This window comes from Fusarium redolens (genome assembly GCF_020744475.1).
Source record: "Fusarium redolens strain MPI-CAGE-AT-0023 chromosome Unknown BKA55scaffold_11, whole genome shotgun sequence".
In the NCBI taxonomy this organism is placed as follows: Eukaryota; Fungi; Ascomycota; class Sordariomycetes; order Hypocreales; family Nectriaceae; genus Fusarium; species Fusarium redolens.
The window spans coordinates 1,549,277-1,602,330 of NW_025763674.1; the positions used below are offsets into that span (position 1 = coordinate 1,549,277).

Genomic DNA, 53,054 nt, shown 5'->3' on the forward strand with positions numbered 1-53,054 from the left:
CTGTGAAAAGCCCATCGCCCCAATGATCGCCGTTGTCCTGGCGGAACGTTGTTCTGGAGGAATGGCCCGTACACTACCCCGGATCTCCATACAATCTCGCTAACCCCAAGTGTCGTTCTGCCAGAACGACGCCGGGACTAGAGACCAGGCAATTACTTCTTAGGATTTTTGTAAATGCATTGATTTCCTGTTTACTTAGGAAGTCTTTCGACTTCTTATGCCAGCAATGAGAGGTCAAAAGGAGACAGAAAACACTCAGCTTTGGAATTAGAGAAAACAGTGCCCTCCGGGCTCATAACCTGATAAAACGAATAGGTTCATTGTGTTGTTGTTAGTTCTAAGTTACATGTGTTTGAGAGGAGCACAGCTTCTTACATATTATCCACCAGCAGATCGGACCATCTTAGTCATACCGTCTCGATATCGTTACCACCTGCGTGGCGATTGGGGACTCTCCATCTCCGCTATCTGCGACATCTCCGGCCTATAACAAGTTTCATTCGCTTCGATGCTGTATGCAGGAGCTGCTCCGTTACCCGTCTGGCTTGGAGCAGGCATACTCATCGCCTGGGCCTGCTGTTGACGTCGGAAGAACAGCCAGACGCCCACCGCAAGCAGAGAAACAGCCGCTGCACCGATGGCGATGCCTGCTATGGCACCTCCGGACAGACTAGAAGATGAACCGCTGGCCGCAGCGGTAGAGGTCGCCCCGGAAGTTCCGGCGAGACTAGAAGAGGATGATGCTGAAGACCCCAGAGTTGTTGGCAGCACCATGGTTCCAGTGCCGCTTGGAACCGCCGTGTTATTGACTCCATATGGCGGTATGCTGGAATACATATCGCATTCGGCGTCAGGTGCAGCAAGAGGGCAGTCCTTTGCCAGGCAGATTGCATACAATTGTCCGTCGACTGGTGGCGAGCATCGGATATTGTATCTCGCGTTCATAAAAGTAGAAAGCGTCGCAGCATCGGTGTCTGAGAAGCCATAGTATTTGCTGGCGGTAATAAACTGGTCGATGAAGTATCCGATGTGGGTTTGATTCAAGTTCATGAATTTATGCACATAGGCTGGCGTGAGAGGAGTGAAACTAGTTTCCAGGAACTCCTTCACATGGCTGCAGCCGTAGATCTTTCCAAAAACGAAATACCAATGAGAAAACAATTTACTGGTTTAGAGGAAGATTATGAGCGGCTGTGCAGTAGACAAGATAAGAGCAACAGAAGTGCATGAAACTCACTATTGATTTGTTCCATTTTTTATTTCTGCGGTGGCAGTGGAGCCATTCAAGAAAGCTATCAGAGGGGCAGTACCGCCTCCGTCTAGCCAGTCAACGACTACGGCTTGTTCATTGAGGTTGGTGGTTGCGTCTATCCAATATAATCAGTTTGCAATAGCCTAGAGCAACGTGTTTGGACTGCCATACTTGATCCGTCAAACCACGGCCGGAGGTACACATCTTGACCTTCAAATTGCCCGTGATTGAATATTCCGGTACTGTTAGACTCGGCGTGTGGGAGCGAACTACCGCCAGCATAGGCGTAAGCAACGATGCTCTGCATCAGAAGCAGCTGCGTCGTGCTGTTGCTCTTACCATAGCGCTGAGCGGCGTAGTAGTCACAAACTGATTGGTTCGGAGGTCGATCGGCAAGAACCTCTCTCCGTAAGAGGGAGAGTAGTAAAGGGCTGATACAGTTCCAGAGCATGTTGAGAACACTTCTGCGTGTGGTGCTTATAAAGCTGCGTATGAAGAGAAAACGAACCAGCCAGGCAACCAGCAGGTAACCAAGCAAAATGAAATAAAGAAATAAAATAAAATAAGGTGCCAGAAAATTGGTCTCTCGGGAGATGTAGATCGTAGAACGCAGGGGGCGGGTGGCTCGCCTCTACCTTGAGCTGAACTGACCTTGGAATGTTATGCCAGCAGGTCCTGCGGATATGGCGATCAAGCCGTGGACGGAAAGTCTCGTTTTCCCACCCACACCTTCCACTGCCTCACAGCCCAAGGCACAACTGGACCCGAATCGACGGCAGAGTAGTGTGCTGAGGCTGTTATTCCATACCTTGCGCAGGCTTGAACGCATAGTAGGATGGTTCCCAGATCCATTATTTTGCGTCCTGCTGCTCTACATGTTACGTTTGGGGCAAACCACGAGAGCGCAATAGCGGCCCTATACATAGTATAGATAAGAGGCTGCAGGCTGAGTACGGCGCAGAGAGTGAACTCCCGAGAAGGCAAGCCAACGCCTTGAGCGCCCCTGCCCCTAAGGCATACCAGCTGCGCTAACGAAGCTTGCCGCTTCGGCCTCCTCATTAACTACACAGTAACGATTGGGAGGGTCGATGCGGGGTGAGTGTATGGAAAATAATGGTCCCTTGGGACTTCTTCCTTTCATTTTGAGCCAAGCAAAGCATACTACCTTACTGGTGAGGGTGTATTGTGCATCGAGAATGCTACTTCCTTGAGTGGAAATACAATCTTAGCTCCTAATTGCTGCTTAAATATCTATTCCTGAAGATATATTGCTCTCTGCCCCTACAGCCTAGGTAGGAGAAAAGAATTGACCGATAACTCGAAGCTTGAAATGAAGCGCTTTTGCAGCGTAATAGCTTCGGAATTCCGAAACTGAGGATTGTAAGAACTCTTTATGCGTTCCTGCCAATCGCAATAATCGATATAGCAGTAGTAGCGTCCATAGAGCTGCCAAAGGCAAAAAAAAGGGTTCTGTGTTAATGTACCTGTACGGGCCTACCTTTGGAATTTGACCCAGTGGTTATAACCTCTTGTGCGTGAGCTGGTAGCCAATTGGTGGGAGCGAATTAAAATTTCGTGGGCGCCGTCAAAATGACGACGCACCTACGCACCCCTATCATAGTGAGAATTCTGGCTAATAAACACGTAGTAGCTAAAGGAAACTATCTCTTTGAGTGTCACAAGCCTCCAGCAGGGTCACAACAAGAGCTAGGGCCAATCAAAATAACTCAAACGAGAGGTACTTCCTCGCACACCTAATTTAGGTAGTAATAGAAGTCCCTGTAGTTCTGATTGTTACAAATCGCTACATCACACACTTGGCAGCCATACCAGGTCTGCTGCCCTATTACTACTACTACTACTACTACTACTACTACTACTACTACTACTACTACTACTACTACTACTACTACTACTACTACTACTGTATAAAGGACTGTTAGAATCCTGCTGGGTAATCTACTTTTTGTCCATACTAATCCTAAGCCACTCTGACGTTTTCCTAGATAATTACCCCTAGATTCTGTACTGTTCGTATATATATATTAATATAGTAATTACATTTAATAAAAATAACCTATTATTTATATACTTTTTATCTATATATATTTATACTTCTACTTTCCTACTTTTATTATATCTCTTCTACCTTCTTTTACCATTTTACTTTTTATTCTAGCTTTAAGATATTAAATAATAAAAAAATATAATAATATATAGAAATAATAGTAATTACTAATTAATTATATAGTAATAGATAAATATTATAAAATTATTACTTATTGCCTTAATTATAAAGATATAATAATTATAATTACCTTCTTAATTTCTTAAGTTACTTTCTTTATATATTTATTATAATTTATTATTACTAATTTACTTTAATAAGAACTATAAATATATAATCTCCCTTAATAGTTTTTATTAATTAATTAATTAAGAAATAAATATAAGATTCCTCTATCTTAATAAAAAGGTCTTAGTAAGGTATTAGCTACCTTAAACTTAAAAAAATCTAAAACAGGCTATACCTCTTATAAATAGTTTACTTAAAAATAAAAGGCTTTAGTCTTATAATAGATTTTCTTATCTATATTATAAATAGTATATTACTAACTTTATACTTATTATATAATATTATAGCTAAGATTTATCTAAATACCTTATTTATAATTATATATAAGGCTAGATATATTACTATACCTCCTAGTTAATATAGCCTATATTATTATAACTTAACCAAGCCAAGCACTTATATTATATATACTCTATGTTATTTTTACTTATTATATAAAGCCTTACTTAAGGCTAAGATTAAGTAATTATAAGACGTATAAAGCCCATTATAATAATTATTATATCTTATAATAATATAATAAAATAATATTATAAAATAATATATTATATAAATATATATATTTACTTTATATTAAATAAAACTTAACTTAATAGTTATTAATAAGACTTCTTTATATTAATAAGTTTAATATATATTACTTAATTATTAAGAAATATAATACTTAATAGCTACTTAATATTAATACCTTTTATTATTTATAAATATAAACCTAATATAGATTAGTATATTTATTTAGAATTATAATTATTATACATACTCTTAGCCTCTTTATAAATCTAGCTAGCTTATATAAAGATAAGATTAAAATTAATAGGATTTTAAAAGTAGTAAATATTACTATAGACTGCTATAAAGAGGCAGTTTACACTATAAGCTATAGCCTCCTTTATTAGCTAAAAAGCAACTATCCCTATATGCCTTATTTAAAGCTATTTATACTAATTAAGTATATGTTATTAACTACTAAATATTACTTATTATTAAAAAAGGTATTAATATTCTATGTTTAGGCATATTATATAAATATAAAGTAATAGAAGAGGCTTATTAATATATATTTTTATATACCTTATCTTTTTAAATTTATATATATCTAATAACTTCTCTTTCTTAAGTAAGCTCTCCCTTTATAACTATATAATTTCCTAAGAATTAAATAATAGTTATAATTTAAATAGCTTAAGTAACTTAAATAAGTCTATAAGTATTATATAATTATATAATCTTAATTATTATTTAAAGAGTTTATAAGTTTTTATACTTATATATATATAATAGCCTAAAATAATATACCTTTTTGCCTCTTATATTAAAGGAATAATAGCTAGAAGGTAGGTTAGGGCTAAAAGATAAATATAATAATTAGGATTGTTATGGGATAAACTAGTCTATATTAGGTTTATATTAGTAGATAATGTAAGGCATTATATTAAGTAGTAGTAAGTTCTTATATCTCTTAATAATTAAGTTATATATATTAGGCTTATTAATATAAAGAAGTCTTATTAATAGCTAGTAAGCTAGAATTTATAAAAGTATTAATAAATATAGTCTATATATTAATAGCTATAAATAGTAATTAGTAAGGTTATTATAAAATTAGTATTAATAATAGTAGATTAGTATTAATTATAATAAATTAGCTTTAATTATAAAGGCTTGGCGCTAATTGGGTTTTATAGGGATTGTAGTAATTAGAGGAAACTATAGGGTGTATGTAATGGGATAACTAGGGCTGTAATAAGAAGGTTATTCTCCTTAATTAAATAAAGTAGTTTTCCTTATTACCTTTATAAGTATCTTAGCTATATATAAAAAGTAGCTCTTTAAGGTATTTACAAGGGTATTTAATATTATTAGATAGCTGCTTTTAAATTAATACGAATAAGGAGCTTATATATAAAATTAAATAAATTTAAGGTAAATGCGGGGTTTAAAGGAATTATGTTAAGTTTATTTATATAAATTATTTAATAAAAGTAAAATTAACTTAAAGTTATAATTTAATTAATTAAATATATATAGTAAGACATATAACTAATTAACCTTATATATAAGAATAAATAAAGTAAAATTAGGAAAAAAGTAATAGTTTAAACTAAGGAAATTTAATTATATACTTATGTTAATTTTTCCCATTAATTAATTATTAGTAATTAAATATAATAAAATTAACTTATTATAATTATAAGAAGTTATTAATATAAAAAAAAAAGTTATTTATAATATTATAATAATAAAAAATAATATATAATTTTTTAATAAAATTAACCTTAAGGTGTATAATATTACTTAATTTTATAATATATATATAAATTATATTAATTAACTAATTATAGCTTAATTAGTTATTAATACTAATAATTATATAATAATATATTTTTATAATTACAGTTATAATTTTTAACTAATTTTATTATAGTTTTTCTTACCTATTATATTAATAATAATTATATTTAGAGGTTAAGAATTAAAAGAGGTTTTAACCCATTAACTAAAGGAAGAAATATATTTTTATTGTTATAGATTAAAGCTATCTATTCTATAATTAAACATTCCATTCTTCTACCATGAAGTTTCTATTTCATTTGGTCGTTGACGCCGCCTTCTTGACCGAGGTTTCTGCAAACGGCATTATGCCCCGTCAGACACAAGCCCCAGCAATTAATCCAAGAGCGTAGGCATTTCAAATTCATATCTATTACTAGGTACTAAACAAGGCCGCAGTGAAGAATATGTATACGGTCTACAGCCTCCTGGTCGTGCTCAGATTCCCCTCAACCCACCTCCGCCAGACAGAGTGTAAGTTACAGCCTTTTATTTGTCTCAATATCTCGATTACAGATAGTTTTGTCTCCTCTGCTAACTCTCCATCTACAGCAAAGGTTCAATCGGGATCTGGACAGAGTATTTGACAGAGGCTGAAGGCTCCACCAGTGTTCGTGCCCCCTTCCGTGTACTACAATTCCAGAACTAACGCAAGACACAATGCAGTGGATTGGCCCTGATCCATCATACATCTCAGTTGAAACAACCACAACCAAGAATGCTGAAGGGGCTGACGTGACGGGAACTGTCAATAAGGCTGTTGACGTTGTCAAGCACGCCAACGGTGGTCTGGATATGATCCTGAGTCCAGCTTTCAGAGAGAAGGTTGAAGCGATTCTCAAAGAGGTGCCGCCTTGCACAAAGGAGAAGCTCCGCAGACGTCAAGGTCCAAGTTGTGGCATTGAACCTGCTGCACGTCGAGTGCTCGAAGACGAAGGCGTAGCTGATGTATTTTCTGAGCAAGTTCACAAGGAGCTCTCGGAAGAGGCTGGGCTAGACACGGACGCATACTCTGAATATGGAACCGATGAAGACGGTTTCGTTGAAGGTGCAGAAGGACCTCCAGGATCCGAAGCAGGTGAAACAGTTGAGACGGTTGTTTTGGGTTCGGAAGCCGAAGCAGCTCCTATTGCAGCTGTAGTCGGAGAGGTTGATGGTGCCATCGTAGTCGGTGGCATCACTCTTACTGATGCGACGTTTCTGGGTATCCTGTTGAAGGTCGCTGATACTACAGGCAAAATTGAGCCTGTCTATCATATCCCCCCTGAGGACATCCAAACTGTGTCAAAGGCCAAAACAGAGTCACCCACGCAAGCGACAACATTGACTACCACGACACCAACCAACTCTTGTCCGACTGGGCTGGTGAGTAACTCTCTTCTAGAAAACACGGCAGTGATATTAAACTAATCAAGTCTTGCAGCCTATTGCGAGGACGATTGCATGGCCACCAAAATTGCAAACGCTAAACCAACCAATATTGTTCAATGGGCCTGTTCAGAGGTAAGGAGACCCTGCGATAGCAAGAGCCGATTCTAAACCGATGTTTTCTATTTATAGGGCAAGACCAAGGACTGCAGATGTAACCCAAAGAGCAAAGAGCACACTCATACGTTCGACCAGGAGATCGAGAGCCAGATCCGGGCTGTCTTGAAAAAACTAGACGGGCCGGACGAATCAGAGGAGCCCCAGATCGTATGCCCCAACAAATTCTCTCAAGTTCCAAGCGAATTCTTTGGTGAATTAGCAGATAGCTTCTGCGGCGACATCAAGGACAACTTTGACAACGAGAATAAGGATGTTCCTTACAACATTCACGGCGTCAAGGATGATGGGCCAAGTCGTCGATCTTGGAAGCTCTTTCGAAAAGCTCCTCCAGAGAAGCCAGATTACTATGATGATTACACGTTCTTAGTTTCATAGATTCCAAAGGAAGGGGAATGTCTCGCGAAGAGTGACAACATATGGACTAGAGCGTTCAAGAAGTTGGTACAGAGTCAACCTTGTGAGTCCATGTCCTCTTCCCCGTTACAGAGACCAACTAACTCTTGGAAGGTGGGAAGAACCACGGTTCAGCAAATAACAGAATGACAATTGATGCGAAAATCGACGTAGGATGCGGCGAGTTCAAGTGGAAGGTTCAGGCACCTTCGGAGACCAAACTCGAACCAGAACTCCCCACGCTCGGCGGCCAGGAATGTCACGACAGGCATAAGCATAGAGACATACGAGACAACGCCCAAGACTCATGGGCATCCGGCGGATGCGGGTGGATGGCCAAAGGTAAGAAGATCAAGGTTGGTTACAAGGAAGTCTACTGGGGGCCGCCCGGTCTGACTGGACATTCGCACATGAACTATAAGATCTTGTGGAAAGAGGGCTGCAAGGGACTCGAGGAGCAGTCGCTGGAGAAGCCTGTTGATGGCGAGACCTGCTATAGTCTTATGCGTGCTAACTACAAGTCTTGTGAGTATAAGCCTTCCCAATATTTGCTGGGGGCAATTAACTGACTCGGTATATCAAGGCAATAACGGCGGTGCAGGAGGATATAGAGACGCTGGCTGTCTTCGTTATGAGTTCTATGTTAAGGTAAAGCTAGTGCTTGACTTTTGTATTAGCCAGATTATAAGAGAGTTTAGTTTAAATTACTTGAAAGTTAAAGCATACATACAATAACCAGCAGAACTAGGTATGAAGAAAGAATGCCAGTATCATAAGGTAGTATATTTCGCCAAATATATAGCCATCTTAGATATCAAAGACATAACTAAACTGAATATGCAGAGCAGACCAAGCTCGACACCAACACTACAAGAACCAGTGCAGACAGCAAGGTAGGTCTTACAATGAAAGACCCGCTGACTCTCTCATTCAAGCCGTCGAGTCTAAACTTGCCTCCCGTCAAGCACTTGATGGAATATCTCGAAATTGCCTTCGTTCTTTGGGTCAAAGACTGCAAACCATACCTCCCGCCACCAATTTCCTGAAAACTCGTCTTCTCTCAGTACTTCCAGCCAGCAATGAGCAATGTCCTCTGGTGGGTTGCCGTAGACTCCACAACCCAGAGCACCAAGCACGAGCATGTCATGTTTGTGTCTAGCCGCCATACGCAAACACAGTCTCATTTTAGCCTTTGTTATATCGCGGTCTCGATCATTGGCAAAGACACGCTTTTCAAATACTTCAGAGCTGGATCTGCGCGGTCTATCCTTGCGTGGCTCATTTGTGAAGAGACGCACAGGTGGACTTCGAAGGGCAGCCACAGTCAGGGCGCTCACCACGGGGAGCTCTCTTGCAGGGAGTGTAGATATCTCATGGCCCGATGATAGATCATCGCGCATGAGGAGTGCGTAGGGGCTGTAGAGAGCCTCGTCTCTCTCGAGTGGGTAGTGCTTTTTGTTGAGACTCAAGGCTAGGGAACTGCGATAACAGAGTGCCTCCTCTTGGGCCATGGCGCCGTTGAGCCATCCTCCACCGGGAGAGTGACGATTTGCAAAGTTGACAACAATAGGAGGCTGACTGTTTGGTCCGGTATCACGGCCTTGTGCTCTGTGGCAGAGTTCGATGGCAGCATTGAGCGTATCATCATTGATGACCTTTATGGTAGCAGGCTGTCTGTATGACGGACAGTGACCAGGGTGAAGTCGAGTAAGAGAGTCAAAAGAGTACTTGACGGAATGTCTCGCCAAGTCGTTTGTTCCCAGTTCTTTGAGCAGAGTACGTGAGATATCTAAAGTCTCTTGTGCAGTAGCTCTGAGTTCTTCTCTCTGGCTGCTGTCATAAGGACGGTATGGGGTTGAGTAACGAGAAGATTGGCCATGTCGCCTTTGGTCTGGAAATGATGATCTTTTCATGTTTTGAGTAAAATCGCGATACAAGTCACTCTCGTGAGGGAATCGCTCGGGGATTCTCAAGACTCTAATACCTTGGTGCTAGGTTGAGTAGCTCAATTAGATGAGACACATACAGAGCTGATGTCGAGACCCGTTTTGAAGATTACAACCTTCGCAGCCTCGCCACGTCATTCGATGCAGTAAGATTTCCGGGGGGGGTTGAAAAGGCCATCCAGTGAACTGATCAGTCAGCAACGCCACGCTTATGCATGAGAAAGCATGCCTCAATTGTTCACACAACGGTGGAACAGTGTAGCTAATTAATTGTTTCTGTCGAAAGAGTGGTGGATTACGCACTATCACAGGGGGTTTGAAACACAGTATCACAATCACTGGACATCAGACAGAACCTAAAAATAAACGAATGCAACGATACAGGATGGTGCACTTCTCTTTTGGGGAGTCGGTACATGGGTTCAGAACAGTGGTTTACTTACGTGGCCGTCCGTCAGAAGCTCATTTGTTCATAACAGCTTGTAAGTAAGCGTATCTTCCCTGCAGAGCTGCATGCGCTCGCCTGAGTTCTCACCTGAGTCAAGTCACCCATCCTCCAACCACCCAAATTTCTTTGGGTTGTTATTGGCTACCCAACTTCCATCTGATGAGCCGTAGAGCTCTCAGAGTCATTGTGATAGCGCCAAAGAGGTTTCGTGATTGATGATTGCAGATTGAAAGTGCAAAAAGGTCGAAAAATGGAAAGGCATTGGGCCACGTCAATGATATCTAGGACTTTTGATATGCATCAATGTCCAAGCAGCTCAGCAAGCGTGAGGCAACACCTCGATTGGCAGTGAGCTGCCTAATCCTTCTCATCAATAGCATCTAGAGGTTCCGGGCATTCTGATCCGTTAACTGCTTGCCTTCAGAATAAGCAATGCATCTTTAAAGTCAGTGTACTTATATGGCTCCCCAGATCAGGTCATCATGGCAGTCAGAGCCGGACTCGCATGAGACAAATCGAAGTGTGTTTTGAAACTTAAACTTTGTTCAAACCGACAGCACTTTATTGAAATAGCTTGCTTGTTTCTTTTCTACACATAGCCAACCTCAAGCCTCGTGTCCCATCACCACCATGCCCATTGTATGTACTTGGATCAACTATTGGGGATGGATACTGACTAGTCTTCTACTAGCGGATGAAACGCTTGAGTCGAAGTGATCCAAGCTATAAAGATCGTAAGATATAACTCATTCTACAGTTATCTTATAAGGCTAATCCAAATGTTTAGATGAGTTCAAGTTCAACCATTCATGGTGCCACGATGATAAAAGCGCCAAGGTCAAGTCGATCTACCTAGCTAGTCGAGACGACATAGACAAGTCTTATCGGGGACAGCGCTTCTTCGCATACCTGTATGACAGAACTCAAGTTTACTAAAACTGGGTAGCCACTGATTTCAACTCCAGGAACGGCGGGAGCTATAAGAGGCTGTATCATGGTACCTCACGTGCATGTCACATCGGAGACTCGGGCAATGATCTGAAGCTTTGCTACGACGATGAGTGTGGTGTATGCAGTATTCTAAGACAATCGTTCAAACTTAGATATGCCGGTGAGTTCATCGTTGAGGAGAAATTGCAAAAGTGAATTAACATTCCAAGATGATGAGGGGATGTTTGGTCCTGGCATTTACTCTACGCCAAATTCTTCAAGTAAGTCACAATTTCTTCATTCATTTTACCACAGTGCTCATGAAAGATATAGAAGCAGACGTCTACGTGAAGAACCACTATGTCAGCTCAAACCTTCATGCTATGCTTATTTGCTACGTCGTAGCGAGTAAGCCTCAGCGCAAACTTCTAGCAGACCATGACATCACCAGGCCCTCGCGTGGCTTCAACTGTGTAAGTCCATGATAACTGCAAGCGATTGATCACTAACGATATCTAAGGTTGAGGGGGTTACTATCGATAACGGGGGTTCTCTTCAATACCCAGAGTTTGTTGTCTATCGGGAAGATGCGATTATTCCGGTTGGACTTATCATGTATACTCGAAAGGGTTGGGAGCCATTATGATTGGTGATCAGTCAACATTGGGCTTAGGTGCATTTGCTTGTCTAGACCTGTACAAGAGCAATGAAAGGCGTTGGATAATCGTGACAATCGCCAAGCTCAAGCAGAAGTGGGGGTTTTCGCGGATTCGCCGAGAAAGTATCAGGGATCGACAGAAATGGTCACGTATTGAGACACAGCTCCGTTTAAGGTTGTATGCACGGATCTACATAAGGAGAAGGTACGTAGGGTTTGCCGAGGATAGCACGCGATCATGATAATCAATCAATATCTCATTATTTATGCGTTAATATTATTTACATAAGCTGTCTTGGCTCGTTGATGTGCAAGCAAAGACTGTCCAGTAGAGTTTGTTCCAGACGCTTCGTAACCTTCGATCAAGATCTACTTGCGTGCTGGGGCTTGCTCAACAGTCTCAACTGTAGCCTGATCGGCCTTGCTCAATTGATCGAGGACGTGATCATCGACAGACTCGTGGAATACATCGACCTTGGTGGTAGCGAACTTTCGAGCGCTGACACCCTTCTCGAACAGAACACCCAGCTCGGCAAAGGTTCGGCCATTGGGCTCGGGCAGGCGGAAGTAGGTATAGATGACGCAGAGGAAGCAGATACCACCCTGTTGATCACATTAGCTTGGCAATTGAGTGAGGAAACGCTTCAAGACTTACCCAGAAGAAACCGGTGTAGTTGCTCCAGTTCCAGGCAGTGGGGTTAAGCATGTAAGGAGCCAGAACAGCGTTGACAATGCCGACGATGCCACTGTAATTGGTTAGCTGCGTGTGCTTTTGGCATTTGTAGGTCAGACTTACTAGAAGATACGACCAAGAGCGACGGTCTTGATCTGAAGACGACGAGAGGGAAGCTCAGACACAAGGGAGTAAGCCACGGAGCCGACAGTGAGCTGGTAAACAACAGCCCAGCCAATCATGAGACTTCCAGTAGCAAGAGCGCCCTTCTGGCGATCAGCCTCGGGGACAAGACCTAGGAAGCCAAGAATGCACAAGACAGTGCAGAGGCCGCACAATCCGTAAAGGTACAGAGTTCGGCGACCAATTCCAATGGACATCAGACCCCATGCACCAAAGACACCAATCATGTTGATGGCATATTGTCCAAGAGCAAAGGAGTAGGCGTGCTCAGCAGACATACCGGCTTGCTCAAGGAAGTAGGTTGAGTAGTTGGAAAAGGAGTTACCGCTGAGGTTCTGCATGGCCCAAACCATACAGACAATTTCGGTTCGGCGACGGTTAACACCCTTGAAACAATCGATATAAGAGCTTCCCTCTGTCAGCTTCTCCTCGAGAGCAGTTGTATGAACCATCATAGCAACAGTCTCATCAGCATCGAAATCGGTCTCACGGTTAAGGCTCGTAAGTCGTAGAAGACTCTTCTTGGCATCAGCAACACGGCCCTTGCGAACAAGCCACCAAGGAGACTCGGGAGCAAGCCACAATCCCACCATCAAAGGTAGAGGCCAGATCCATTGCAGACCATAGGGGATTCTGTAAGCCCACTGATCGGTTCGACCGATCATAGATCTCAAGATTCCAATGCCGATTTCCTGTCCGAGACCCCAGCAGAAGTTGACGTATGTGGTGAGATAACCTCGAAGGGCGATGGGGCAGACTTCGGAGGCGTATGTGACGCAGATGGTCTGGAAGATACCCCATGGGAGACCGCAGAGGATTTCGGCGGCGAGGAGCATTTGGACGTTCTGGGCGGTGAAGAAGAGGGTGATGCAGCCCGAGAGCCAGATGAGGCAGCCGATGATGGTGTATCGATAACCGAATCGCTCTGAGAGCCAACCGTTGAGGAAGAGACCGATGATGGAACCGACGTTGGCACCCTGTGATGGTTAGCTTTGTCAATTGGGCGACCTTTGATGGCTCATACATTACTCAAGCCTGCTTGCCATGCTGCTGAAACCTGATACGTTCCATCAGGCTGAAGTTGACCGTACTTCTTGTTCCACTGAGGGAAAGCATCTGAACAGCAATTGTCAGTCCAAGTCGAGTAATATTGTGCGACGCAACTCACAGAAGTTGTTAACAAGAACGATATCGAATCCTTCCATGACAATGCAAGTCGAGATGAGAATACTCCACGCGACAGCCTTGGGATACAGCTTGATGCCCTGCATGAGGGTCATCTTCTGTTCCTTGTTGGCCGCAGAACGAGCATGGTCGATAACATCAGGATGAGTCTTGCTAGGATCAGAGGTATCGAGATGAGCCTCTGGGGCAGACGAGACCTTTTCGTCCGACATGTTCACGAAGCCGGGACCGAAAAATCTTTCAAAGAATAAGAAAAATGAAAGATGTGAGAGAGAGATGCGGGGAAGTGTGATCTGGGGAAAGATGGAGATTGCAACCGCCCCAATATTTCTATTAAATGCTGGGGGAGCAAGAGGGGGAAAACATGGAGAGGATCGGCCAAGTTTCCGGAGGAAGAGACGGGCTAAGAAATTTGCCTAGCCTTGAGAGTGCGGGACAGTTGCCTGAATGGTATTAGCTTGCACATGAAAGATGGGGGGAGGATGGCAATCGTCGGCTTGGGTGCTCAGGTTTAGGCACCTAGAGATGGCAGACTCTTTATGTTTACTTTCCTGACTGAGTAGAATATTCTCTGTGACTATCTCTTCAAGGTCATTCCCAGTTTTCTGTCAGTACATGGCACGATTCACCGCTAAATGGCACCACAGAATCTTGGAGAAATGTCTCCCACTTCCAGTACGTAATTTCTCAAGGCCCAATTTCTCCGCAACAACGAGTCCATTCTGGGGGTGGGGTACTCTCACACATGATTGACCAACGAGAAACAAGGTTATGGCAATCTCTCATGCTAATAATGTGGATCAGAATGCTCTCGAACAGACCAGCCAATCTCAATGTCCCCATCTCCAAAAACAGGGATTTTCTCGGCCAATTCCCGCATAGCTCAACACCAAGCGCCCGTTCCGTTTCGTGGTCCAGCGTTCAATTCAGTTAGGCTTGGCAATTTCGTGACTCGTGATGAGGGATAATGACGGCGAGAAGTCCGTGGCAGAGAAGTCCGTTGAATGGTCTAGATCCAGAGGGATGGTTCAGATTTCCCCGCGATTTAGTCTGCCGGAGCGGAAAATGACGAATGATAGCTCTGTTGAAACATTGTTGCTACGTCTAGACGCCTGTCATGAATTGTCCAGTGAAGCTTAGCTGCTGTTTATTCATCTTGATTGGTTACGCTGCTCTTCGGTTCATCGGCCGAGCATCACTGTAGCTGCAAACTATCACCAACACGTGGCAATCAACTTAGATCAAGTTGGCAAGTCCAAATCCATCCCGCGTCACGAGACAGGATATCGTAGGCACAATCAGCGCCCACGATCTTCCTTGAGCAACGTGCTGTAATTGGTTGGGATATCGGGCCGACTGCGTTGACGAGAGCAGAGATGCCTACCCTGAACTCACATGTCTGCTGTTGTCTTTGTTCTTATATCTCAATGAGAATCAATATAAAAGAATAAACATCCCCAGAGTTGTCATATATTAAAATGGGTTCTTCTTGTATTTTTGACAGTATGTGCTTTTATGCTATTGGCAAACTCAGAGTATAAATTAACAGCAAAGATTTAGCTGGAAACTTGTCCATGCAAACATAGATAAGCATACCGCCAAGACAAATACTATAGACAATATCTAATTTCCAAGAACAAATCTCAAGGTTAACATATTATCGAGGCTATTATGCAGCAGCTTCTATTTATCTTCGCTTGAATCCAGCATCTGGCAGACATCTGTTGAATTCTCGTAAAACATTAGGGTTCATAACCGAGGTCCATGAGTTTCAGCTTCGGGTGGGTCCAAAAGATGATTTTTAATAGGCCTGTGGAACAAAACGTCCGAAAGTTTCAGAGCCTCTCCATTGTTGGTTTAGGGGCAGGCAACACGTGAGAAAATTAAGATATAAAGAAGAATTAATATAAGAAATAACATAATAATTTAACTATCTTAGACAATATACAATATAAAAATATTTCTTATATACTACAAAGGCGAGATCACTCCTGGTGAGTCGCAAGCATAGAGAAATAAAGAGAAGGGGAAGAAGCAGCAGTAAACCAAGAGCTCGCAGTTCCTCAGATCCATAGTATCGCCCGGATATTGATCACTGAACTTTCAAGCCGCGGAGAACCATGGCCGGCGGTGCATTGGAAAATGTGCTCAATGCATGTGGCGACGACTCTTTAGGCCACGGCGCGCAAGCTTACGGCTAGTGCAGCCAGCCCCTGTGGATGCGGCCTCGTCCGGGACGGTGGTGTTGTTCGTAACATCAGTGGTGTCGTCGCTGCCACTTCCACTGTTACCGCTAGTCCACACGGCCGGGCCGGGCATTGGGTACTCCTTGAAGCCGCCATAGATGCTGAAGTTGAAGGACGGGTCGTCCTTCTTGTAAGCACCAGGGAACTTGACCGTTGGACCGGGTACACCGCTGCCACCACCAGTGACTTTGACTTGAGCGCAGCTAGAAAGCGTTAGGCTATGTGTGTTCATCGAGGAACTGGTGGGGATGGAAAGAAACGGAGAGGATTAGACTTACGTGTTGTAGAACTCGGCCTGGCCGACGTGGGCACCGTGGACACCTAAGAGAGAAGTCAATATGCATATCCTGGACGGGCCGCAGATGGGACGAGATAGATCATACCAATATGCTCGGGACGAATGAGATACTCTCCATCAGGAAGGTCAGCAGGAATGGTAAACTCGATGCGATCCTTGTCCCAGGTGCACCAAGCATCGCGCGTGAAATCTCCGTCCTTGTTGCACACACTTTCCTCGAAGATCTTGAACCACTCTCCATCACCCTCGTACGCATCCGCAGTGGTCGGAGCCTTGGACATGTAGACGAGGGCAGGCCCGGGATGCTGCATGGTGGCACCAACGGCGAGCTTCATGGCGAGCTTGGACCCAGCTTTGATCTCAGCGGTTTCGGTCTGGCCGGCGAAGGTGAATGCACCTTTGTTGCAGCGGAAGTCGAGCTTGTCGGGAGTCATATCGTCACGGATGTTATCCCATTTCGTAGGATTGTACTTTGCATCACGGGTGTTGGAGCGGACGTATTGCATGCTGTTAGTTTCCTTGCCGTCTATGACGAGAACATCGAAGAAGTAGTGAGCGGAGACGAAGGGCACCATGGCCGCGAGAGAAGCGAGTGAGATCTTCATTTTGTTGGAGGTAACGAGAGTCAAAATGTTAAGTCTAGCTTGAACGAAGGGAAGAAAAAGAAAAGAGAATGACTAAAGAGAGAATAAGACACGACACCGAAGCCAATTGCCTGCTGAGTTGTAAGGAATGTGACTGGAAAACATCAAGAGCCGGATTATATGGCCCTTTTATATTACTCTTAAGTGATAAACACTGCTGATGTGTAGTGGAGTGAAAATATTACAATAAGACAACACTTCCAAAGTCAATTAGACTATCCCTCTCCAGGACAATATCTCTATCATGTAATTGCTGGAAGAATTAATCGAAAAGAAATCGGAGACATGTTACAGGATGAGCTCTAGCCGAACTTCACTACGACTTAGTATAATTGCAGGAGTGTACTCAAGCGCTTGCAAACCTGTCCAAGTGAGCGTTGGTCATCTTACGATAACACATGCCAAACCTGGTTGAGCAGGAGAGGGTGCTAAACACTTCCACGCCTTACCACGAAGGGGATAAAACTGACCATAAAAAACCCTTGGAAGAGTTTTACCGAAGCACTTGAAACTGCCAAGAACTAAAGTTATCCGATTGTTTCAACTGCAAACGGAGATGAGCTAAACTTATCAGGCCTCATTCTGGTCGGATGGGCCGCGCTGAAAGAATCCATGTCCACAAGATCTGACAGGTAATTCTGGCAAACCACCCCTACTTAACCGGCCACCGTTTACAATTTAGGAATTAATTTAATACAGCTATTTACTAGTCCTAAAGAATTAGGTTGGCCTGTTGACTTATTGCTAATATTAGCAAGTTTGTGGGTAAATTAAAATACAAGTAACTTGTAAATTATTCGAAACACAATGGCGGCACAGTCGTTTGTTTCTCCACACATGTTTCCTACCTACAGTATGTAACTATCTATTGGGCGGGGTTGAAAGGGGTGAGCCTAGTAGTGCAGCTACGAACGGCTATTGTCATTGACCAACTCTTTCCCGACCCAAACATGTGCTACCTAGTTTACGAAAACTGAGAGAAGAATTCCCATGTCTCCCCCGGAGCCCATGTGCTCGATCCACTATCAGTTGTCGCCCCATCCTGGGGGGAAGCAATGTGCCCGCCATCAAACGCAATCCATGTCACCGGATATCCCGAATTGCAGGTGTAAGAGGTCTTGGTGTGAGTCAAGCTGCCAGAGCTTGGTTCCGACGCGGTTTGGGCCTGGCAACCATTGTTCAACACGAACTTGTCCCGCAGGGAATGGCCCATAGAGATACTCAAAATACTATCATCAACACCATGAATTCCAAGGTACGGGACAGGGTCGTTGCCACCATCGCAGCCACTGAGCTGGGCGCCCGAGAGGACGGCAACTGCGCGAAACTTATCGGCCCGGGAGCATGCGAGCGAGTATGTCATGGCACCCCCGTAACTGAAACCCGTAGCGAAGCGTTGGGACTGGTCAACGCAGAGATCTGCTTCAACGTGCTCCATTATGGCATCGATGAACTTGAGGTCGTCTCCGTTGCTGTTGCCCCAACCGTTATCAATGCCCTGTGGTGCAACAAAGATGGCGCTGTCTTCAGCCAGGCGCTTCAGACCGTAGTAATTCCAGACACCGGCCTCAACAGTCTGGCCCGTCGCCACATCCTCCATGGTGCCTCCACGCCAGTGAAGACCAAAGATGAGCTTGTATCCCTTGCCACTATTGTAGCTCTCAGGAACATCAAGGATATACGAGCGAGTGCGGCCACTGATAGTGACGCTATAGGTGCCACTAGTAAGAGAGGACTGCTTGCCGCAACCGTCAGAGCTTCCGCTTCCTGTGGACGACACAGGGGTTGACTCAGCGTTAGTGGGCGTAGCAGATGCAAGCAAAGGCGTGGCGGACGTCGACTCGAAGTTTTGTTCGACAGGTGTGGTCGTGGAGACCGCCGGGGACAGCGCGGTTTCAGTTTCCTCGACAAGATCACAACCATCCTCGGTAGTCTCAGTGACGAACTCTTCAGACTCCTCACATGCCTCATCTTCGGTAGATTCGGCATCTTCGACAGCCGCGGCTGTGGAAAGAGCTGTTACTGGCATCGCGCGATTCCAGAACTTACCACCATCTTTCAACTCTGTAAGAAAATATTAATAAGGTAAGCTACCTTATGGCAGGTGAGGGTGCAGACTCACGATGAGGGAAGCCAGGAATGAGAGTTCCAGATGCAATCGGACTTGCGATGATAACGGGCTTGGCGGTAGCAAGAGAGGTGAAGAAAAGGAGCACTGCTCCAGTGAAAACTGTAGGATGAACCATGATGAGGTCAACTGATCAGGGTTGCAGGAAAGAAGTTAACGAGAGGAATAGACTGAAAGTCAAGTTGGAATGAGAAAAGGAAAATAGTGAAGGAAGGGCACAGAAAATCAATCACAAGCGTTGATCAGTGAATATAAGAAGGCCGTTGACTCGACTCAGAATCTTTTAAATTTCATCCGATGTATCTGTGTAAACATGCATGGGCATACCAGGTAGCTCGTCAGCCGCTTTCCTATGGGTCGACAGCGTGGGCTGTCTTGGAATGTTTCAAACTTCAAGTTAACCCACCAATCATGGGGGACTATGCCTTAAGACTCAGTCCATACTGCGGGACGGACCTAATACATTGAGACTTGTCCTGGTCCTCAAGGTAAATACCAAGGAAGTTGAGTCGAGATGAAAGTAGATAGTTGGCGGTGGCGTGACGTTGGAGTGTCAGGTTCAAGGCAAGAGCAGGGCAGGACTTATGGCGTACCCCAGTAGCGAGATGGGGCACTGGTACTGACGGACGATGGGATATGAGATTGAAAAGTTAGAGTAGAAGTAAGAGAAGACAAGTTGGGAGTTTCGTACCCTGGAGCTCGAAGCTTAAGCTTAATATATAATCTAGAGTTAGTAAGGCAGCAAGCAGATCAGGCAGCTTTTACCCAAGGTTAGGGACATAAGTAGGTTCTATGTTAAAGGAAGATTACTATATAAAGGGAAGGAAAGAATAATGTTAGAGTATTCATAGTAGCGAGTGGTGGCTTGAATTGGGTTCAGGCTTTGAGCGTACTACGTAGTAAAAGGATATCAGACCTTCTCTCAGCAGTACATACCGTGGAGCGGATCGAGGCCATTTTTGGATCCCATCAGGATGTCGTTGCAGCGCATGTTGGACAGTAGTGTTTTGCCCAACAATTGACATATGTCATCGCTTCTTTACCAGAAGTGGTGTCGGCTCATTTTAATCCTAGCAAACTGCGGTGCAGCCCCCTGAAATGGATCCACCACCTTGTCCTTTTGTTCTCAGCCAATCACAATAAGCATCCTAAGCTGCCAAGCTTCCTAGCATGTAACAGGATCCGCATATGTTTGTTCTTTTGTTCTCCACCAATCCCGTGATCTAAAAGGAACACTTTCTGTGCCCAGGTCTTGAACCACTTCCTTCTTCCTCACAACTATTGGACCTGCTCTCCTGTGGATCAGACACACCTGATTTACCGGCTTAGACTGAGCACGGCTTTGCACATCTTTGTTGAGCATCATCCACTCGTCTCCCACCCATGTTCAACACCGCGGCCCGGAGATCATGATTGCCAATACGTGCAACGACGACGAGTGGGCTCGTCTGCGGCACCAAATCACGAGGCTCTACTCAGATGAGGCGAGGCCACTTAAAGAAATAGTGGAGATAATGCGGCTGAGATATAATTTCCATGCAACGTAAGTGGTCACTTGGATATAATCCCAATACATAAAGTATACAAATACTAAACAATGAATAGACCGAGGATGTATAAGTATCGCCTTCAAAAGTGGAGGTTACATAAGAAATATAAAGAGAAGGAAGTCGTTCAGATGTCTCTACTCAAACAACAACGAGATATTGCCGGAAAACAATCTGTCTTCTTTCTACAAGGTAGACAAGTCGAATGGGGAGATATCGAAAGATATCTACACCGCAGGCCGGACCTCGAGATGAAGATCAAAGTCGGAATGCTCACAATTAGTAGCTCAAACTCAAACATAGTCTGTCGCTCGCCGTCGCCAGATCCCATTCTTCATGCTTCCAGTGTTCAGCAATCCACAGACGAGCTACTTCGACTTCTCTACGGCTACTATCACTCAGACCACCATGAAATCGCAAGGAGATCCCACCCTGGTCAAGCTGGCGACTATTCTACCACCATTCAATGCTACACAAGCCTAGCTCAAGCCCGCACCTTAATCATGGCCAACAACATGAAGCCTGGCTTTCAGGCTCTCAATGAGTCCCTTAATTACCTTAGGTCTATCGTGGAGGATCAAGAAGCTACTCTTCTTTTCTATCTGTGCGATATTATTGTCGCTTTTGACCAGCGACACAAGGCCTTGACATTCGAATTACTCCGGCATACACACGATACACTATTTGTCGTCTTTGGAGAAGGTCATCCCTTATCCTTACTCCTACATCGCCTTGTTCGTCTATCAGAAAAAGATCGATATGAGGTTATTGCTATCATCCTTAGGGCAGCTTTGGATAACTTGAAAAACCTCAGTATTAGTGACCGTATGGTCGAAAGACTCAACTGTCACTATATCCTGTTATTAGAACATATGGGTATCACGGGAAGAATGACCAAAGAGTTGGTCCCAGAGATAGACGTGGATACTATGGATGCAGCTAGTATGTCCTATCTCGGTAGGTTTGCTGAGAAGCTGGTCCTCAACCACGACTTTGAAGAGGCAGACCGCAAAACGGATATAATGCTCGCATGGCTCCGAAGTCCCCTGAATCAGCAGCATGCGGCGTGGGCAGATCTCCAACTGTTTTCCTACCGCCTTAAAGCACATATTGAGTTTTCCAGAGGTAATTATATAGCAGATAAGGCTTAGCTTTACTAGCTTAAGTAGTACATTAATAGTATTTCTTAAATATATATTGAGTTTTCTATTTTATATAATTAATCCTAAAATAAATAAATAAATATATATATAGTATTTTATTTTATTTTATTAAATATATTAAAGAAAATAATATAATAATTATAATTTCTTAAGAATTAAATTAAATTATATTAAGTTTATTTTAATATATTTATAAAATAATAGCTAAATAATTATTTAGTATTATATTTTTTAAAATTTAAATACTATATATTAGGCTTATTATTATAAGAAAGTTTTAGTAATTATTAATACATTAAGTTCTCTTTAATATTAAATATATATAAAAATATATATATAAGTAATTTAAATTATTTTTAATAGATTATATAAATTTATTAAAATTTTTATTAGCTTAATTATAATTATATATAAAACTATTTACTCTTTATTATTAATTTTACTTATTTTTATAATAGTATTTTTTAATAAATATTAAATATAATAACTTAATTAATTTATTTTTATAAATTAAAAGAAAATTAAAATAAACTTAAGTATTTAATAAATAAATACTTATATATTAAAATAAATTATTATTATAAATATTAATTTATTAATTTATTAAATAACGTGGTTAATAAGCATATAATGCAGATAAGCATGCAACGCACTTTTCTTACCCTTTAAGCTAGAACTTACTTTAAATTTACTATAAACTATCTAATTAATTAAAACTACTTACTATACTCTTCCCTAAATATCTTAATTACTACCTAATAGGTCCTTATATTATGCCTGGCCTTACTATATATACTATAATACTAACTAGCTAGTTGCTTTAATTAGGCCTAATTACTATTTCTAAATAATTTAGCTACTACCTATATATTAATATCTATTCAATTAATTACTTATAATATATCCTTTATAATTATAGCCCTTCCTTTTTATATTTTAATCCTTTTTGCCCTCTAGTATTAGCTTAATATCTTATTTATATCTTAAAGGTTTTAGACCTTAGCCCTTAATAAGATAACCTTATATATAACTGCCTTTATTGCTTTAGTATTAGACTTTAAAGCTTTAATAATTAACTTTAAAGAGCTGCTTTTATGTCTTTTAATTTATTTTTTAAGGTATTTAAATTAAAATTAGGCCTTAATTACTATCTTTAGGGTCTTTAAAACCTATAAGGTTAAAGGTTTATTAGCCTTCTTAAGAGGCATTAAAGTCTATAACTGCATATTAAGCTTTAAGATAATATTTTCTAAGTTAAAAGGAGTAAGCCTGGCTCCTTTAAAACCTCCTTAAATATTACTTTTTATAAAAGTAGCTTTAAAAGTAATATAAAAGGTAGGAAAGAACTTAATTTTTAAAATATAAGTTATAAAGTATCTAATTAAATACTCTATTTCTTAACTATATGCCTTTTTTAATAGCCTAAAATACTTAATATTAAAAGGCTAGAGTAAGTAAGATATATAAGTAAGTATATAAAGTATAATAATTTTATTTTCCTTATAATATCTCTTAAAATCGGCAAAGTAATAGCTTTTATAACTATTAAGGATTAGAAGATAATAAAGACTAGTTAATTTATTAGTTATAGACTAATTAAAGTACTTTAGCTAATAAAAACCTAGTTAGTTATTTATCTATCTATTTTAACTTATTATAATAACTTAATTACCTAAGAGGTTATATTCTTAATACTAATTTATAAGGTAATATTAGCCTATATTAATAATAAATAGTATAATTAATTAACTTTCTGCATTAATTGCCTAGATTACTATAATCTATTCCTGGTTTTTAGGCTATATTAATTTTAGCCTTCCTTACCTTTTTAAACCTATAATAACTATTTTAGCCATAATAGCACCTATTATAAAGCCAGTCTTATTAAAGTTTTAAATACTATCTAATTAGATATTATATTTTATAATTATATTTTATATAAGCCTAAACTAGTTATAAATAATAAATAGATCTTTATATTTAGCTCTTTAATAGTTATATTTCTAAAATAAATATATCTTTAGCTCTAGTTATTACTTAATAAAGTTATAAGCCTAGCACTTACTAATAGGTAATATATTGCAGTTAGTAAGAAGAGAATTAGCTATTTCTTTTATAAAATACAGTTATAAGGGAAACCTTTATAAATCTAAATTAAAAATAAATTAGACTATTATCTGCTTTTCTAAATTAGATAGTTTTTGCAATTTTAGGATAAAATTATATTATAATTAAATACTATTTCTATAGCAATATAGCCTAGGCTTAGAGATCTTATATATCTTTATAGCATATTAGGTACTTAATTTTAGGTTATTTTAAAGGGCCTAAAGGGTAAGGAGGGTTCTGGCTTTATTTAAAGATTATAATATTATTAATAGTTAATAAATATCTAATTAGATAAAATCTATAATATAAGAGGGAAAAGTGCGTTACATGCTTATCTGCGTTATATACTTATCAACCACGTTATATTTAATTAAACTTTTCTTAATATCTATATTACTAAATAATTAAAATATATAATAAAGTTAATAAATTCTATTACTTATACTAAGTAAATAAGATCTCTTATTAAGTTTAAATTAAATCAATAGCCCACTTGAATTACTACCCCAACCAATCAAACTCTCGCCCACCATTCTCCAACATCCGGTATCGGCAAAATCTTCTTACTAAGTGGAACTCATTCTGGAGCTACAAGAAGAAATTACTCTACTACATTCCAATAAAGCTCAATTACCTGACTTATACCACAAATATGCTCCGCTTTCATGGTCTTGGCGGTTGGAATCGGAGGTCATACTGATAAAATGGAGAAAATTTCACATCGTGACAAAATGCAGATCTCGGAGTTACTTTCCTTTGTTCTCCAACATTTGGAAGGTGAACACGAGCTCAATTATCTGATAAATTATTACTATGCTAGGTACCGAGAAGGTCGATGACCAAGAGGGTCAAGTGTTTGCTGGTGAAGTTCATGATGACCCTGGTCATGCTCATGATGCTGTTTTCGGAAGACTCACTGATGATGGCCCAAACTACCGCAATGTGAGTCTGCTCTGCCTAATGATCCTCCAGATTATTAATTATATATGTGTAGGTCGGTTGGGTGGGCACAGCTGGTCTGATGATGAAGACACAGCTTGGTCTTGGAATCTTGTCTATCCCGTCTGTGTTCGACACGCTGGGAATGATCCCTGGCCTCATCTGCCTTTGTGTTATAGCTGCAATCACGACCTGGTCAGATTACATAGTCGGCACTTTCAAGCTTCGGCATCGTGAAGTCTACGGTATTGATGATGCGGGTGGCCTGATGTTCGGTCGTGCTGGTCAGGAAATCTTTGGCTTTGCCTTTGGTCTCTGTAAGTCCAAAGCCACTCCATTTTGGAATTGGGGCGGTTGAGCTTTAACTGATGCCTGGTGATGTAGACTGGACATTTGTTTGCGGATCAGCAATGCTCAGCGTGTCAATTGGCTTCAATGCGGTTTCTAACCACGGAACTTGTACTGCCGTCTTTGTCGCAATTGCAGCTATCACTGGCTTCATCTTTGCCAGTATCCGAACACTGGGAAAACTAAGTTGGCTCGCTTGGCTGGGATTAATCTGTGTCATCTCTTCTGGTTAGTAACTAACCGCGCCCTTGCCTTGAGAATACCGTGCTGAAGTCTCGAACACAGTCATCATCCTTACAATTGCCGTGGGTATACAAGATAGACCTGCAGCTGCACCCAAAGACGCAATTTGGGTATCAGACTACGAGCTCTTCAAAAAGCCAAGCTTCACCAACGCTATGTCTGCCATCTGTGCGTTGATCTTTGCTTATGCAGGCACCCCGGCTTTTTTCAGTATTGCAGCAGAAATGCGGGATCCTAGACACTATACGAGATCTCTGATCCTGTGCCAGACAGTCATCAGTGCCTGCTATATCGCAATCGGCTGTGTGGTATACTATTTCTGTGGCTCGTATGTTGCTTCGCCAGCTCTCGGATCCGCAGGTGTCTTGATCAAGAGAGTCAGTTATGGGATCGCACTTCCTGGACTGATAGTCACTACTATGTTGACTTGCCATGTAAGTGCTTACTTAAAATGCGCATGTGAGATGTTGCTAATACTGTGGATATTATAGCTGGCAAGTAAGCATGTCTTTGTGCGTGTCTTGCGAGGCTCCAAGCACCTTGCGGCCAATACGTTCACCCATTGGGCTTCTTGGATAGGATGTACCTTCGGTATCACAGTCGTTGCGTATGTGATAGCTAGTGGTATACCCATCTTTGGTGGGCTCGTTTCTTTGATCGGAGCATTGCTTGCTACATCACTGTCATTCCAGCCTATGGGGTGTATGTGGCTCTACGATAATTGGAAGCGTGGGAAGCAAGATCGATTGATCACTTGGTCCATCGGAGTACTCTGGAGCATTACAATTATCCTTTTGGGGACTTTTCTAACTATTGCTGGGACATATGCTTCTGTGGTTGACATTATAGCCTCATACAAAGTATCTGGAGGTTCAGCAGCCTGGTCATGTGCTGACAACTCTGGCTCTTTGTAGTTGGGTATTGGTAGATACTTGAGTTGCTGTGTCGCTGTCATGTTAGTGATACGTCACGATGGAGATAACCGCCCCATTGTGTTAAACCAGAAGTGTATTTGCTAACATCATAATTGACTCATAAACTTAATACCGCTATGGCCTTCTGATTGCCCCAAACCTTCTTTCTAACTCTCCTTCTTATATAATACTAATATATATATTATCTTAAAACCTTTAATTAACCTTTTCTTATATATTAGTATTTCTTAATAAATCTAATAGCTATATGCCTTATCTTAAAGCTAAATATATATTATTTATATAACCTTTATTAGATTATTCCTTATAATATAATCTTCTATTAACTAATAAATATATAAAAGAATTATAATCTAGGTTTTATTCTTATTAATATTTATATTATAGTAATTAGTTAGGCATTATAGTATAATATCTAAATAGTAAGCTAGATGTGTTATTTGCAGTTAAGACCTGTAGCTGAGAGCTTATAATCACCATACAGAACTTAGAGATAACCACCGACCGTTGCAGAGCGTTTCTCATGAGACATAACACGATTGGCGGTATTGCTCTCTCACTTTAATACAAACGAGCGTCAACTAGACACCATTGAAATTACTGCTTGCCTTATGGGGGTTTAAATTATGCTTAAAATTCTTTCAGAGGAAGCTATCTAGCATCTGGCTAAAATCCAATTTTGCAAGGTCTATACTGGGGTTCAAAATACCTTGCGCCAATGGGTCGATTGTTCCAGGACTTAGAAGTTCCCCATGATTCAATGTCATTCTTAGCAGCAGTAAGAAAATCATCAAGGCTCACAGTCAAGCTGATTCATACGTCGAAAGATAACAGTAGTGAAGGATACAGAGATAAAAGTTACACTGGCAGCGATCAAACAGGAGTAAGGTCCAGGTCTATAAAGAGGCGTCAGTCTGGGACATTCGAAACAGTGGATTGAACTTAAAGGTAAAAACTTAAAAAAGAACTAAGAAAAACACTTACTGATAGATCTGCTTAGATAGGAGTGACATCAACCCAGAAGCGAGTGTCATCAGTCTTATAAGTGGACTTCGAATCAATTTGCTTCTGGATCCACTCAACAGACTCACGGTAGAATCGAATATCCTCAGTGTTGGGGTTAGATAAGCCAGTAGCACCGTTACGGTGACCAGCAAACCACTTGTCGTAACCATAGTATTCCTGGCAGTCCCAACGGGAGGCAACATCAGCGTAGATATCAGAGCTACGAGTGAGTTGAACCGCCAATTAGCTAGTACACATGACGCATGCCTATTCCAATAACTTACTTGAGCTTAGCACCGTTGTTCCACTGACTTTCGGGCTGTCCTACAAATCCAGCTCGCTTGGCGCAGACACGGAGCATTCCCCAGTTGACCTTAAAGACGCCAAAGTTGGCCGCATCGAGAGTCTTGCCGTCGCCTGTGGAAGATTGAATGTTAGTACGCCAGTTAATAGATACAAACTTTGCAGATGGGTTTACTCGCCATACTTGTAGCCGGTTGACATGTGTTCATCCTCGAGCATGGCAATAGCCAGATCAAGGGTGTTGCCACCAGCGTTCAGGATAGCCTGCTTGCGGGCACCAAGGCCAGAAACAGTGTAACTGCCACGGTCACCGGGAGCTGCGATAGAAGCAGAGACAAGGGAAATAACAGTGAGGAGGCTGCTGAGCTGCATCTTGGCAAAGACTGTGGTATTCAGGAGATAATTGAGATAAAGCGTATTGTACGGTTGATGAATTGCAGTATTTGTTATAGACTAATCGATAGTAAGACAGCTGGATTGATGTCTTATATATCAATTCTGGTCATTATATAACGGAGCATCAAGATTTCCAGTAATGGAAATACCCGCCCCGGACTCAAATTGGAAACACGCTTACAAATGAGTGGAGCAGGACTACTTACGCGTATGATGACATGGAAATACCACCTGAAACTCGTAATATATTTAGTCATGCCATCTTAAATAGACACCTAATTAAGAGTTTCTATTATATGACTATTTAAATCTTTTCGTTAACTAAGTTTGTATTTTTACCCTTTCTATTTTATTTTCTATCTTATTTTTAACTACCTATGTGCCTAGAATCTCTTAGCAATATATACTAAGTTATTCTATAGGATATGTACCTCAGGAGGGTATTTACCCAAGACAGCAGCAACTAATAGGGCTTAGAGGAGGATCATCAGATCTTAAAATAATTTGCAAGGGACAGCCATGTCGGACCGATTACTTAATAGAGTTAAAGTAGATTAATCCACCAAGGGAAAGTCGAGCAATAAAACCGCTACCAAATTTACCACAAATTAAAAGTAAAGTATCACCACAGTTAGTAAACCTCCCTGGCCCGCAGTAGATAGAGATATGGGAAGAATCGTGCTATACCTCTTTAGGAACGGGACTCAATTGTCTAAATCTTAACCTGTTTAAGAACGGAACTAAATTATCTGAGTCCCAATCGAGATCGAGCGAATCTCCCTACAACTTCAGTTATAGAAATAGCAGGAAAAAGATCTAATATAAAGTACATTAAAGGATGTCCCCTTCCTAGAGGGATTACACCCCAACGATTAAGCGCGTCGTCATCACATCATCGTTCTCTGTGGTGGTTAATATTGAACAGCCCGAGAGGATGTATCAAAAGCATTATTTCAACCCAATAACTAAGCAAGAGGCATATGAAGATGGTGTACAGGCTTATAGAGCTGTTAAGTCATTTTCTGAGCGCGCTGCTTGGGACTTGATGCAAGTTAAGAAGCCTGGATTCTCTCTTACCACAATGAATCCATCTCTCATTATTGGTCCACCAGTCCCATGGCTTAAATCTATAGACTCAATCAATACATCAAATAAGCGTTTGAGAGGCCTTGGCCAGGGAAAATGGGAAAACGAATTACCTCTAACAGCCTCGTGGTACTGGGTTGACATCTGAGATGTTGCTCTTGCTCACGTCAGAGCATTGGAGAAGCTGGGTGCTGGAGGGAGGAGGTTCTTCTTGATGCAAGGCAAAATGAGCAATATTCAGATTGCACAGGTGGCAGCAGATGAATATCCACAGCTCAAGGATAAGATCTCCCAGGTTCTGGTGGATGATACACCAGCCGATCTTTGGGAGGTTGACACAACACTATCGAGAGACGTTCTAGGCCGCAAGTAACGGGATTTGAAAACCTGCATAGTTGACTCGCTGAAGCTTCTGATAAATTAATATTTGGTTCGGCGGTACTAGATAAACTCAGCCCTAGCTTAAGTATCTAAAATGCAATGAATCCAATCCTTCCCATCCGTTGTAGGGGTCAATGTTATATCCGACTATCTACGGAAAATACGCGCAGAACTATTGAGTGTTTTGATCGCCGCAAGAGACACCGCCTCCAATTTACTAGGCAACCTGTTTTTTTGTCCTTCCACGTAGACCAGATATTTGGGCCAAGATACGGGCGGAAGTGGAACAGTTAGACAAGGATCTGCCGACATATAAGCAGCTTCGCGGTCTCAAATACGCCAAACATTGCATTAATGAATGTAAGTGAGACATTGCATGTTAGGTGTAATCCTCGCTAATTATATCCCTCTGGAATTGCGGCCTTATCCTCCAGTCCCTAGTAATGGACGCATGACGTTTACTTAGCATTCAAGCCTTCAAACTAATATCAGGTGCATCGAGGAGAGTCTCGCGTTGGAAAGTTTATTAGTAGTCTATTGTCTAAGCCAGATAGAAAAGATACTTGAAATACAGTCCAAAACTGCTCACCATAATCCTGCAACCAGTACGCCACCAGCCATCAATGCAACAACTAAAGACGCCGTCACACGAGAACCCGAGGAACCATCCACAGCCTCCGGCTTATCATCTTTATTGCCCTCTCCCTTCTCTTCGTCCTTATATTTATCCTCAATTGCAGCAGAAGTCCCAGTGATTTTAGCTTTCAGAGTGCTGCATGCATCAGGTCCAACTGGCACAAGATCAGTGATAGCAGGATCATCACTGCAAGCCTCCCATACTACCCGATATTCAGAAACATGTTCCGCCTGCCAGCTGGTCCATTCAGAAGCCCACTTCGAGAACCCCTCAGCTGACGATCCAGTGATGACAGGAAGTTTGCAAGGGTCTTGGGTGTTGTAGAGACTTCCGAGGGCAAAGGATACGCCCAGCTCAGACATATCCATGGGAGGTCCTGGGGCGCCGGTAATTGACAGGGAGTCTATGAGCGCCCAGCATGATGGTGTCGTAAGAGATGGACGTGAAATCGTCATGGTTGGTGCTGTTGTTGGGGTTGGGGTTTGGGTTTGAGCAGCGGCATAAGTGCTGAGAGTGATGAGAAGGATGACGATGGAGGTGAGCATGTTTGGTTGGATTTTGCTAGTGTCGCGATTAAAATTCTTGTGAGTAGGAAGGATGGAGCTATTTTTTCTCCCTCAATGGTCCCTACAGCGACCTCTTTATCTTCACACATGTTCAAAAAAGGCCTCCAGACCAAGGGAAGTAATTGAATGTTTGTGATTTCTTGTATTTTGGACTTGGCAAGCGGGCGCAGTGTGCTAAGTCTTATCTGACAGGGTGTATGCATTGGTTGTTATATCTTAGGCTAAACCTTGGAGGGCAGCTGACTTAATTTATGCTTATTCTAAGCCACAATCTTGCGATAAACCCTGGTCAATGATAGGACTTGAAGGCCAGCAGTCCAATGCCGCGAATGGGCTAACCCAAAAGGTTGGATATTAATCGTTTCAGGTATCAGTCCGTACCTCACAATATCCTTCTGCGGAATTCCGGTTCTTGTTGAACTAATAGGAGGAGTGGTAATAATACGGCTAATATATTTTAGAATTTCAGGGCAACCTTGGGCTGCCTCAGGAGGCCTCTGATTACGTTGTATTTATTACTTGCGAAAAACCTAAAGGCAGTGTGAGCGTCGATTCAGTTTGCGACAGTGATGGGTACTGAACTATACGGAAGAGATTGAAAACCAATATTACAATTAAAGACTATAACCGCGTTTTGCTTCGACACACGGTTACGTCACGTATATGTAATAAAGACTACATCTTCAGTCTAAAGACATCTACCTTTAATAACTAATTAAATATCACAATCCATATACTAATGCTATATTATTGTAAGTTAGCGTTTTATAAAGCTAGCAGGGTTTCACTCCAGCCAGGTAAGCGGCATATTAATTTTCAACGCCAACATAATCCTACAGTTCGAATCTGAATAAGAACTGCTACATATTGCTTGGGAAGATCTCGATCTTTAGATAAGTCAACGTCAGCCATTGCCCTATGATAAAATTTCCATCTTTAAGAGGTAGGGATATGCATTTAGTATAGCAGCTGAAAGAAGGATCTGTTCCACTAAATGCCGAGCCGTGTTGTGCCGTGTCGTTGCACGTCACATTCTCCGCACGCTAAGTTTACTGCCCAATAAGAATCGACACAGTTCAAGGCCAGCTGCACCAGATTTCCAAGATGGTTAGTTTAGGCAATATCTCACCTGAAGCTGTATTGTTAGCTTCAGCCATTACGCAACTTGCGCTGATCTAGTGTTGTGAGTAGATAGAAGAGATACGCCATGAAAATATGCAACAAGTATCCTTGGTACAGCATAAAGAATCTATTAGTATATAAGTCCGAGAGAATTACTTCAATTACTGGAAGAAACCTCCCAAGCCATTCCGCCATCACCTCACGAGACTTACTTATTCCCATAATCTACCTGCAATTCGTCTCCTTATCTACCAGCCGATATTTCAAAAATGGGTATTAAAATTAGTGAAAAGTTTCTCAACGATCTGACCACCAAGCTGCTCAAAGCCGCCGACGGTGGTCAAAAGCTGGGGATCACTGACTCCGACGAGGTTGGACAATATGCCTGCTCCGTCTTGGCTTTGGGTTGTGAACTTATTCCTGTCATTGGAAGCAGCCTCAGCGCGCTCACTACCCTGTTGGGCGGTTTACTCTTTCACCCGAATTCAATTGAGAAGATCTGGGAGAAGCTGCGCGAGCGCATTGAGGCACTCGTTGATTCCAAGATCACTGAAACTCAGATGGACATTCTGAGGAAGAAGATTCGAGGTCTCCAAGATAATATGGAAAATTACACACAGATCTGGGAAGACTTCAAGGATTCGTCGGGTGAGGAAAGAATTAGAGCAAGAGACACGCTCAAGACGACTCACATCGCTTTTTTAAGCGTGGTAAGGGCTGCCATTCCCGAGTTTCGGGTCGAACGCTTTGCAGTGCCTTCTCTTCCCTTGTTTGCTCTTGCAGCCAACATCCACCTCATGCTATTATCTGATGGAATCAGGCATGGCATAGCCTGGGGCTACTCGGAAAAGAACGTCAACACCATGCGTGCCGAGTTTAAGAGGAAAACGTCGCCCAAAAATGTCGTTGGGCCGGCAGGCAACATTGTGTCGGAACAGAGCCATCTACTCAAAGGAGCTATTGCCACAGCCGTCGACCTGGAAATGCCAACTAAGATAGTCGATACTTGGAAGGACGCATATTCTGACCTTGTTGCTCCTGCGTCAGGATCCACTGGGGATGAGGACAGTTATGATGATCTCGACTATGCAACCTACGTCAATAAGGTCTATCATAAAGGGCGCGGACAAGTCAAGCCTTACCGTGCGGAGCTTAACGACTATGACAACAGAGGAAGCGCAGCTGCAGCCAAACTCAGGGCCTACGCAGACTACGACTCCGGTATGGTCATGAATGTACTCAACTACGCCGAATATTGGCCATACCTGGCGGGAGACAAGATGCCCGAGTCCGTCTTGAAAAGATTGGACCGAGAGATCTTCTTTGGCCCGTTTGGCCGTCACACGGCCCATGCTGCATGGAGCGACTCGAGTGAAGCTCCCATCACCGACCGTAGTCCTCGCATCACTTCCGCATACGTGAGGGGATGGGATGACGTTGATGGATTGCAGATGAGGTACGGAGACTCCTGGGGTCATGCCTATGGATCGACTACTGGGGGTGCGCCCAAACAACTTGACCTCGCGGAGGACGAATACTTCTATTGGGTTAGTGTTTATTACGGGCAAAAACTCGGAAAGGTCAGGTTCTGGAACAATAAGGATAAGGCTTTAGAATGCGGCAGTGCAAAGCATGGATCATACTATGGCTATGCTGCACCACCAGGCTATAGGTTGACAAGTGCCTATATTACTAAGTGGGAACGCTCAACTCCACCAGGTTGTGAAGGTATTATCCTGGGCTTCAGACCATCCATAATCGAGTTTACGCCTAACTAAATAGCTTTCTTTCCATAGATGGTATCTTAAGTTCATTGTGGAGTGTATTATCATACTAAACTTTTCCAAAAGTCCCTTTAGCTCCCTTTCCTTCATGGCCTCGTTTTTTCTGAATTAACGCTGCTCCTCCTGGATTATCTGAGGCGAAATTTGCTTCGCGCGTGCAGTCTTCCTCATCCCACCTACAAAGATGCCAGTGATGTAGAGCACCGCGGCGATGCCAGCAACGGCAGAATACGGAATGACATAGCATTGAGGCGAGCCTGCGAGTTGAAGACCCAGCCCTCCGTTGATGATACCAAGGATCATGAGGACTCGTCCAAACCAGATATGGGCGTGGCTGATAAGTCCTCGCTTACCGTGATTCACAAAGTACCGATGGTGAGCCCAACCCAAAATAAGCTGCAGGCCAATCAGTGCGACGACTGTGGTACCCATTATCGTGTGAGCTTGTTTCAACCACTAGAGAAATATAGTTAGCACGCGTGGCTTTACTATGGGGCTAGTGCATCTGTATCTGGCCGGGTTCACTTACATCACTATCATTACGGGCATAGACATAACCAAGGGCAAAGCCGGCCCACATACCCACGAAAACAATGACCTGCCAGCCAGCGTGGATGAACCACTTTCCGATCATAGGCATGAGTACGGCTCCCAGGGGATATCCGGCGAGGAAGACAATAGACATGATAACTCCATGGGCACGGAGCACTATATCGCTCGTGCTACTGCCCTCTGCCTCTGACATAGCACCATTACCGGAGCCGGAGTCAGAATCAGAATCAGACTCCGAGTTGGAGCTTGAGTCTCCACTACCGCTAGACGTGAAGGGGTTGCTGTCCGAGCTCATGGACGCCTGGGCAAAGTCGATATTGAAGCTGCTGTCCCCATCATGCTCCAAGATTCTCGCGGAAAGACTCGTGGAGTCAAGCGGGTTGCCATTCTTCCAGGCGGCGATCCAAGGGTTGGAGCCTTCAAGGTTCAGGCTACTGCAGTCGCCGCATCGAATATTGGCAACCATCTTATTATTTTTAACGCCAGAGCCAGCGAGCAGCTCGACCTCATTTCGTTCTGTGTATTCGGGCATAACATGGCCGCGTCCGGTTCTCGTACTCAGAGTGATATTGCCGTCCCCATTCTGATAAATCAGGAACATAGCGGCGCCTCGCATACCTGTGCCTATGCCGAGCCCCGCCCATGTTAGGCTGGTGGGAGCTTCGATTTGGAAGTAGATGTTGCCGGAGCCTGACACTGCGGATGCCTTTGGGACACCCCAACGGAAACAGACGTCCCCGTTGTTGGGACAGAAGGATGAGGTAAGAGCTGAAGTGCTGCAGGTGTCTATGGGTCAAGGAAACGACCATGTTAGGGAGGGGTTCTTCTGAAAGTCCGTGGTTTATTTGGCGGACGACTTACACAACGCTGCTATGGAGGCAAGCAACATGCCATATGCTGATGTCATGATGGATGGATGAGCCAATATGCGGAGGAGAGGTGGTTTGCTCGAAGACGCGAAGAAGTTGAGTATGCCACGAGGGATAAGGCACAGTTCATATAGGCCACCTCCTGTAAGACACAACCACGCACGATCTCAAACGATCTCGACTGGGCGATATCTGCAAGACCCAAACCCCGGTGGGGACAAGAGACACCCTCTACTGTCTTACGATTCCTATTCACTTTAGAGGCTCGGCAGATGGAGTTGCCGTCACCGAAGAAACGCTGATCCCCTAAGTCAAAGAACGCGCCAAACAGGGGCCAGGAAAGACAAACTGCAGAAATACAGACATTATAGCCAAGAAAAGAAAAGGCTTCACCCCCATGGTGCGATCCGCCCCTTGAAGCCCAGAAATAGGAGTCCACAGGGGAAGCTTTCCAAAGGAGTGCGATAAGGTTTATCACTGCTACATCCTGGACTGAGCCAAAAACCGTCCTGAAGGTCCGCTATCAAGGATGCGCTTAAGCAGGTTCGGGATTGACCTGTCTTGGCTATTCGGAAGGAATGCTGCCGGGGATCGCTGACTCGCTCTGGCCTGAGAAGGCGTACAGTCGCTTGTTATTCGCGGCTGTTGTCTGAGTCTACCCGTCTTGCCAATCATGGTATATTAATCATGCAGTACATAAATAGATCGTATTAATAACCCCTATATGCACTGATTCTCAAGAATATTTACTTGTTATAAAAGTCAAGCTGCTACAGTTGGTTGATAAGTTTCTTTTACTTTATCCTAAGGCAAGCTTGTGTAATTGTCTTATACGTGAGGTCAAGTGGGGCGAAATACATACTGGAGGGCTATGACTAAAGCAATGATGGTCTATTCCAAGTTAGAGGCGGCCGACCCCACCCTCCCCCGGCCGGCTAAGTTAAGACCCGTTCCTCACATTCCCCCGTCGGATAGTTTCATCCGCCCGACGCGGAGATCCCCACATCCAGTTATCCTGAGTGGGTGGTTGATTAACGGTGGAGGTTCGTGAACAGCAGCAAATTCGCCGCGGAGCTTGCTTTGTCTTGCCTTGCCTCGTCGTTTTATTTAGGTGCAGGCCTTTCTAGTATTCTTATTTCAACTATCATAACGCAACGGATTCCAATCCAGCTGAACTTCCTCTGACATAGTGGTACCTATTGCGAGAAGCTTTAGTTATAGCTCTCAATCTATGGGCAATAACTAGATGCTATACATTTATTATACAAAGGTTGACTAGTGTATTTAGTTGGCTTATAGTTACCTATTTATGTAATCGATTCCGTTATAGCTGCCAATTTTCAGTATTGGCTAAGGAAGGATTTAACAAATATTGGCTTCCCAAACACCAAGAAGATTACTTAGAGAGGGAAATAACAGTAGACCTTGCTGACTATGTATGCCGACCTGTGACTATACGGACCTGTGCATCTATTAGGCCTTATCTTCTCTAGACACAGAGCATATGCCTTTAATAAGGAAAAAAAAAACCTAATAAAAGAATAAATAAAAAACTATAAAGCTAGTAACATAGAGCACTAAATATTTTTAACTATAGGCCTTAGGTATTAGCTCTTGTTATATTTTTACTTAATTCCTCTCTGCTATAATCCTTCCTTATAAATCAACGCTTGGATGATTATTTAATCATGACTGAGCAGCTCATCCTTTGTCGCTAAGACGGCTTGCGGTTATAGATGGCATGCAGTGTGGTCGACGCCTTATGCTTGTTTAAGGATTGCATAGGCTTCCCCAGGATCTAGGTTGTTTGCAAGCAAAAGAAAAAAGCAATGGACACAAAGCAAAGCGGCATAACCTTCCTAGCATTGCGAGTTTCAACAAAGACTAATTATTACAATTAAAACAGTAAAGTAGATCTTTATTTTTAGCTCTCGGTCTTTGGGCAGCTAGTCTTGGCCCTCTGTCTAGAGGGCAATTTTAGAATAGCTATCCCTGCTAAAATCCCAGTAGGTAGAGTTCTCTAATTATTATACATATACTTCCTAGTAACATTCTATATATAAATCAACCTTTGGATGCTGAAAAAAATGTTGACATATTAAGAGCCTTTTTATTACTTCTGGAATAAATACCTCTGAGTGCAGGTGTAGTGGATGGTAGTGAACTCATAGTGTAATAATAGCTAATCATAAGTGAGACCGCCTCTCGTATTATCTTAAAGTATCTATAGTGATTGGATGGGAAGTACCGATAGCCTTTAAATGCAAGTGTTGCAGCTCGAGGTAATTCATAGTGACGTAATTATGCCCAACTTTTAGGTTTTTCAGTATCTATCTACTTAGCTACGGCAATCTCACCAGACATTGTACACAGGTGCACTACCAGACCATCTGTTAACAGGAGAACTAAGCCTCTAAACAGGCCATTCTAAGAATAGCCTGGCCTTATAAATAGATTTCCTTGTTAATTACAGTTCTTAGACGGAGACCGATTTATCTGCTATGGCGGAAAGTCTTCTGAATGTCCTCCTCCCTCCTTCATAGGTCAGAGCATATATCACAGTCGGCCGACGAAGCCTCCTGACTGCGGATCGTCGTCATGATGTTGGAGGTATACACTAAATATCCCTCAGACCAAAATGGCCCAGCCAGACTTGCTCGCCAATTGAGAAGTATATATAACGGTCATCAGGATGCGAAACAAAATGGCCCCGTTCTCTCCAGGATTGATCATCTACAAAACCGGAGTTCACTCAATTCGCTTACACTATCTCCTCCTTTACTCATCAAAGCCCACTCGCCAGAATGCATTTCACTATCGCTGCTCTCTCCTTCCTCATCGCCTCCGCCGCCCTGGCGACGCCCCTGGACTCCCATACCCATCAGGACTCAGGTGCCGATATCTTCCCAAACTTCAACACCTACTCCGACTGGGCAATCTGCAAGGGGAAGATCACTAAGGGCCGCTTCCAAACTCTACAGGCTCCTAATGATAACGGCGGCTGCGTCCGGTATTATCAGGGTATCGATATGACAGGTGTCGTCACGGAGCTACACTTCTATTTTAAGGATGGTTTTAAGTCTGCCTGCGACTGCGCCGCGAAATGCTTAGAATTACCAACCCGGTGTACAAACTGGGTGTGGAAGCATACTTTCACAAAAGGGGATAGCGGCAAACGGTCATGCACTTTATACAGCAGTCCTAATCTGCCGAAGGATGTTACGCTTGCATATAATAAGGCAAAGAGCAAGGGCTTTAAGCCATTGCAGGCTGATAATAATCCCCAGAAAGGAGCCGATGCGCCGTTGACCTTTTTGGATGCAGCGGGAAAAAAGCCTGATAAATTTGGAGTGTCTGGTTTTACGGTGCGGGATCAGAAGGGAAGACTATACTGTTAGGAGGTTGATTATTACTCGGGCTAAATTGGCATTTTTATAGTAGGAGAGGCGGACCTAGTTAATGTATTTTATTTCTTTTGTTTAGGGGTTATTTATATAGTAAGTTAGTAATTAAAAGTTTGTTATAATTCGATGATAACTGCCGAACTAAGCTCAAATATATAATTGAGAGCAAGCTGGAAGAATTGACTGGTGTTCAAATGCAATCTTGCCCAAAGGACTTGGAATTGCTTATATTCTGCCCAGCTACAATCGAGCGCAGTTTCTCGGCTCCCTAACCCTTCGACTATACAGAACGATATTCGCTCCACTACATTCGGCTGTGCAAGTATTCTGGAGGTAAAAATATGACACGCGAGGAGGCAGATCGAGAGGCAAAAATATGCCTCGATGGATATAAATCGGACCATTTTGAGAGGATGTGTGAAGATTCAAGAGAGTTGAGCGAGTGGACAGAGCGAAGCCAGTTGAGAGACTCGAAACACTGGAGAGAGACAGAGTTCAGCCGTGGGCAATTACCTACTGGAAGTGATGGAGCGACCAGTTTGACCGGTATGGATATGGATTTACCGGAAAACACTGATTAAGAGCTCACTACTCAGATCTCAGTGCTTGAGATGTCTAGCACAGAGTCAAACGGCGAGCCTCACAGGCTGACACAGACAGCCAAGAAACGTCATCTTGACGACAACGACGATACTGATGATGGATTTTCAGCAGTCAATCAATAACGGGATGATGGATACGAGGTGGGACAGGAGCTGTTCCACTGATGGGCTGCAGCTTCTGGGTAGCCCATAAGAGGAGACTGTGCAAAAAGGGAAAGGTGTATCTTTGTGTTTTTGTTACTAGAATATAAATGAGAGAAAATGCTATTAGGTCTTTGTGCATTTGATAACTGCAATATCGATGCTAATGTTATGGAAGCTTAACTCCTTTATTAATGTTAGTAAAGGAAATCTGATATGCTATAAAAACTCTATTTTATTCCTAATATTATTTGTTATAATAATAACTAATAGTATTTTCCACTTTATAAACTAATACCACCCAACCCTCAACCCTTCACGATAACTAGGCTCTCAGTAGAGTCTCAACCTCTCCTGTAATATCTCTCAAGGGAAAAGCTGTCCTGTTGCCGGGGAGAGTGCCATTGATAGCATCTCCAAAGAACTCAGTAACAGCATAGATACTATCAGAGATCTGCACAGACGCAACAGTGAATCCGCCCTGGTTGAGGTAAGGATTAGGTATGGTGCCGAGATTCTCAGCAGATTTCCACTTTCCATTGCTAGATCTCAACACAACAGTGCCGTTGTTATTGTCGCTGGCTAAAAGAACAGTACCAGCGTAGAGTGAAGGCAAATGCAAGCCGTCGAGCCCCTGGCCTAAGGGCCGAGCACTGCTACTGCCATCCTTCGATGTCGGAACATGAACCGGTTTGCCCTTTGATGCTTTGATATCGAATCGGTAAAGCTGGCCATCCGAGTTATCAGTCACAAGGAGCGTGTCGTCTTTTCGAGCAATTCCTGAGAAGCCGTGAATGGTATGGTTGGCTGGTTCGACGAGATACCACGGGACAATCGACTTTCCATCTGCGCTGACTTTGATCAGACTGCTGGGAAAGGTTCCGAGAACGAATGTATTGCCGGCATCGTCGCTTTCGCTATCCTGATAACCGCCGTATACACCAGCGGTCGCATTGGTCAGGTTTGCTCGCCACAGCAAAGATTTGTCTACAAGGTCGAACTTGACAAGGAAGTTATCCCCCTCAATATTCTGACCACCAGTATCGAAAGCAGCGCCGGCGTCGATGACAACAGAGAGTCGGTCCAGAGGGTCAACACGTACGCCACTTGAATGGAGCAGAGGATTGCCGCTGAGCCCTGGAGCTTCGAAAGTATGCACTATCTCTTCTCGATAGGGATCCCAGGCGACAGCAGTTGCATTGTACAGTACACTATAATGAATGTCAGGACTTGGTCGATGTTGTTTAAGAATATCCATGATTACTAACCTCGAATACACAAGACAACGTCGTGTATCGAAATCAACGTTCTCGGGATACAATTGATAAGCATCAATCGTTTTGTTCCCAGAAATCGGTGGACAAGTGTATGGCCGAGGAATCGAGATTGCAAGGCTAGCCTGAACGGCCAAGCCGAGAGCACATATCTTGGAATGAATCATGACTCTTCTGCTTGTGTTTCGTCAACTCTAAATGCACGATGAAATATGATCGAGGATATTGATGGTGAGCTGCTTTTGAGGCGGAATGCAACATCCTACTTATAGATGCAAGTGTGCAGGGTTTATTTAATTTTTAAATGTATTGAGAAATCAAACTCAATTGCTCTTACGTATGTTTCGTCATGCTTGCGGCTATGCCGCCATTGGATTGAACTTTATTATGACAAAGATATCCGGTGGGATAGAAATGCAACTGAGCAATGCGAGAGCTTGGACCCAACAAGATAGGAACAAGCCGTAACTGGAGACCCACTGAGTGGGATAGAGTGGGATGCAGTTTGTACTATCAACGCCAATTGACTGGGATTTGAGTTTCTCTGGCACGTGATATCCCACTTGATATCCCACTCGGTTCTATCACATGGAAGCAGGAACCTGGCTGCAAAAGCTTAGAAGCGGATATGGTTTAATTACTTCAAGTACTCGCTCTCAGTGTACCCACTAATACTCAGTTTCTGTTATAATAGAATCCCAATCCTGCAATGTCTCCATTACCTCCCTGGCTTTGGCCCCAATCTCTTCTACCGCATCTCTCCCAACAGGCAGACGAAACGGGATGTTCTTCGCCTCTGCGCAACCTTCTTGTCTGACCAGGTCCAGTACAATCTTGACAAACTTTTCTGGGTTTCCAGGCTGCTTCAAGTCTCCGCCATGAAGGTGGTTATGATGAGTCTCAGAAGCTAATTCATAATCGGGAATTTGACTCTGCTTTGACCGGAGGTGGCCTGCTGACAGTAGAGGCGTTCGAAATCGACCGGGTTCCATAAGAAGAGTGCGAAGACCCAGAGGCTCGGTTTCCTTATGTAGACTTTCAACAACGCCTAATCTTATGTTAGAACACAGACGGGTAGACTCTTACGGACAGAATCTAGGGAACTGGCCTTCAAGAGCAAACTTTGATCCCGCATAAGCCCCAGTAAACTGGTGTCCAACCCAGCCAGATAAAGAACTGATGAAAACCATAGTTCCCGATTTCTTGGCTCTCATATGCGGAAGTACTGCACGCGTAACCTTGATTGGCCCAAAGACGTTGGTCTCGAAGGAGGCAACAAATTCATCATAGCTAGACATATTAGCAAGGTCGACAATACCATTTATTAATAAAACAATACCTGAGATCCTCCCAAGAGCCAGCAGCTACAAAACCAGCATTGTTAACCAATACGTCAATGTGCCCATATATGGTAATTGCATGGGCAATGATTCGGTCAATGTCGCCTTGTGAGTGCGTGACATCTAGCTCAAGGACAGCTGCTCCTTGACTTGCAAGTGACTCGATCCTCGCACTGTTTCGGGCTGTTGCGATGACTTTATCACCTCGTGACAGGATCTGACGCACAAACTCCGATCCAAAGCCAGAGGAGCAGCCAGTTACAAGCCAAACGAGTTGAGACATATTGATCAGCAGAACAAGAGTAACGATGAACAACCAAATATAATAAGATATAAGGACTGTGGATGGAAGAGACAAGTGTAGATATCCTGAAGATGGAATAAAAGAAAACAGAATGAGAGGTATTGCACTTTTTATAATAATCTGAGGACCTTTGAGTAGAGAATTTGACATTAATGACGATTCGGGGAATTTACTGGACAACAGCCAGAGAGTGGAGCAGCGCATATTGGCGCATGCGGGAATGTCAGCGTTTGAGCGGGCAGAGCGGAGGTGGGGCTTTAACTTGCTGTATACCTCAGCTAAGCAAAGCGGGCAGAGCGGGCAGAGCGGGAATGTGGAGTTGCTGCGGACAGACAGACTGACGCTAGTGAGCTGTCTAAACTTCTATCGGCCCTGTTATTCTCGTAATGATGTCAGTTTTGAGGCCTATTGCCCTCCAAGTAGGAGAGATATTCATCTGCGTAGAATTTATCAGCTGTTATGTCAACTTCGGACTTAGCAAGGTGATAAAGGCCTACCGCAAACGGCCCACTCGGACTTCAGAACTTCAAGTGCTTGCGTGATAGCTTCTAACCCGGCCACCATCTCCGCATCATTGTTCTCCTTGACAAACCACGCGCACTCAGTTGCAGCATGATACAGGCAGCCAGCCAAGATGGGCGAATGTCTTGGTCCCATTGATTGTTGTTGACTCGCCGACACTATTTGCCTCGCCATCTGCGGTATTGTCTTGGATACGATGTCTTGGATGCTCGCCAAAGATATCTGTTGCATCTCAACCTCAGCAGCCAGTCTCTCACGTGCCGTGCTGAAGCTGGGCTCGTTACATGCATATTCATTGTATAGTAGCAGTCGGGCTAAGCTGCACAGTGATAGCGCCGAATGCAAGCTCCCATGCGTCGTCATGATGTCACAGTCATTGCTCATGATGCCCTGCTCTAACGTTGTCAAGACTATGTGCAGCTGCAACGCCTCAGCAGTAAGTTCGACTGGGTCAGTGTCTTTTTTTCTTGATTGTATGTGACGAAGAACTTTGCCAAACACGTGAACCGCTTGGCATACTCTTGCAAATTGCCCCATAGACGAGGGGGAATGGAAGTTGCGGGTGAATAGGGCTTCATTGAAACCTATTCGTCCATTCCTCCAGTCATCATCGTTACAAGGCAGAAGATCGTTTGTGCTCGGATCTGGAGCAGCCATGAGGAGTTGCGGGGAGCCTGCAACGACAATTCTAGTAATAATCAATGATTAAATTCTCATGAGACATAGGTCTGCACATACCTGTCAAGCATTACGATCGCCCACCAAGTCCGTCTCTGCTCCTCGCATAATGTCCATGTTTCAGGTTCTATAAAGAGTTGTTTTGCATCTTTTTGGCTGTGCAGTCCAACCATGGTGGTTAGTCGCACAGCTTGTCCTATTGTTAAATAAGCGGCAGGGTAGATACGATGGCCAAGTTCGTACAAGGCTACCAAAGCAATAGTCTGTATCAGTCGAATGTTGATAGTTCCCCCACTCTCAGCGATAAAGCTGTAATGCTTTGCCTTCAAATATGAAGGGTTATTTTGTGGCAATATGGTATGCTTATCAGCCGTGATGCAACTCTGACTAACAAGCGCCTCAAGGGCCAAGAAGACCAGAACGTCGACAACGCCCTGATTTAAATCTCCTAGAGCTTTTGCGTCTTGCCTTAGGCGCTTAATACTTAGCATGGGCAGCCACTGGTGGATGGTAGTCTCGTAGTGATCTATCAAAGAGTCGAATGTACCAGTAGCCGCAAAGCGTCTTTGCTGCTCACTGAACAACGGGCCGTCATGCATTGTCAAGTTGTCTCTGGATATCGGCTGGAATGAATCGGAGTCTAGAAAGTATGAGTACGGGAACTTATCTGTTCGATGTACACCTAGTTCTGTAGCGGGATCTGTGCGTTCTTGACTCGTCAAGCCACTGGTAGAGGTTTTCAGGCTTGCATTGGCATCTTCTGTTCCATAGTTGCATGTTTTACCTAGCCGAGTACACTAAAGAGAGATCTGAGACTTTTATACCCAAACGGATAATCTAAAGTGAGTACTTACCAGACGACACGAAGGGGTATCTCGTGAGCATTTGCGCTTGAGGCGCCTATGAGCCAGTCAGTTGTGGCTAAGTAATATCAAGTCTGGCCGAGACATACCTACATGCCTCGCAGGCCGTAAAAGCATTAGCCGGTGGCATATTGGGTATTAGACTAATGGACACAAAGGCCGAAATTCTGCCAGGGTCAGAGTTGTTAGTAGTGAAATTTAAGGGCGGTGCGGGGTTTATAAAAAAATGTTTGGCTATGATTGGGCAAGGTTGATAATACGGAGAGCCACAAAGCTAGTGTATGTAGATTTGAAGATGTTTATTACGTTAGCATTCCGGCCTTCCATACTGGCCCCAATTTCATGGGTATTGCGTTAGTTAATACTGTAAAAGGCGAAATCCCTTTCTTACTATTTTATTCATTCTTAACCCTCCTTATGCCTATATCTGTAATTATTTCTTAAAAAACTTAATTGGAAACTCTGTGCCCATCAACTTGTACGCAGCAGGGTTGGGATGTAGACCATCGCCAGAGTCATACTGAGGGAGCAGCTTATCTCCACTTCCGATCAATGACGCGAAGTCGACGGTATGGTCAAAAGTCCCATTTCCCAGGATCCAGTCGTTGATCGCGATTCGAGTGGCTTCTCTTTCGGGAGCGTAGTACTGGTTTCCAAGCATCTGTGTGATTGTCGCCCCAATGGTGGTCATGCCCGCCTTTTTGCTGTCCTTCACGATTTGGATATACGCAGCGATAAGGCCGTCTTTGATCTTCTTTTGGGTAACCTCGTCGGTAGCGGATGGTCCGATGTCGTTAACACCTTCGAAGACGACGACGAATTTGGCACCAGGCTGTTCCAGGGCATCTCGCTTATATCGTTGAAGAAGAGGAGGTCCGAGACCGCCTGAGAGGATCGCGTTGCCACCTGCTGCCATGTTGTTCACAGCGACATTAGACATACCAGAGTCTTGTAAATGGGCCGCAAGAGCATCAGACCATCTAAAGATTGTAAGCAAAAGTACCAAAAGGTCGGATATTCCACTTACCGATCATTGGTGTCATCCGTGCTTCCTCGGCCATCGGTGATGCTGTCTCCGAGGAGTACAACAGCGAAGTGGTCCTTAGGGGCCCACGAGTCAACTCCGTTTGCAAAATACCAATGTTTGGTACTACCCTCGGATACAGATGCAGCATTGACATAGTTGCCCTTTTGCATCCAAGAAGTCGTGCGACTGCCAGGATGTCCGGTGATCTTGTTCCCAAGCTGACCCTTCTCAGTGTAAACAGACAATGCGAGGTTAGACAGAGGTTTCAGCTTGAAGTCAATGGGATCAGAGTAAACAATCTCTCCTGCTGGGACAGACACGGACTTCTTGCCGTTGAACTTGAGCTGCTTCGTGGTCTTGGTATCGATTTGACCAACACCTGCCTTTCCACCGACTGGCAGAGCAATTGATGCCGCAGTGATGGGCAAGTCTGTTTTGCCAAATATGTTGGAAAATCGAATGCGTATCTTCTCAGCTCCAATCGACATGTGAAATGTCTGGCGCAGAGTGGTGTTTTCGAATTGAGCTGCGGCATCTGCTCCTCCCTGTCGCGAAGCCATCCATTAGTATGAGAGGGTTTCGTAGAGAGTTTAAACGACATTGGAAGAAAACGTACAAATGGAGCTGGAGCTAAGTTTGCAGGCTCAACTTCCTGCGGCATTGACGCCCATGTACCTACCCAATGGCGTTTATCATTGCCATTGGGTAATGCCGAACCTGAGAAAACCAGGCAGGCTACTAGAAGAGCCTTTGTCTTGATACTGTTAAACATATCGGTAGTAAGACCTTAGTAGTCACCAATGATAAAAACAACTATTTATAAAAACTGAAATCTTAAACGATATCACAACGGTCTTATACAGTCATGGCATGAGGTTACGGCAGAAAGTGTTATTAGGCTAAACCGGGACATTTGGGGATCAGCATCTGAAACTACATTTTGCCGGTGCGGGCCAATGACAGCTTACTCCAATTGATGGAGTTGGTGCCTCCGAAATACCGTATGGAGTTTGGCCTGATATCCTTGCCCAGTCAAACACCTACCGGTCTCCACTACATATCGTGTTTAGCTGATCGTCCATGGATCGCTTATGGAAAGACATTACCGCACCAATAAGAGCTATCAATGGGGCCACAATATCTCATGATGTCTGGGGAAAATGCAGCACCCCAGAAAATGCTACTCTAAATTGTTCTACCCGGGGATATTGGGATGAATACCAGTTGGGTGGGGTAGTCCGTTTTGAGTGATGATAAAGATGGCATTGATGAGCGAGCTTATATGAATGCAATTAAAGAACTGATGGCAAGCATCAAGCTCTCACAGATTGAATTTGAAGTCGGTATTACAACAAATGCAACCCTTTCTCAGCGAACGAGATATATCCACCCATTGTAAAGCGACATCGAAAAATGCCAGATTGTATACCGGAATACTCGGAGACAAAACTCAAGCACACTTAAATCTATTTCCGTCCCTAGAGCTGAGTTCCTGCCGCTTTAAGCTGAGCTGCTGCTGAGTAAGGGCTGAGGATTCGGGAGGTGGGCTAAGCAAGGGACTAGGTGAGCCTAGGGGCCCATTATTGGTGTTACGATCCTCGCGGCTACGTCACGTAGAACCCACAAATTTCCCCCAATTAATTAACAACTTACGCTTTCTCCTTATTTCCATTATAAGCCGCTTAATAAGACTTATAATTAGACTTATAACTTATATATAAATACTAACTTACTATAGCAAGTTATTATAAGTATATAGAATATATTTATTAGCACTTTTATAGATTCTAGCTTACTAGCTATTAATATAACTTCTTTATATTAATTAAGCCTAATATATATTAAATCTATTATTAAGAGATATAATACTTTAATAATGCTTAGTTTATACCTTATATAACCTGCTAATAATAAACCTAATATAGCTTAATTTAATATAATTAGACCTAATTATTATATATTAATAGCTCTTATTTAGATTATACTATATAACGCTAAGCAATATAAATACAATATCTACTAACATTAACCCTATTTAATAGCAGAATATAACTGCCTATTCTTAAGGATAGTAACCTATAATACCTGCTAATCCTATGCCTACTAACTAGGAAATAGATAAAGTAAATAACTTTTCCTAAAGTTTTAATAATTTAAAAGTTAAATAACTTTATAAATAACTTAAGAATATTACTAATAAAATAAATAAAATATACTAGATATTAAAAGAATTTATTACTTTATAGTAGTAATAGAATTAAAGTAATAATAATACCTAATAAGAGATATATAACCTAGCCTTAGCAGCTAATAATAGAAAAGACCTAAGAGAAATCCTTAAGCCTAGCCTACTTAAGTATTTTAATAAGACTTTAAGTAAGCTACCTATATTCCTTACTTAAAGCTAAGCTTTTATTACTTACTATTTAAACCAGTTTTATAATAATTCTACTAAAGTAATATATATAGCCAGAAGACTTATTAAGACTGCAGCCTAATAGTTCTAACTTATTATAGATAATTATATAATAAACCTACCTTATAAACTATAACCTTAAATAGCCTTACTTTTTAGAGAGAATGGCTATTATAAAATAGAAGAAGTATTTAAAATGGCATTTAGAACTATTAATAAAAAAGGCTAAGTAAAAAGAAAAATTAAGACTCTTAAATAAACAGGATTAGTGTAACGGTTGCACAAGCCATTAAGCCACAGGGCAAAAGATCGGGCCATAATCGCTATGCAAGCAATTATAGGTGTGCCACAGCTGCCTTATAGAGCCTTATAACGCTGTTACGGGCACGAATCGTAACAATTAGCCTTATCCCTAGGAGTAGAATTCTTATAACTTGCTAGTAAACTACTCTAGGATTAAGATATGCTAATATCCTTCTTTTTTAATGCCTTTAAGGAATTAGTCTAAGTAAAGTTATAGCAGAAAGACTAACTATAAACTTTAGTTAAATATATTAATATAGCTATTAGAATTAATAACTAACTATTTACTTAAAAAACCTAAAACTCTTATTATAATAAATAATAAGATAATAAACCTTATTATAATACTAACTAAGGATAAAAATATAATAATAATATATCTTATAGTATTAAAGCAGGATTAATAGAAATTAAAATAGTTAAATAAAATAAGTCTAAACTTACTTACTAGAACTATAATAAAAAAGGATATAAAGACCTAAAATATAAAACCCTATTAAAACTAATTAAAAATATAAGCTAATACTTAAAGAAAAGAAATATATTAATATTATAAGAAAGAATAATAAACCCTAAATAGTAATTAAAATAGTTAATATAACTAGAAAAGATAAATATAATATATTTAGTATTAATTTTATTATAATTCTAGGACTATTAGAAGTATATAACCTATTCCTTAATAAGGAAGAAACCCTTAAAAAGTATTATCCTAACTTAATACTAAAAGAATAACCTATCTTAAGATATAAAATACTAATTATAATAAGAAAAAGGGAAATTAAGGAAGAAACCCTTAAGTAGAAAAAACTTAAATATACTAAAAATATAAAAGATCCTAAATACTAAAGAAAATAAAATAAATAATAAAAGGGTTACTAAAATAAGTAAAGTATTTAATAAAAAGAAAACTTAAAACTAAGGATTAAATAATAAGAACTAGTACCTATATAAAAAAAATAAAATAATAAATATAATAAGGTTATAATAATAATTAGAAAAGGAAAAGAAGTTAACCCTAACTTAGATAATAAACTAAATACTAAAGAATTTAACTAAGGCATTAATTAAGTATTAATAAAAACCTTTAAGAAATTAAAAATACCTCTTAAGATCTAAAATAAAATAATTATATATAACCCCTACCTAATAATAAATAATATTCCTATTAAAACTACCTTAAGGCAACTTAATAAATACTATAAAGACCTAGGCTATACTAAAGTAACTAAAGTATAAAGAGAACTTAATACTAAGAAAATTAAATAAAAAGAAAAATAAATAGTTTAAAATACTAAAATTATACCTTAATATAATAAAATTAAAAACTATTTTTAAAATAATAAATACTAGAAATATATAAAACTTATTAGAGAAAAAGTAATTATAAAATAAAATAATAATATTTATATCTAAGCCTATATAAAGAAGGTAATAAAAGATCCTATAACCCTAAAAGAATATATTTAACTAGAAAAAGAACTATAAAGGTATTTATATTACCTAAACTATAAGTAGATATTATAGGTATTATATATATAATATTACTATTTATAATACTAGCAAAATAAGGTAGTAAATAATTACTTCCTAGTTTAAATTAAGGAATATTAAGAATAAAAACTATACTTAATTATTAATATAATAGGATACTAAGTTATATAGAGATATAAAGGATCTTATATAGCTAGGCTAAAAGCTTATATAGAGATATATAAAAGAGCCTTAATATATATCTAAAACTTTAAGTATATTATATAATAGAGATAATAAGTATAATATAAAGTTAATATAAAAGAAGATAAAGCTATTAATAAAGGTATTACTAAAGTATATTAAGATATAACCTAATAAGAGGAAGAACTTTCTAAAGAAGAATCCTTAAGAGATATCTTTAAATAATTTAAAAAAAACAACTTTAATACTTACTTATAATAGCAAAAAGGGAAAAAGGAAGACCTCTTATTAATTAAAAAGAAAAAGATATTACCTTAAATTATAAAATAGGGAAAATAGCTTATAAGGAATACCTAGTAACTATTAATACTAATAAATACCTAAATAACCTAAATTATATCTATAGTAAATATAATATAAATTACCTAAGCAAGTAGGGAAAAGATTTATATTATTTATAGAAAAGTAATAAATAAGTAAAGAACTAGAAAAGCCAGAACTCTTAAGAAAAGCTTTATAAATAATAATAAAATAAAACTAAAAAACCTACTTATAACTAATAGTATAAATTAAGGGCAAGTAGCTTAATATACTTATAAATAGTAAAGCAGATATAAATATTATTTCCTTTAATATAGTAAATAAGCTTTAAATATTATAAAGATATAAAGAAAAAAAAAGAATTTATACTATTACTAATAAAGAAGGAACTAATTATAAATATAAAAATAAAAAAATTATTAAAAAGATTAATTATCTTAAGGTCTTTATAAATAGAAAAAACTAAGGAATTAACTTTAATATTATCTTAATAAATAGTTTTAACTTAATACTTAAATACCTATAGCTATAATACTATAATCCTTATATTAACTAGAGAACTAGCTAGATAAACTATAAAGATTATCCTTTAGATAATAAGTTAGATAATTTAAAAAATAATAATAAAAGATCTTAAACTTTAACTAAAGAAGATAGTAAAGTCTGGCATAAAGAACATTTACCTATTCTAAAAGGAATATAATATATATATAAAAAAGGCAGAAGAAAATATATTAGAAGAATAATAGCAATCCTTAAAGGTTAATTTAGATAATTAAACTAAGATATTAAATAAATAAAACAAATTACCTTAAAAAAATCTAATAATTAACTTAAGAATATATTACTAGAGTATTATATTTATAAGAAATTATTTTAAGAAGAACTAGATATTAAGTTACCTTAATATATAAATTATAATATTAAAATTATATTAAAAGATAAAAAGAACTTAAAATTCTTCCTTATTTATAACCTATTTAGAGATAAGCTTAATATACTTAAGGAATAAATAAATAATATATTATAAAAAGGATATATCTAACTATTAAAATCCTTAGCTAGATATTTAGTTATATTTATACTAAAACCTAATATAAATAAACTATAACTTATAATAAATTATAGATAACTTAATAAAATTATAGAAAAGGACTAAATACCCTTACCCCTTATTACTAAACTTAAGGACTGCCTATTTAGCAAAAAGGTATTTATAGCTCTTAACCTTAAATCTGCCTATAACCTTATTTAAATTAAAGAAAGTAATAAGTAGAAAATAGCCTTTAAAATAAAATATAGACTATTTAAATATTTAGTTATGCCCTTTAGATTAATTAATATACCTATAGTATTTTAATATATAATTATAAATATACTTTAAGAATACCTTAATATCTTTATAATATACTACCTAGATAATATCCTTATCTTCTTTAATATAAAAGAAGAATATAAAGAACATATCTATAAGGTTTTAAAAGCATTATAAAATACTAATATACTTATTAAACTAATAAAAAGTTACTTTTATTAATCTTAAGTAACTTACTTAAGATATAAAATCTTATATAATAAAATTAGGATAAATAGATAAAAGATTATTATAATTACTAAATAGAAAATCTTTATATTAATAAAGGAAATATAATCCTTTTAAGGATTTATAAATTACTATTAATAATTTATTAAAAGCTTTAGCAAAATTACTATCCCTCTTATTAAAATTATAAAAAAGGATAAATAATTTTAATAAAGTAACTAAGTATAATAAGCCTTTAAATAGCTTAAGAAAGCCATTACTAGTAAACCTATTTTAGTAATATTTAACCTAAACTAATAAGTTAAACTTAAAATTAATACTTCTAACTTTACTTTAAGAAGATAAATAAGATAATAAAATAATAATAATATATTATACCCTATTACTTTTTACTTTTATAAGATATATAAAGTAAAACTTAACTATCTTATTTATAATAAAGAATTCTTAATTATTATTAATTACTTTAAGGAATTTAAATACTACCTTAAAGGAAGTAAATACCTAATAAAAGTATTTACTAACTATAAGAATATAGCTTACTTTATAATAATATAAAAGCTAAACTAATAATAATTATAATATACTAAATACCTATATAAATTTAATTTTATAATTATATATTATAAAGGCATAAATAATAAATATATAAATACTATTAGTAAATAACTTAATCTTAATATAAGAACTATTAAAACTAAGGAATAACTTTTAAAGCTTAATCTAGAGGGAAAATACTAGTTTACCTAACTAGTTAAGATAATTATAAGAATAATTAAGAAACTAATACCCTTACTAAAATACTAAGTACTACTATATTAAAATAGAGAATAAGACTTTATTAATTAGCTTAGAGGATTATATTATAATTAATAAAGTAATATAACTTACTTTAAAGGAAAAATCAAGATTCCTAGTAAGTATATAATAGAAATCTTTAACTACTACTATAATTAAATACTATATAATAGAGACTATATTAAAATATAAAATACTATAAATAAAATTTATAATAGCATAAACTTAGAAAGCTATATTTAAAATTTAATAGCTAACTATAAGAAATGCAAACTAACTAAAACTATTACCTAAATATAAAAAAGTAAAAAGCTTAAAGAATAAATAAAAGAAGCTAAGGCCAGAAAACCTTATAACCTATAAGAAATAACCTTTAGTAATAGAAAAAGAGTATTATATATACTATTTATCCTAAATAAGCTTAAAAAAGAATTAATATAAGATATATATAAATATCCCCTATATAGCCATTAAGGCATTATAAAAATATTAAAAAGGATATAAGAAAAATATAATATAAAGGGAATAAAGGAAATAGTAAAGAAGGTTATCTAATAATGCAATCTCTGCCTAAAAATAAAGGCTTAAAGGCATAAACCTTATAAATAATTATAACCACTACTAGTAGTATAATAAC

At 40.4% G+C, this 53,054-nt stretch overlaps 17 protein-coding genes across 17 annotated transcripts; 6 read left to right on the forward strand and 11 right to left on the reverse strand.

Annotated features, from left to right (window-relative positions):
- Positions 1 to 267: 267 nt before the first annotated feature.
- Positions 268 to 3,080, reverse strand: BKA55DRAFT_595649 (uncharacterized protein; the record flags this gene model as incomplete). The annotated part of the gene is made up of 5 exons (XM_046195833.1): positions 268 to 299; positions 561 to 1,114; positions 1,238 to 1,367; positions 1,424 to 1,683; positions 3,061 to 3,080. The coding sequence occupies 5 exons, from the start codon at positions 3,078 to 3,080 to the stop codon at positions 268 to 270; spliced, it is 996 nt and encodes a 331-aa protein (XP_046047761.1).
- Positions 3,081 to 6,181: 3,101 nt separating this feature from the next.
- On the forward strand, positions 6,182 to 8,777 carry BKA55DRAFT_740057 (uncharacterized protein; the record flags this gene model as incomplete). Its single annotated transcript, XM_046201436.1, has 10 exons — positions 6,182 to 6,288; positions 6,339 to 6,413; positions 6,492 to 6,549; positions 6,606 to 7,308; positions 7,363 to 7,442; positions 7,500 to 7,846; positions 7,913 to 7,944; positions 7,995 to 8,405; positions 8,464 to 8,528; positions 8,724 to 8,777. 10 exons carry the CDS (start codon positions 6,182 to 6,184, stop codon positions 8,775 to 8,777), a joined length of 1,932 nt encoding a protein of 643 aa, XP_046047762.1.
- Positions 8,371 to 10,088, reverse strand: BKA55DRAFT_574058 (uncharacterized protein). The gene is made up of 2 exons (XM_046193269.1): positions 8,464 to 10,088; positions 8,371 to 8,405 (listed from the first exon to the last, which is right to left on the reverse strand). The coding sequence occupies exon 1, from the start codon at positions 9,791 to 9,793 to the stop codon at positions 8,825 to 8,827; it is 969 nt and encodes a 322-aa protein (XP_046047763.1). The 5' UTR covers positions 9,794 to 10,088; the 3' UTR covers positions 8,371 to 8,405; positions 8,464 to 8,824.
- A 609-nt stretch (positions 10,089 to 10,697) lies between these two features.
- Positions 10,698 to 12,009, forward strand: BKA55DRAFT_85891 (uncharacterized protein). Its single transcript, XM_046201666.1, has 7 exons — positions 10,698 to 10,913; positions 10,966 to 11,008; positions 11,062 to 11,185; positions 11,240 to 11,385; positions 11,435 to 11,485; positions 11,538 to 11,677; positions 11,725 to 12,009. Exons 1-7 carry the CDS (start codon positions 10,905 to 10,907, stop codon positions 11,848 to 11,850), a joined length of 639 nt encoding a protein of 212 aa, XP_046047764.1. The 5' UTR covers positions 10,698 to 10,904; the 3' UTR covers positions 11,851 to 12,009.
- A 105-nt stretch (positions 12,010 to 12,114) lies between these two features.
- On the reverse strand, positions 12,115 to 14,245 carry BKA55DRAFT_574066 (general substrate transporter). Its single transcript, XM_046193270.1, has 5 exons — positions 13,887 to 14,245; positions 13,743 to 13,834; positions 12,659 to 13,695; positions 12,518 to 12,608; positions 12,115 to 12,465 (listed from the first exon to the last, which is right to left on the reverse strand). Exons 1-5 carry the CDS (start codon positions 14,113 to 14,115, stop codon positions 12,232 to 12,234), a joined length of 1,683 nt encoding a protein of 560 aa, XP_046047765.1. The 5' UTR covers positions 14,116 to 14,245; the 3' UTR covers positions 12,115 to 12,231.
- Positions 14,246 to 15,847: 1,602 nt separating this feature from the next.
- Positions 15,848 to 17,052, reverse strand: BKA55DRAFT_704541 (putative endoglucanase; the record flags this gene model as incomplete). Its single annotated transcript, XM_046200645.1, has 3 exons — positions 15,848 to 16,352; positions 16,428 to 16,470; positions 16,533 to 17,052. 3 exons carry the CDS (start codon positions 17,050 to 17,052, stop codon positions 16,052 to 16,054), a joined length of 864 nt encoding a protein of 287 aa, XP_046047766.1. The 3' UTR covers positions 15,848 to 16,051.
- Positions 17,053 to 18,055: 1,003 nt separating this feature from the next.
- Positions 18,056 to 19,120, reverse strand: BKA55DRAFT_595638 (hydrolase; the record flags this gene model as incomplete). The annotated part of the gene is made up of 2 exons (XM_046195830.1): positions 18,056 to 18,931; positions 18,968 to 19,120. 2 exons carry the CDS (start codon positions 19,118 to 19,120, stop codon positions 18,056 to 18,058), a joined length of 1,029 nt encoding a protein of 342 aa, XP_046047767.1.
- A 1,508-nt stretch (positions 19,121 to 20,628) lies between these two features.
- BKA55DRAFT_515662 (Clr5 domain-containing protein) lies at positions 20,629 to 21,002 on the forward strand (the record flags this gene model as incomplete). Its single annotated transcript, XM_046188026.1, has 2 exons — positions 20,629 to 20,762; positions 20,825 to 21,002. Coding segments are annotated over 2 exons (312 nt in total), but the record flags the coding sequence as incomplete, so codon positions are not given.
- A 3,849-nt stretch (positions 21,003 to 24,851) lies between these two features.
- BKA55DRAFT_515738 (uncharacterized protein) lies at positions 24,852 to 26,482 on the forward strand (the record flags this gene model as incomplete). The annotated part of the gene is made up of 6 exons (XM_046188034.1): positions 24,852 to 24,980; positions 25,033 to 25,294; positions 25,362 to 25,553; positions 25,611 to 25,736; positions 25,842 to 26,002; positions 26,060 to 26,482. 6 exons carry the CDS (start codon positions 24,852 to 24,854, stop codon positions 26,480 to 26,482), a joined length of 1,293 nt encoding a protein of 430 aa, XP_046047769.1.
- Positions 26,483 to 27,499: 1,017 nt separating this feature from the next.
- BKA55DRAFT_595640 (uncharacterized protein) lies at positions 27,500 to 28,183 on the reverse strand (the record flags this gene model as incomplete). Its single annotated transcript, XM_046195831.1, has 3 exons — positions 27,500 to 27,728; positions 27,793 to 27,925; positions 27,991 to 28,183. 3 exons carry the CDS (start codon positions 28,181 to 28,183, stop codon positions 27,500 to 27,502), a joined length of 555 nt encoding a protein of 184 aa, XP_046047770.1.
- A 2,023-nt stretch (positions 28,184 to 30,206) lies between these two features.
- Positions 30,207 to 33,777, forward strand: BKA55DRAFT_665122 (delta endotoxin; the record flags this gene model as incomplete). Its single annotated transcript, XM_046197738.1, has 3 exons — positions 30,207 to 30,767; positions 31,771 to 31,820; positions 32,436 to 33,777. Exons 1-3 carry the CDS (start codon positions 30,678 to 30,680, stop codon positions 33,775 to 33,777), a joined length of 1,482 nt encoding a protein of 493 aa, XP_046047771.1. The 5' UTR covers positions 30,207 to 30,677.
- Positions 33,778 to 33,891: 114 nt separating this feature from the next.
- BKA55DRAFT_516076 (uncharacterized protein) lies at positions 33,892 to 35,242 on the reverse strand (the record flags this gene model as incomplete). Its single annotated transcript, XM_046188058.1, has 3 exons — positions 33,892 to 34,239; positions 34,313 to 35,121; positions 35,197 to 35,242. The coding sequence occupies 3 exons, from the start codon at positions 35,240 to 35,242 to the stop codon at positions 33,892 to 33,894; spliced, it is 1,203 nt and encodes a 400-aa protein (XP_046047772.1).
- A 2,330-nt stretch (positions 35,243 to 37,572) lies between these two features.
- On the forward strand, positions 37,573 to 38,710 carry BKA55DRAFT_574069 (uncharacterized protein). Its single transcript, XM_046193271.1, has one exon. The coding sequence runs from the start codon at positions 38,009 to 38,011 to the stop codon at positions 38,600 to 38,602; it is 594 nt and encodes a 197-aa protein (XP_046047773.1). The 5' UTR covers positions 37,573 to 38,008; the 3' UTR covers positions 38,603 to 38,710.
- Positions 38,711 to 39,581: 871 nt separating this feature from the next.
- On the reverse strand, positions 39,582 to 40,963 carry BKA55DRAFT_647654 (uncharacterized protein). Its single transcript, XM_046197233.1, has 2 exons — positions 40,620 to 40,963; positions 39,582 to 40,562 (listed from the first exon to the last, which is right to left on the reverse strand). The coding sequence occupies exons 1-2, from the start codon at positions 40,790 to 40,792 to the stop codon at positions 39,677 to 39,679; spliced, it is 1,059 nt and encodes a 352-aa protein (XP_046047774.1). The 5' UTR covers positions 40,793 to 40,963; the 3' UTR covers positions 39,582 to 39,676.
- A 330-nt stretch (positions 40,964 to 41,293) lies between these two features.
- BKA55DRAFT_595645 (uncharacterized protein) lies at positions 41,294 to 42,248 on the reverse strand (the record flags this gene model as incomplete). Its single annotated transcript, XM_046195832.1, has 3 exons — positions 41,294 to 41,673; positions 41,716 to 41,915; positions 41,965 to 42,248. The coding sequence occupies 3 exons, from the start codon at positions 42,246 to 42,248 to the stop codon at positions 41,294 to 41,296; spliced, it is 864 nt and encodes a 287-aa protein (XP_046047775.1).
- Positions 42,249 to 42,567: 319 nt separating this feature from the next.
- Positions 42,568 to 44,516, reverse strand: BKA55DRAFT_86070 (uncharacterized protein). The gene is made up of 5 exons (XM_046201667.1): positions 44,422 to 44,516; positions 44,324 to 44,369; positions 43,530 to 44,266; positions 42,767 to 43,479; positions 42,568 to 42,705 (listed from the first exon to the last, which is right to left on the reverse strand). Exons 1-5 carry the CDS (start codon positions 44,460 to 44,462, stop codon positions 42,662 to 42,664), a joined length of 1,581 nt encoding a protein of 526 aa, XP_046047776.1. The 5' UTR covers positions 44,463 to 44,516; the 3' UTR covers positions 42,568 to 42,661.
- A 230-nt stretch (positions 44,517 to 44,746) lies between these two features.
- Positions 44,747 to 46,239, reverse strand: BKA55DRAFT_574074 (SGNH hydrolase-type esterase domain-containing protein). The gene is made up of 3 exons (XM_046193272.1): positions 45,976 to 46,239; positions 45,360 to 45,904; positions 44,747 to 45,312 (listed from the first exon to the last, which is right to left on the reverse strand). The coding sequence occupies exons 1-3, from the start codon at positions 46,129 to 46,131 to the stop codon at positions 44,766 to 44,768; spliced, it is 1,248 nt and encodes a 415-aa protein (XP_046047777.1). The 5' UTR covers positions 46,132 to 46,239; the 3' UTR covers positions 44,747 to 44,765.
- Between the last annotated feature and the right edge of the window lie 6,815 nt (positions 46,240 to 53,054).

Coding starts and splice junctions, on each gene's coding strand:
- BKA55DRAFT_574058 (XM_046193269.1), bottom strand. CDS start 9,793: ATGAAAAGATCATCATTTCCAGACCAAAGGCGACATGGCCAATCTTCT.
- BKA55DRAFT_85891 (XM_046201666.1), top strand. Junction 11,386..11,434: donor GTTCAAACTTAGATATGCCG/GTGAGTTCATCG, acceptor TAACATTCCAAG/ATGATGAGGGGATGTTTGGT. Junction 11,678..11,724: donor CCTCGCGTGGCTTCAACTGT/GTAAGTCCATGA, acceptor ACGATATCTAAG/GTTGAGGGGGTTACTATCGA.
- BKA55DRAFT_574066 (XM_046193270.1), bottom strand. CDS start 14,115: ATGTCGGACGAAAAGGTCTCGTCTGCCCCAGAGGCTCATCTCGATACC. Junction 13,696..13,742: donor GGCAAGCAGGCTTGAGTAAT/GTATGAGCCATC, acceptor TAACCATCACAG/GGTGCCAACGTCGGTTCCAT. Junction 12,609..12,658: donor GCTCTTGGTCGTATCTTCTA/GTAAGTCTGACC, acceptor AACCAATTACAG/TGGCATCGTCGGCATTGTCA.
- BKA55DRAFT_574069 (XM_046193271.1), top strand. CDS start 38,009: ATGCATTTCACTATCGCTGCTCTCTCCTTCCTCATCGCCTCCGCCGCC.
- BKA55DRAFT_647654 (XM_046197233.1), bottom strand. CDS start 40,792: ATGATTCATTCCAAGATATGTGCTCTCGGCTTGGCCGTTCAGGCTAGC. Junction 40,563..40,619: donor CGTTGTCTTGTGTATTCGAG/GTTAGTAATCAT, acceptor CATTCATTATAG/TGTACTGTACAATGCAACTG.
- BKA55DRAFT_86070 (XM_046201667.1), bottom strand. CDS start 44,462: ATGCCACCGGCTAATGCTTTTACGGCCTGCGAGGCATGTAG. Junction 44,267..44,323: donor ATACCCCTTCGTGTCGTCTG/GTAAGTACTCAC, acceptor ATCTCTCTTTAG/TGTACTCGGCTAGGTAAAAC. Junction 43,480..43,529: donor GCGATCGTAATGCTTGACAG/GTATGTGCAGAC, acceptor GATTATTACTAG/AATTGTCGTTGCAGGCTCCC.
- BKA55DRAFT_574074 (XM_046193272.1), bottom strand. CDS start 46,131: ATGTTTAACAGTATCAAGACAAAGGCTCTTCTAGTAGCCTGCCTGGTT. Junction 45,905..45,975: donor ACTTAGCTCCAGCTCCATTT/GTACGTTTTCTT, acceptor GCTTCGCGACAG/GGAGGAGCAGATGCCGCAGC. Junction 45,313..45,359: donor ACGGATGACACCAATGATCG/GTAAGTGGAATA, acceptor TACAATCTTTAG/ATGGTCTGATGCTCTTGCGG.